At 31.5% G+C, this 72,089-nt stretch overlaps 3 protein-coding genes, 1 long non-coding RNA gene and 1 pseudogene across 6 annotated transcripts; 2 read left to right on the forward strand and 3 right to left on the reverse strand.

Moving 5' to 3' along the window:
* Window positions 1–8,039: 8,039 nt before the first annotated feature.
* LOC115706394 (12-oxophytodienoate reductase 3-like) lies at window positions 8,040–41,644 on the reverse strand (annotated as a pseudogene).
* On the forward strand, window positions 37,719–38,407 carry LOC115706395 (MICOS complex subunit MIC10). Its single transcript, XM_030634036.2, has one exon. It carries the CDS (start codon window positions 37,719–37,721, stop codon window positions 38,007–38,009), a length of 291 nt encoding a protein of 96 aa, XP_030489896.2. The 3' UTR covers window positions 38,010–38,407.
* On the reverse strand, window positions 38,641–40,784 carry LOC115706393 (12-oxophytodienoate reductase 3-like). Its single transcript, XM_061105496.1, has 5 exons — window positions 40,605–40,784; window positions 40,324–40,464; window positions 39,929–40,059; window positions 39,600–39,782; window positions 38,641–39,502 (listed from the first exon to the last, which is right to left on the reverse strand). Exons 1-5 carry the CDS (start codon window positions 40,679–40,681, stop codon window positions 38,856–38,858), a joined length of 1,179 nt encoding a protein of 392 aa, XP_060961479.1. The 5' UTR covers window positions 40,682–40,784; the 3' UTR covers window positions 38,641–38,855.
* LOC115706396 (uncharacterized) lies at window positions 41,032–41,953 on the forward strand. Its single transcript, XR_004009587.2, has 2 exons — window positions 41,032–41,425; window positions 41,545–41,953. It is a non-coding gene; the product is annotated as an uncharacterized LOC115706396 (long non-coding RNA).
* A 4,619-nt stretch (window positions 41,954–46,572) lies between these two features.
* On the reverse strand, window positions 46,573–49,962 carry LOC115706391 (12-oxophytodienoate reductase 3). Of its 3 annotated transcripts, none has more exons than XM_030634031.2 (6): window positions 49,794–49,962; window positions 49,305–49,401; window positions 48,986–49,126; window positions 48,386–48,516; window positions 48,042–48,224; window positions 46,573–47,525 (listed from the first exon to the last, which is right to left on the reverse strand). In XM_030634031.2, exons 1-6 carry the CDS (start codon window positions 49,948–49,950, stop codon window positions 46,876–46,878), a joined length of 1,359 nt encoding a protein of 452 aa, XP_030489891.2. In that variant the 5' UTR covers window positions 49,951–49,962; the 3' UTR covers window positions 46,573–46,875. The 3 variants fall into 3 exon arrangements, with proteins under 3 accessions (XP_030489891.2, XP_030489892.2, XP_060961476.1); XM_030634032.2 differs by having other exon boundaries at window positions 49,305–49,426; window positions 49,794–49,906; XM_061105493.1 differs by having other exon boundaries at window positions 49,305–49,426; window positions 49,531–49,819.
* Window positions 49,963–72,089: the final 22,127 nt, after the last annotated feature.

A 72,089-nucleotide genomic window follows, 5' to 3' on the forward strand; every position in this document is an offset into this window, starting at 1 on the left:
GTTTATAAATAAGAATCCAACGATGCTTCGATTAGCGAAAGACAAAGTAATCTTATTTATGTAATCTTCTTGTTTCATATTGTAAAAATACTAGTCTAAGGTGTCATCAATTGATGAACAGCTAGATGTTGCATATACAATATTTATCTTTCGAGATCTTACACTATTATTTATGTCTAATGGTGAAAATCCACTAGGGATTTATCTCATTAGATAAACAAGCCAAGTTAGACCAACAATGAAGATTCGAAATTAAACTACAACTTAATAACAGAAAATAACATGGTTCAATATAAATTCATACACAATTCAGAAATTATAAGCATATAGCAAGTAGGAATGACAAGTGAAAATACTAAAACTTACAATCCTAAATAATTTCCAAAGTTTTTCAACAAACTGATACAGTGTCCCGTTTAGGCGAGAGTCAAAGCATCATCCATTGAATAGAGTTGTCAGCTCATCTAAAATGATAACCATTCTAGCAACCTTTTATTCGATCAAGATTGGAATTCAGCGTTGTCCCGTTTAGGCGAGAGTCAAGGCAATTCTATCTTATGAGCTTCCACCATTGTTTCACAATTTGCAAGTCAAGTATGGTCGCCACCATTAGGGTGATCCATACCATACAAAACACTTACAAACTACTTATCATGCGAGGTTAAACGGTGCGAAATTGCTAATGAACGTTCCTCCATTAGGGAGGATTACTCACTAAAACAAACGCGGTGTAAAACCCACAATGGAGATCGAATGTCTTAATAATAATCAAGCTCATTATTTAAAGTGAGTTGTATTTTCTTTGATTCTCTTTATTTAATTTATTTATTTTAAATATATATTTATTTAAAATTTCCAATTTAGAATGAAAAATTCTAAATATAAATTTTAATTTAATATTTATAAATTTTACTTAGATGGATATAAAAATAACATGTATTTCTTCCATCTTAGTAATAATTTCCAATAAATATTTAGAAAAATATTCAATTTAAGTTGTTACAAAATTAATATAAATTAATTTACAACTCAAATTTAATTTTCTATAAATATATATTGCATTTCGAAAAATTAAAGTATTTAAGAATACAATTTTCGAAAATGCATGTTAAAATAAAAAATTAATCCTGGAAAAATTATTCTAATTTAATGTTGGCCCAAAATTAATTTACAACAAAAAATATAATTTTCCTATTTAATTAAATATATAAGAAAAATTTCAAATATTTAAGTATGATGATGAAAATCAACTTAAATATTAATTTTTTATTTAATTAAATACACTAGAAAAATACTTCAAGCAAAAATATCATCTATCTAGATTTTTCTTTGACTAATTAATTCAATTTCTAATAATATACTTTAATTCAATTTATTTTAAATTAATCAATAAATGAAAAAATCATTGATTTAAGTTGATCCAAGAATTAATTAAAATAAATAATTAATTTACAACTTAATCTATTTTTCAAGATAAAATTCAAAATTCTAGCATTTAAGAAATGCAATTTCGAAAATTGATTAATAAAATAAAGAAAAAATATATTTTGAAAATTATTTAAATTTAGTTGAAAAAATAAATTTCAACTAAAAATAATTTTCTATTTAATTAAATGTCATGAAAAAGAAATATTTAAGTATGATGATAAAAATCAACTTAGATATTTAATTTTTAAATTAATTAAATTTATTAAATTCAAGAAATAAATAATTAAGTGTAGAGAAGGCTTAATTATTAGTCTTTAGTTTAATACTAGGAAAAATATACTTAAAATAAATTGTACCAAAATTAATTATATAAATAATTAATTTCACAATGTATAATATTTTCCTATTTAATATTAGAAATAATAAGTAGTCTAGAAATAACTATCTAGAAAATATCTTATTTGACTAAGTATCTTTTCCACAAAATTTGAAAAAATATCTAATTTATGTTGTATTAGAAAAAAAATCTAGAACTTAAATATTTTTCAAATTTAAATTTAATTAAATATCAAAAATTAAGTTGTAACCACTTAATTTGAAAATATTCCATTTTAAGTTAATATTCGAAAAGATATTAACTTAAAAAATATCTAAAGAATCTTAATAACCAATGCCTAAAATTCCTCAACTTAATTTTGAAATTTGAAATTCAAAAGATATTCAGATTTAAGTTGGTTAGTTGTAGATAACTAAATATCAACTTAAATAAGAATATTTAATGAAAAATTTAAATTAAGTTCCACAAAGAATCTAGATGGTTATAATTCTATATTTAATTAAATACAAGAAAATACATACAGTTTAGCTTAGAATAAAAAATTCTTTAAACTATAATTTTCTTAAATTAATTTCAAAATAAATGAAATTAATTATGTTGCTAATCAATTTTATTAGGTTAAACTAGTTTAATTAACCTAGTACAGTCATTCAAATGAGGCAAATGGGCCTTCACAATTGGGGTGGTTCATGTGAGGGGGTGCTGGGTTCAGTATGTCGTACCCACTTCTATGGCTCCCAACTCTCACACAAGGCCCAAAAGAGAGGAATTTAACCTTAATAAGAACAACTGTTATTAATTGAATAAGCCCAATAACTAAATGGGCCTAAATAAATTCTATCAAGAACTATGATAATTTATTTTAGCAACAACAACCTATATGTATCTATAATCAAATTAAACACATAGGCTTACACAGGCACACTTTGGATGGGCCATATCATGTTGCTAGGTCATACACAGATGAAAGAAGATTGTAAATATACCTGTTACAAATTATTAACTTGACCAAGGGAGCCATCAGATCATTAGATCTGGCAAAAGGTAACCATGGCTATATGCAATCAAGTAATAATAGGTTTTGAAAACTTACACAAAGCTAAAACACATACTCCTCCAACAAGGTTAGCTGGATAGTTGGATGTAAGATTTATTTAATTTTAAATTAAATAATTAATTTCGAAATAATTAATTAATTAAAAAATAATTTTTCGAAAATTTAAAAAAAATTTGAAAATTCGAAATTTAAAAAAAAATTAAATTTAAAATTAAACCTACAATTTTGAAAAATTAGGTTTCAACCAACCTAAATATCATTTCAAAATTTGCTAACTACTTTTAAATTTTAAATGTTATTTTATAAATAAAAATTAAATAAAAAATTAGAAAAGATAAATAAATATCTTTTTCAAATTTTAAATGTAATTTAAATAAATAAAATAACAAAATTTTAAAAATTAGCAAAATATCTTATATCATTTAAAAATTACATGATTATAAATATCTTATTTTAAATTTAAAATAAGATAAGATATAATCAAATTTTAAAATAAGATAGATATTTTAAGCAAGAAGATAGATACTAATTCTATTCAAATTCAAATTACACTAATATCTTGAATTAAATTTAAAAAATATTAAATTAATTCAAAATGATAATCAGAATTGAATTAGGAATAGTAATAGTATAAATACAAAACTATACCAAAAATCGGAAGTTAATTCCATGAAAAAGCATGAAAAATTGAAGAAAAACAAAAAAAATTGTGAACTGTACGGACAGATTTGCGATCGCAGGAAAATATCAGCACAGCCCTGATTTTTTCAAATCTTCAAAAAATCATAACTAATTCAAATAAAATCCAAATTAAGTTTTGTAAAAGGCTAACTTGCTTAATTTTTTCCATACTATCCAATAAAAATAATTCCAGAGATAAAATCGCAATTATTTTTCACGAAAATTTTACAAACATCAATCAATCATCAAATAACACTCAATACAACATGATACCATCCAAAGAACATACAAACAATCGTTTTAAAGTCCAAATTTCTTGCAAGTAAATCAATTACCATGGCTCTGAGGCCAGTTGTTGGAAATTATTTTACCAGGATCTTAGATCTACTCACAAGTATGTTTATTAACATCCTAGATAAGAACTTTCTAAAACGATGAAATAAACACATATAAAGTTTAGGAAACCTTACATTGGGTGCAGCGGAATAATATGACTCCTTCCGTTCAGATATCTAGCCCTTGATTCCTTTCTGTAGCAGAGCATTATCAATATCTGAACCTGGATCTCTTTCTCTGAATCTTTGATGCTGAATCTTTATTCACGGTCTTCCTCACTATGATTGAGGTATCACTTGCTGTGTGTGGGCACTACTCATACACTAAGGATTTCAAAATTCAAGAGGGAAGAGAAAGAAGAAGTGGCAGCTAAAGATAGGGAGAGAGAAAGGCTCAGGTTTTTCTCTGAAGGAAAAATAGAAAATTTAAGTGTAATTTTCCTGAAGCTTTCACTATCTATTTATAGCATTCCACTAGGGTTAGGTTTGAATTATTTGGCATTAAAATAATGAAAATATCAGTTTAAATTTCCTACAAAAGTGGCTGGCCCTATACTAGTGGATTTGGGCCTCACTTTTTGTAATTTTGCAGTTTTACCTTTTCTGCATCTGATTTTCTCAAAAACGCCAATTTTCTAATTCAACCATTTAAATGCCAATTCTAACTATTTAATAACTACAAATAATTATTAAATAATATTTTTATTTATCATATTTATTAATTGAACCATACAAAGTATCATAATTAACAAATATGCCCCTATAAACTCTTTCTTTACAATTTTGCCCTTACTTAGTGAAAAATTCACAAATAGACATAGTCTAATTTGAGAATTATAATTGATTAATCAAAACCAATTACATGAGTCTTACAAGCAATATTATCTCAACTAGTGGGGGGACCATGGGTCTATATAACCGAGCTTCCAATAAGTAGATCAAGAATTTAGCACTAAAATTCACTAACTTATTAATTCTTCGTTGAATCTACGCATAGAACTTAGAATTGCACTCTCAGTATATAGAATTCTCTATATGTTCCACCATATAGACACATCATTAGTTATCCATTGTTATAATCCTAATGTGATCAATGATCCTCTATATGAATGATCTACACAGTAAAGGGATTAAATTACCGTAACACCCTACTATGTATTTTATCCTTAAAACACTTGACCCCGTATAAATGATATTTCAGCTTATGTGAAATGAGATCTCCACCATTTATTTTCGTTTGGTCAAGCTCGAAGGAGATCATCCTTTGCTTACTATTCGCCAGATAGAAGCTATAGATTCCATGTTCATGATAGCGCTCCCACTCAATTGCACTACCGTGTTCCCAAAAAGTACGTATCACCCTGACCTAAAAGTAGGCTTAACTAACAATTCAAGGAACACGAATAGCCTTTTAAGATTGAGCCTAATCATAACAGGATTAAGATCATTTGATCTAGGATCAACTAGGCGATATTGACTTGAATAGATTCTACGGTAAGTTTAATTAAATCTAAGTCAAAGTTCAATATCGGTCCCTTCTGATGCATACTCCATGCATCCAACCTGAGCTTTACTTTAACCAATGCTCTGGAAAGAACATAGCACTTCTCCAAATGCAAGTAAACTCTGTTGTAGATTATCATATCAGTAAAACCCTGTGTCTGATAAATCTAGGAAACTTTATTCACATAGTCATGTTTACTTTCCAATGTGTTGACGGCACAATAAACAGGATCAAGTATGTGAAAAGGGTTTCAGATGAATCTATACATTATGTACATATAATCATGAAATAAATCATGTGAACCATGCAACATTAAATGTTATTTCTGATCTATATTAATAAGTAAATCTGATTATATTGAAATGAGTTTTATTTAGGGCATAAAACCCAACAAAAAGTCCCCAAAACAACCTCAGAAAAATAAAACCCGGGCATCAATGGACAAGAAGAGTTTGAAAGATAATCCTCCTAGCCATACTTCCACAGTTCCTGCTAAAAGAAAACTAGGTTCTGGTACTTCAAAGAACACTAAATCAAAATACCCTCAATCTGTGTTGGAGAACTCCGACTTTGATTTTGAGTTTGAGCCAAAGTTCCAAAGTCTCCCAAATCTGATAAGGTTTTTTTTCTATTGATCTTGTGTTGTTTTAGGGTTTTTTTCAAGTTGATTATGTTTCCTATTTCTCTTTTTTTTTTTGCATGTTTTTTTTTTGTTAGTCCTATTTTATAGTTTTCTGCTTGTTTGATTCTATGTCTTGTTGTTGTTTTGGTTTTATTTTGTTAACTCTTAGGGAAAGGGTAAATGCCAAGTGAAGATTGTCCAATCAACTGATCTGTTTGGAAACATAATTGGGAAAAGGGTTGTTGAGGTGTGTCATTTCATTATTTTAGTTTTAATATTTTTTTTATGCTTGTTTTTGATGTTCTTTATTTATTTATTTATTTATTTATTTATTTTTTGTGTTGTTTTAGCTTTGTTTTAGTAGTATTTTCTTATGTTTTTTTATAGGATTAGGAATCCAAGTACACCCGATCGGAATACTATCATTCCAGAGTTTTTTATGCTTGTTTTTAAGTTCTTTATTTTATTATTTTTTTTTGTTGTTTTAGTAGTGTTTTCTTATTTTTTTTTTTTATAGGATTGAAAATCCAAGTACACCCGATCGGAATACTACCATTCCAGAGTTATGAACTCTTGTTATTACTCTGTTATTGAAGATATTAAAAAAATTCTTACTGAAACCCAATTAAATATATTTTCAAAAACTGTATTGGAAGTTGTTTTTCATTGCGTAGTAGCTTTAAGCTTTCTTCAGTGTTTCCTTGTCTTTGTATGCCTGACCTTTTTTAACTTCTGGGTGGTGTTTGTCTGTTATTAGCTTCGCGTTGTTGATGTTGATTTCTGGATCTAGTTTTTTATTGTTGTTTTCAAGTTTTTCTACCATTTTTTTAGCAACCAGCTTCGCATAGTCAACTATGTCGAATTTGTCGTTTTCAAATTCTCTTATTTTTGACTCTCCTCCTTCTTCTAACTGGTGTTCCAATGTGTATGATTCTGATGTTGTTGTGTTGTTTTCGAGCATTGTCACATTCTCTTGAAATAATTATGTTCTTTTTCCCATTGTCCATTGCTCTTTATGAGAACTGATATAGATTTCATGTCCTGTCATTTTTCACAATATTTTATTTACGTGGTATTTTTTCATATTAAAACAACAGTAAAATAACACTACAAAATAGTAATTTGTTGTTGATTTAGTAATTTTTTCTCTTTGCCAGATTTTATGGTTTTTTCCTGGTGTTTCTATGATTCTGGTGTTGATTTGTCCGTCCCCAACCACGAAGGAGAGGTGTCGTTTGTGTTTTGTTACTGTTTACAGTATAAAAGTAAATATATTGGGCCTGGGCAGTATAAAAGTAATAAAAATGGGTTTGGACAGTAAAAATGTAAAGTTTGCCGTGTTCTAGTATTTTTGAAAACATTTGGTAAAAATATAATATTTTTGTAAGTTTCTTTTTATTTTTGCCTAAGGTCCAAATTACCATAAGGCTGCCTTGAACTTGTGATATGCATTTTATATGTTTAATCGTAAAATGACATTTAACACTTTATGTTTGTTAACTTAATATATGTGTTTTTTTTTTTTTTTGCGCAATATTTTGTGGACTCCCCGAAAAAGAAAAAATGTTGACTGGATCTATAGTGTACTTTATTAGTCCAACTCATAAATATTATTAAAACATTATTTAATACTAAATATAAATTATACACAATTTTCTTGATCTAGTTGATAAATGAGTATGTTATTCATTTAACAATAAGTATTGCTAGCAGGTATCTGTTGACATCACATAAAGTGTCATAATTTTAATATTTATGAATTCAATTCAATTAATTATTTTCCAAACCAACTCTTGTCGAGATCTAAATGCTGCCAAGTTGATTGTGAGTCTCCACATAATACATTGTTCAAATAAGAAATAGTCTGGTTTTCTATACGAAATATACAGAGCAAATTTGTACATTACATTAAACTATTAAAGTTTGGATCAATATCAATTCAAACAAAACTTGCATTATGTAAGTGGGGATGACAAAGCCACAAATACATAGTTATTGAGAAAAGCAATTAATAAGAATTGTATATCTCATATATGGATAAAATTTCCAAATAAATAGCTAATGTGACTTAAGACTTGAGACTTAAGAGTACTTCCATACTCTCTGGTAGTTCACATACTGACGCCCCAACATTACAAAAGAAAAAAATAAAAGCACCAACATACAAGTATCTCTCCATAAAATATATAGGTAATCACTACTCATGATGATAATAATATTCAAAGACATGATTCACTTTCGTTGCTTAGAAAAGGGTAGTCAGTGTAGCCAACAACAGGATCACTTGTGTAAAAGGTATTTCTATCGTACTTATTCAAAGGTGCATTTAGCTTAAATCTTAATACTAAATCAGGATTTGCTATAAAAAGACGACCAAAAGATACTAAATCAGCCTCATCATCTGCTATGGCTTGCATTCCCAGCTCTCGAGTGTATCCACCACTACACATGAAGGTTCCCTGGTAAGATTTTCTTAATGTCCTGATTAAGTGGGGATCTTCTTCTTCACTGTTGGGTCTATCTAATTCTGTTTTACCAGTTGCAGTGAGTCGTGGCTGAGTCACGTGAAGATAAGAGAGCTTTGAGTCGTGTTCCAGTTGAATCTTGTTAAGTCTCTCCACCACTGCTAATCCAAGGCCTAGAGGGTCTGAATCAAGGGCATCAAGGAGATCGATTGCTGGTGAAATTCTGACACCAACTCTGTTCACACCTATGGCTGAAGCTACTGCTTCAACCACTTGGATTAAGAATTTGCAACGGTTTTCAATCGATCCACCGTACTGGATCTTAAGGTTCACCATGAGCTTCTATTGGAACTTGTTCAATCACAGGGTCATTAGTAGGATTAGAAGCGGAAGCGGAAGCAACAGGTACAGGGACATAGACACACTCTTCCCTGAATACAATTTCCTGACCCTTGATTTGAACCAAATTCATCCTCAAAATAGACAGCTCGGTTTGATTCCATCACCCTGGTGGTGTGAGAGGGACAATAGAACTTAGAACCTCTTGAACCAATAGTGTATCCTACAAAACTCCCACTGATTGTATTCGGATTCAGCTTCTTAGATTTAGGGTTATAAGGCCTTACCTCAGCTTTGCATCCCTAAACGTGAAAAATAACGCAAAATCGATTTCTTGCCTGACCACAACTCGTATGGCGTCTTTGGAACCGACTTGCTAGGCACTTGATTCAAGATATAAGCAGCAGTCCTTAATGACTCACCCCATAAAAACTCTGGTAAGCTAGAATGAATTAACATACAACGTACCATATCAAGAAGTGTGTGATTTCTTCTTTCAGCAATTTCATTCTGCTGGGGTGTACCTGGCATTATATATATCTTGCATCAATGCCACGTTCGTGCAAGTATCTGGCAAACGGCCTGGGGTTCCTTCTAGTTTCATCATAACGCCCATAATACTCTTCACCTCTATCAGAATTGACAACTTTAATCTTCTTTCCCTTTTGAAGCTCAACATTCGTCTTGAAAATCTTAAGGCATTTAAAGATTCAGACTTCTCACGAATGAGCTCAATATGACCATATCGGGAAAAATCATCAATGAAGGTAATGAAGTATTTATAGCCGCCCATAGCAGGTGGGACAAAGGACCCACAAAAGTCAGTATGAATAAGCTCCAATACATCTGTGCACTTATTTGACTTACCCTTTCTAACCTTATCAGTTAACTTTCCCTTTTATACAATCAACACAGGCAGTGAATTCAGAGAAATCGAGATCTTGAAGTACACCATCTTTCACCAATCTCTCCATTCTATCTCTAAAAACATGGCCCAAACGTTTATGCCAAAGCATGGATGATTTCAATTCTAATCTTGCACGTTTGGAACCAACAACAACATTAAGAGAAGAAGAAGAAGGACAAGAGGGAGAAGTAACAGGAACAACACCAAGCAAATCACGCTTATATAAGTTTCCACACAAAATTCCATTTCCAATCAACATAGAGTCACGATACAAAGTCAGTTTTCCAGGTCCAAAATGAAGACTATAACCGAGTCTATCCAAAATAGATATAGAGATCAAATTCCTCCTAATAGAGGGTAAATAAGCAACATCTTGCAACTCCAAAAAATACCCAGTATTCAGCTGCAGATTAACAGTCCCAAAAATTCAACCACCAAGTGTTTGAGGGCACATCAATAATATTGGATTCCAAACAAACCATCACAAGACAATTACCTTTCTTCTCTAAGTGAGCTTTGAGCTTTCGGCAATCGGCTTTCTTATGCTCGAAGCATTGACAAAAGTTGCACTTCCCTTTGAAAAACTCATTCTTATGACCAGTTGAAGAAGAGCTTGCTTGTCCATTTCCCTTAGGATTGGTGGCTTTCTTCTTATGAAACCTTTGGTCACTAGAGTTGTTGGGAGTGAACTTTCTCTTGTGAGAATTGTTTGGATTGGTCACCATGAAGATACTTCTTGCTCTCCCCTTTTTCATGTCCTCTTCTTCTTTGGCAAGAATAGCAGTCATCTCCTCAATGGTCCACTGCTCCTTTTGAGCATTATAGCTTGATCTGATCGAATCAAATTGAGAAGGAATGGTTTCCATCACAAACCACACCATGTAATCCTCACCAAGATCCAATCCCATGCCCTTGAGCTTTTGGTAACAACCCATGAGCTTGTCAATGTGAGCTCTAATGTCACCCGTATCAGTGTAATTAGTCTGATGGAACAAAGTCAGACATTCATTTTTTTCTCACTCTTTGAGAATTTCTTGTACTTCTCCTTGATCGCATTGAGAAAATCTTTTGCAATCTTAGTTTGGGGAATACTACCATAAATAGACTTATCCATGTGATATCTCATAAGCATCAGACAACAACGATTGGAATGCTCCCAATCCTCATAGGACTTTCTATCCTTTTCAGTGGTATCATTATTAGGTTTCGGAGGTGCATAAGTTCTCAAGGCCAAATCCACTCTCATAAGAGTCAAATTCATCACGAGAGATTTTACCCACTACTTGTGGTTAGTTCCGTTCAGCGTCAACATGACAGAGGTTCTTGGATTGCTTAAAGCTAATGAGGAACAAGAGCAATAACCATTAAATGCATGTTATAGCATAATCATGCCATTTGTGTTCTCTTCTCATAAATAAATGATCGCAAAATAACACATGATCATTATGCATGCTAGAGTTCTCACACAACTTAACAAGATGGAACTCATACACAGGTAAGAAAAATCTATTAAATATTATAATCAAATGCATTAATTTACTATCGAAAGGATAGATAAATTGTGATTCATAATATTTAATAATTTTCTTCACCATATTACGCATCTTTAATAAGCAACCATCATCGATAGGATAATTAATTACTCATAAAGATCTCAATGTTATTTGGAGGAAAATACAATACTTAAATAAATTAATATTTAAGTGTTCCTCATCACCAAACAATTTCCCATGCTTAATCTTACGATAGGCAAGAAAATAAGCATTAATTGTTGAAATAAATCACAAAATTTATGCCACAATACTAAAATTATCAACCAAATATGAATTAAATTCATGCAATTAGTATTGTACATGCCAAGAAATAATAGAGAATTAAAAAATATGAGAAATTGTGGAAAATGGCCCAAAATGGGCCACGCACGCGCCCCCACGCGCCCTGAGATTTTTTTTTTTTTTTTACTGATCGTACGACATGTCGTTTTGGAAAAACGACATGTCGTTTGGTGGATGAACGACAAGACACAGGATCAAAACGACCCGTCGTTCGCGCTGAAGGGGGGCTGAATCGTTATACGTACGACATGTCGTTTTAATAAGACGACATGTCGTTTTTCCTGAACGACAGCCAAATAAGTCAGAAAACGACACGTCGTCTTTCTCGGTTGGGGCTGAATCTTAAGGGCGAACGACATGTCGTTTTTCCCGACAGAGGAAAACGACATGTCGTTTACAGTCGTCCCTGTCGCCCAAATTTGCTCAGTCGGGTCCGTGGGTCTGAAATTCGGATCGGCGCGACCCGGTTCGTGATCCGGCCATATCTCCCACATCCGGTCACCAAATTCGACGCCGTTTGAGGCGTTTTGTCCCATTCTTAATCCTCTATCATTTTCTAATATCCATTTACTCAAAAAACACAAAATAATACATCTAAAATGATGAATCCAAAATGGGTTTTCATTGTTAAATCTCATATATATCTCAATAAAAAAAATATAAAAGATTGTTTTCAAGACATATATGAACACATTTAGAGGATAATACTCATATTCACACAACCTTAAACACATTAATCCGAAAAATCACCACAAATTTCAGATTTGAGAAAATGGGTTTATGGAAAAAAAATTGAGCCCTAAAATCAATAACTTTGGCTCTGATACCAATTGTTAAAATAACGATTACTCATAATCATTAAAGCCAAGATCTAGTATTTATTTAGAGCATCAAATACAATAAAACACATACCTCCCATACCATCCATGTGAGCCATTATCCTTCATTGTCTTCCATGAGAATCACCACCAATCCTTGAGCAAAAACTAGAGAGAGCACTTGTGGAGCTAACCCCTTTTGCCTTTACCATACAAACTCTTATCACCCCTTACCACACATAACACACATATATATATACACATGTTATTACCCTTATAACCCTAAGGGGTTATTAACTAATAGGGCTTTTGAGGTCTTTTATGGTATACTATAATTTAATGGGCCAACTATAGTATTAAGGGTGCTCTCATGTGCCTCTAACATATAATTGAGTTGCTAACCATCCCATTATGGTTATGAGTAACATCAGGCACATAGTTAATGATTGTGTATTATGGAATTAAACCTATAATTGTATTAGTCCATTATAATAATTCTAACAGATAAAACGAACCAGCTCGAATGGCATTTATGGCCGCACGACGATAATCCTCCACCACCTCAAGAATTTCATAGGTTTCCAAGGCTCGAGGCTCAGGATACGATTCAAATGACCCCTCTGGTAAGAGAACTTTCCACTTGTTTGAAATGGCTTTGTTGGTTGAAGATATTGGTGACCCCCCATTGGGTTGATAAACTACAATATCATTGTATCACTCATCAAAGTTTTGTTAATTGGTTTTATTTATTTACATGTATATATGGAATAAAATGAATCATGTGTTCCAAAATAAACAAATGAGTCATGTATGATTTTTTTTTTCACCTTGATGAGAAGCACGGCCAGCATGCCAAAGTTGACAGAAAATGATGGCACCTTGATCATGAACTGCATCCACTATCTTCTTCCATGCCTCAACCTGTTCTTCTTTGTAAATCCCAGGGACATGTGGGAAACTAACCCACCAAAAGAAAAAGAAAAAAAAACGAACAAATCACTCTTAGTACTTCCAAAGGAGAAACATCTATAATAGACAAATACTGTATATGTGCGTGTGCATATATTAATACTTGGATTGGATTACGTTTTATATTAACTTTACGTGTTTGGTAGAAAATTAGAATTCTGTATCAATGAAAAACAAAAATAGTCTGGTCCTACCTCAAACTATAGGCGAATATTAAATAGTTATGAACTTTTTAATTGTTACTTCCTAAGAACTAAAAGCCAACTATATTTATAGAATTGCTAGAATCACCATCGAACAACAAAGAATACTATTATTGTTGCAATTTAATGTTAAAAAGGCTAACTTATTGTACTTAAAATGTGTAGTTTCATATGTCACCAAATAGCAACTATATATAAATAGTAAAACGTACCCAGGTGAGGTGTTGGAGATGGAAGTGGCTTCAGTGATGAGTAATCCTCCGTTGGTGGACCTCTGTTTGTAGTAATCGGCCAGGGCTGGTCCAGGGATTTCATCTATAGCTCTGCACCTTGTCATTGGCGCAAGTACCACCCTGCCCAAGTGCCAACCACACCAAAAGTAAAAGTAAAAGCAAAAGCAAAATCAGTCCAAACCCATATCTAAGTCCTCTGAGTTTTCCAAACTAAGAGAAATCTATCGATGTGGATTTGGGTGACTAACCTGTGGGAGAGATTGAAGTTGCCCATCTTGAAAGGGGAAAACAGGTCAATCCCCATTGTTGAAATGCTTTCTCCCATTTGAGCTGGAGCTCAATTTACAACACTCACAAACAATATTGATCTGTATGCATAAGAAAAAAAAATTAATGATTAAATTGATTAAAAAAAAAAAAGAAAGAGTTATATAGTGCTCTGGCGTCCTCCCCACATAGCAATAATTAACATAATATTGTGTAGTTATTAATAAAAATATCAACACTTGACGTTGACGTAGTAATTCACACATGCCATTTATTATAATATTGACAGTTGTTCGCAAAAACCAACTGTAAACAATTTATATTTATAAAATATTACCTTAATGGCTCGTTTGGAATGCCGCATTAGGTCGTATTGTATTGTATTATATTAAATTAGATTATATATCATATTTTTATATATTTAAGTGTCCATAAAAATTAATACCACATATAGTTTTACATAAAAATATTGCATAAAATACAATTCAATATAATACAATACAATACAATACGACCTAATACGGCGTTCCAAACGAGCCCTAAAAGGTATATATATTAAGCTTTATGTTGTGTTGCTTTATTTAAAAATAATACAATAAATAATTAAAAAAATATATTATTAATTATTATTTGAGATTATTAATATGTATATTCAATTAATGTAAATAATATTGTTAATAATTAAAAGTAAATACTGAATACAATATATGATTGTTTAAGAAATCTTGATAATCTAACTGCAATTTATTCTTAAGTTAATAATATATGAATACTATATATCCAATGAAAATAAGGATATTCCAAACAAGTTGTTAATCCATCCAAAGAGTATGCGCAACTAATTTATGAGCAACACAGATTAGGAACACTCATGGAAATCTGGATAATAAACTTGTAAAAACTTCTAACAATGATCATACAATCATTTGAGTAGGGGACTCTGATAGAAAAGCAATCATAGTTGTAAAATCTTGGTAGCGGACTACAATCTATTATCAACATCAGCATCACGCAAATTTTTGAGAACCTCAATATCCTTTCTCTAAAAACTTGAAGGGACAATAGTGTCTTAATTGCACATGCACAAACAAACTATACATTCGTGGGATGAAAAATAAAATACTGAGGAACTAAATATTATTACAAATTTATAATTTATTTCACTATAAATAAACAAAATAAGCATTAATAGATAGAATTTATAAAAAATACTAACAATAATCACATTAAAAAAGTTTTTCCAACAAAAAAAAAAAGTGAAATAACTTATCTTGTTAAATGCAATTAGTAACATTGAAGAAGATTCACAAGCACTAATTCAATCATTAATAACCTAAATTATAATTGTAGGAATCTAATTTAACTACTATCTGAAAATATTTAATGATGAAAAAATATTTTAAAAAGAATATACAGTCTAAAAAAAAATTAAAATGATTGATAGGAAAAATATATTAAAAATTTCTATATAATTGAAAGGAAAAAACTATTTATAATCAACCGTTTTTATAAATAATAATAAAAAAAATATATATTATAGTAATATTATAGAATAATCGATCAAAATTAAAAATAAATAAAATAATAATAATTAATATTTATAACTTCCTTGCTATGGAGTAGTTTATACCTCATAAATGATTTTTTCTAATGGCTAACCAATATAAGAACAATAACAATATATAGTAATATAATAATAATGGAAAAGTAATTATAGGGATAAGACGAATTTTATAGGTCTAATAATGTAAAAGTATGAATTATATATACAGTACATATATAAATACCTTGGAAAATGATTAATTACTGATAAGAGTAACCTGTTAGCGATCCATGTGGAACTTGAAACTGATACCGCAAGATTGGTATATTAATGAAAAATGGTTCTTGTCATAACTTGTTTCTCTGGGCTTTGGATTCAATTGGGAGTTTGAAGAAAGCAAGCGAAGCAAAATGCTTGCTTACTGGCTCAACCAACTTGATCTGTCCAACCCAATACGACGACGTTTCGAGCCGATCAAATTTGCATTTAGTACAAATCTTGGCGGTATGGAAATTAGATTTCGAGGCTGAAATTTTCGAATTCACCGGAGTTCGATGCCCTGAAATTGGAGTCTTTTTCTCTTCTTCAATTTGTTTCAAATTGGGTTTCAGGTTTTCAGTGAAAGGCTGCGATGGTGTGGGTTTGGACCTTTGAGGCTTTTCGCTATGATATCTGTCTATTAGTAAAAGAGAAATGCTAAGAACAAGTTAAATTTTAAACCATTGCAATTTTTTAATTTCATTCTTAAACTCAAAAATTCCATTCTTAAACCTAAAAATCCTATTGTTTTTCTACAATTGAGAACATTCCAATATTCTTAAACTCAAAAATTCCTTTTTTGGAGAGAAATTACATTAAGAAATTCAATGTAACTCTTAGTCATGGAAGATGAAGAGATTGTTCAACTCGTCAAATAAATTTGTTATACTACTCTTTTGGTCAAAACCTAAACCCATTTCATTGAAAGATTTGATCAGTCGATTGCTGACAAATTTTCCACTTCCATCGTTTCGTTGTGTAAGTCTTTCGATTAACAATGTGGTTTTCCAACGCTAATTCTATTTGGTTCCTGGGAAAAGTTATTATATACTAAGGACTGCCTCCCCAAATGTTGCCAAATTTGATGGACATGTTAGAGCAGTAACTGCTATATCTTTTCTCTGAAAATGATTACTTCCTTGCGACTGCAACAAGTGGTGTGAAGCTCTAAGATTTTTGGCCTACCAGGGGATACCGAAGCATAATATATATATTTAAATTATGCTTTAAATGTATATGATATTAAATTTCTCAATTTCACTGTCATTTTTGAATATAAAACTTTTTTTAAAAAAAATCACCCAATACTTTTTTATAAAATAGATATGGGATATGGAGGAGGTTACAATGGTTACATTTTTATTGTGACCATTATAGTTATATTTTTTTTTAGCCATTGGATTACTATTAAATGGTTGTGATTAATTTGAAAATTAAATAAAAATAAATAAAAAATAATATGTAACCTGATATTAACCTGTTAATTTATTTCCTTTCAAATTTTAATTAAGATTAATTATATTTTAAAATTAAATTAAGTATAATTATTAATTAATTTTTTGTAATTTATTATTAAGTAAGGATCTTTTAGCAATTTATTTTTTTTACACTTAAATTATTTTAATTTTTATAACAAAACTCTTAATAATTTAAAATTATATACATATAATTTCATAATTAAAATTTTATAATTAAATAGCTTAATTGTTAAAATAATTAAGCTAAGGGATTTATATATAAATAAAAAAAAATTATTTATAAATTTTAATTGCTAAAAAAAATCTTCTTAAATATTTATTTAATTACTTAAAAAATAGTTAATTATAATTAATTAATTCTAAAAATGAAACTTTTACTCATTGGTAACCTGCTATTACAGGTAAAAAAAATCGTAACCATATGGTTACAATAAAAATGTAACCATTGAATAGTCACCCATTTATATATATATATATACTAGCAAAAAGCTACGTGCGAGACACGTATACTAAATTTTATGCTAGTTTTTTTCTATATTATTTGAAAATGATAAAATTAAAAATTAAAGAAAAAATATTATTAGCTTATTAGGTGAGATTATTATTATGTGTATAGGAAGATATCATAAATTAATTAATCTTATAATCTTAACTTTAATCAAATAGGGTTCTTGATATATGAACAATGAATAATCACGTAAAAATCAAAAATAATTATTTGAATAAAGAATTCAATATACACAGTTATATATATGAATCCCATTAATCAAAAATAATTATTCAATATATGAACAATTATTTGTCACACTATATGTTTCCCAATAAAGAAATCCACCTCCTCGTAGTCAAAAATAAATAATATATGTAATACAGATCTTTGTAATTGAGTACCTAAAAGAAACAAAACTTCAGTTACCATAATCGGAAAAGGTTTAAGTGAACTAAATAATGACTAAGAAGATCTAAATTACAAAATGAAAATAACATGTCTATATGAGTATGATTTTTTTGCTATATGAGCATGATTGATCTAAGAGAAAATAGATAAACCTATAAACATATAAATATACTTATTAATATTAATTTTGACAAAGAAACAATTCAATTATAAACAATTCGAAATATCAGCTTGACAATTTCAACACACTAATTACTCATTAAATAACCATAATGTATACATTATGATAATTTATTTTATTTGATATCAAATGATAGAGATTATTGAGGTTTTCAATCATGGAAAACACACTATGATCAAAAAGTAATGCTCATTAATTGTATATTTCAAAGAAACCCTAATTTCCATGAATGCCCCTAATAAGATATAAACAATAAAGTTGTAAATTAAAAAAAAAAAAAGAAAGTAGCAAAATTTCAGTTAATATAAGAAATAGAACAAATTAAAGATTTATACAATACTGGAATTTGAACTCTTAGAGGCCATTAGCAAAGGGGCGAAACTCGTTAGATTCCCTAGTAGAACACTACCTTAATGGTCTGAACACAAAAATTGTAGAAATCAAAATATGAATAAATTAATATCATCAACAAAAAGAAAATTAAAGGGAAAAGACTTAATAATTACGTGACAAATAATTATTAATTGAATTAAAAAGTTAAGATTATAAGATTAATTCAAATTGTTGTTCATATATTGATTAATCCCATTAATAAAAAAATAATTCAATATTGAATTATTTTTTTATTAATGGGATTAATCAATATATGAACAACAATTTAAATTAATCTTATAATCTTAACTTTAATTAAATAGGGTTTATAAAAGATGCATAAATAATCAAATAGGGTTAGAAATATAGTAATTAAAGAAAATCTACAACCCTATTTTTTTAAAAAATTTAATGGAATTTATTTTATTTTTATTTTATTATATATAAATAAAAAGTACCATGAATTTCTCATAAACCATTTTATTTTTTATATAAATAAAAAGTGACCCATAAATTTCTCATAAACCAAGAATTTAAAATAAATTATATATATGGGTGTATACAAGAGCCCATTTCGAATAGCTGAATGAATACAACTTCACTAATTTGGATTTGCATCAATCTCTTAGCCTTGAAAGTGAGACAGAATCCAGAAGACATGTTCCAAGATCTTAGGACAGCTATGGGTTAACAAAAATAGTTACTTTCTATTTTTTTTTGAAGGAAAATAGTTACTTTCTATTGGTCCCACTTAGAGCTGTAAATTTGTCACTGTCGTTCTACTCATATTTTTCCATACATTTCAAAACATAAGTCGTGTTGTACCGTGTCTTAAAAATATATGAGTCGTATCGTGTCGTGCCACATTTTTAAATAATAAGTCTAGCATAGCTCGTAGGCCTAACAATTTCGTGTCCCACGTGCTCGGATTTGTATCGTATTTTGCTCGTATTAGCCAATTTTTTTTTTTAAACAGGTCAGCCCATATGTTGTTGAATCTAATTTTCTCACTTAAAAAATTGGGATATTTTCAAAAATATGGGAAAAATGAGTCATCTTATGATAAATATGGCAACAAAACTAAATGCCACAAAATATGGCATTAACTAAGGAAGCAAACTACAAATATGGTTTTTTTTTAAAAAAAACCATATAATAAGTTAAAAACAGAAACTAATTTTAAATGAATAAAATTTACTATTTTTAACCATATATAAACAAAATCTGTACACAATTTTCTCTCTCTTGCGATTCTTTCTCTCTCTACTGCGATTCTCTCTTCTCTCTTTACTGCGATACTGAGATTCTCTCTTCACTTCATCATCTTCTCCGATTCAATTCATCACTTCTCCCTGTCCAAATTTATTCTCTGATTCAAACAAAATTGATCTGAAAAACAGCCATGGCCATGGCCAAACACACAGAAGCAACCTGCAACATCGCACCTGATAAGCAATGAAGCTCTCACCTTAAACCAGAAAACGCATTCTTAAACTCAGAGCAGAGCATCGATCAACCTGCACACATAAAATTCAATCAACAAAATCAAGCCAACACCGATCGTCCCTGTCAACAACGATCAAAATAAAGTACAGGTACACTTATATAAATTCCGCTATGAATATTATAGGGATATATATACTGCAAAAGAAAATTACACCGATTATGTACAATTCCAATTTAAACTTAAAAGAAAAAAAAAAACTAGATTGAAGTAAATTTCATACCAAAACTATATGATCTTGCATTGCTTCATAATGAAATGTCCATACTTAATCTAGATTTAGACTATGAAGTTTCACAAACAAAAAAAAAAAAGGAAAATTAAACAATATGAAAAATTCAGTTTTAGACGTCCACGATCAAAAATGAAAAGATTACTGAAAATTATGAATATAAAACCGGTTTCTAAAAACAATATATATTTTAACTAAAAGTTCTTAAAATGATATTATCTGTTAAACATAAACAAAATATAAAGTAATGTTGGAAACCGGTTTCTGAAATATATAGGGAAACAAACACATATAATTTTAAAACAAAAAAAACAAAAACCGGTTTCTAAATACATTATAAATTGTAACAAACAGTTTTCAAAAATGATATTACCTGTTAAAAATAAACAAATATACAGTCATGTTGGAAACCGGTTTCTGAAATATATAGTGAAACAAACACATTATAATTTTAAAACAAAAAAAAAAAACTGTTTCTAAAAACAATATATATTTTAACTAAAAGTTCTTAAAATAATATTATCAGTTAAACATAAACAAAATATAAAGTAATGTTGGAAACTGGTTTCTGAAATATATAGGGAAACAAACACATATAATTTTAAAACAAATAAAAACAAAACAAAAAAATAAGAAAACCAGTTTCTTAATACATTGTAATTTTTAACTAACAATATTTAAAATACTGTGTACAGGTATGGACTCAATAATGTGTGTGATCAAATATGGAGGGCAATGGAAAGAGGATAAAAAGTATGAAGACAACCTGCTTAAAGCAATGAAATACCAGGTACAATAACTAAATCATAGAAAACAACAGTTATTAAAAAACCTGTTTCTTGATCATGATCAAAAACCGGTTTCTAACACATATCTTATATTTCAAAACAAAAAAAAAAACAGGTCATCGCAATCACAACAATCCAGTTCAAGTAAAGGTGCAAGAAAAAGGTGATTTCACAATCAACATATTGGAAAGAACATGCAGCTGCAGAAGGTTCCAACTAGATGAGATACCATGCTCACATGCAATAGCTGTATTTGCAAAAAGAGGATTAAGAGCTTATGACTATGTTGCCGATTATTACAAAACAGCAACAATGAAGGCAACCTATGAAAGAACTGTACATCCTCTACCAAATGAAAGAGAATGGACTATACCTGAGAGCATGGAAAGAATAGTGTGGCCACCAAAATCAAGAAAACCAGCCGGGAGACCTAGAAAGAAAAGAATAAGATCAAAAGGAGAACCAAAAGTTGTCTTGAAATGTACAAGGTGCGGAAAAGTTGGCCACAACCGAAGAACGTGCAATAACCCACAGCTTTACAAACCACCAAAACAGAATAACAAAAGCAACGAGTCAAAGAAGAATGAATGAACAGCTACAATAGAAATAGATATTCATTGACAGTTTTATAAAAACTGGTTTCTCAGCATTGAATAAAGTAGAACATTATATAATTTTAGTGATTGACAGTTTTATAGAAACTGGTTTCTCAACTTTGAATGAAGTTGAACAGAATATAATTTTTTCACAAGGATACACACAACATTTTTACACTTTTGAAATTTTATCTGTTTACATAATCATTGTTTTAAAGATTTTTTCTAAATATCTTAGATTATTTCAAAAAGGTACATTCAAAAATATAAATTTTATAAAAACAAGAAACCAGTTATTGAGAAAGTATAAATAAACATAAGACACAAAACAACAAAACCAGTCATGAAAATTAACATGAAAATCAGTTTCATACAAACTAACAATAACACACCTCAACCTTAACCTTAAAACCACCCACACACCAAAAATCACAGAGCGCACAAATAACACAAATCAATCTGTAAAAACTGGTTTTTGACATGTTTCCAAAATAGGAATGATCAAATAGAATTTAATATAATATTAATGATAGTAGAATCGAATACCCACACGAATTCATAATCAAAGCATAAAGTGTGTATTTGGCTCTAAAGAGAAGAGAAAAGGTAGCTAAGGGAGAAGAAGTAAATAGGATATATTTCTTGACATACCCTGTATGTGATGTTAATTAGTATTGTTGAAATACAAAATTAATAATTATGATCCTCAAGGTCTTATGAGAGAAAAATAAAGTCATAGCTTAGTGTCTGGCAAAGCAACCATATGAAAACAAACTATCTATGACATATAAAGACTGACAGTGATCAAAAGCTACACTGGACTCACACAAGCAGAAACTATTCAGGAACTAAAAGCAAACAATAAAGTAAAAACATGACATAAAAAAATTAGAAGAGGAACTGAAGGCAAACAATAACAGTACATACACATAAACTTATCATTGAATTCAAAGTCAAACAAGTAAAATTAGAAGTGGAAGACTATTGTACCTGATAAGCTTGGATAACCCAATTGAGATAATATCACTGTAAAAACAATTTCAACACTAAAATTAGAAATAAACTCAAAAGAAGAAAAAAGAGTTTATATCAAAGAAAATTTGAACTAAAAAGATATGCCATTTGCAAATGATGAGCTATAGTTCATACAAATTCAAAATAAAGTCAATATTGATCTTACTGCATGAATTTTAATTTGAACACATTACATAAATATTTATACATAAATAAATTCAGATATTATATATATAGCATATACATACATACTCTTGTGAATATGTTAATGGAGAAGAGAAAAAAAAAACATAGAAAAACACAGAAATTAAGATGGCTTTCATCATGAGAAACTCTTGATAATACAATAATTTTTCTAGCACAAACTTACTAATAAGTACTAATTAAACTATAGTAAGAGATTAATTAACTACTATATATATTAATACGAGTATAGTATGAAAACCTCTACAGCTTAAATCTCTCAAACTCTCTAGCAACTACTACTACTGTTCCTAAAAGCAAAAAAGAAGAAGTGGTAAAGATCAGGGGAAGAAAAAAAAGCCATGGGAGATGATCTTTTCTTGAATGTACAACTTGATGAAGTTGAATGTACAAAAAAAAAGAGTTTATAAAAACAGTTGCAGAGTTTATAAAATTGGAAATGAACTCCAATCTCCGGTCACAAATACATTAGCTAGAATCGATTAGAAAGAAGAACCCTCATCTGAACCCCAATTGCCGCCGGTCACAGCACTACCACCGCCGGTAATGTCTGAAACTCCAATCTCTGATTCCACAAACACCTCCTCAAAGCCAACACTACCTGCCGCAAACCTCCAATCCCTTCCCAAAATCTTCGTCCCCAGTTAACTCACACAACCAGAAAATGAGAGAGAGAAAGAGAGATACCTGGTTCAGTGAAGTGAAGAGGAAGGGAACAACTGAAGTGGAGAACGGCTAGGGCTTTACCTAGCTAAGATTTGGAGAGATGTTGATTTTCCAAGCTAAATAAAACACATCATTTTCAGAGATGAGATGTTAATTTTGCTGCTGTACTAAAATAACCTAAAGAAACTACAAAACACACAATATGGGCTTTTGGCAAAATAGTTCCAGCCGTATGGGCTTTAAAATCCCATAAACTGTTGCCAAAGTTGAAAAAAGCCATATAAAGGGGTCCATAATTAAATATGCCATATTTATCATAAAAGGTTTAAAAAAACCATATACCACGTAAATTCTACTAAAAAATTAGGCCAAGATGCAAAATAGCCTTAAATCTAACAATTAAGTTAATAAATGTCCCTTTTTTAAAAAAAAAATTAACAAAATGTCCTTTTAGTTAAAAATTTGATGATAAAATTACAATTATAACATTGAATAATTAAGTGTTTGGTATAGTTATTTTGCACAATAGTATATCATTTTTATGTGCAATAATATATTAAAAAAAAACTGAAAAGTAGTATATATATATTTTTTGAAATAACTGAAAGGTAGTATATTAGTTTAAGACTGTAGTATATTATTTTAATGTGTTATGGTAATGAACGAAAGACGGAAATTAAAAAATATGGAATATTAGTTTAAGTTTGAGGTATAGTTATATTTCATTAGGAAATATTGTCTTTATGTTTATTAGTATATCATGAAGGAAAGAAAAAGAAAAAAAAACATGTAGAATATTTAAATTAAGTTTTTAGTATATATATATATATTTTTCACTATATTGGTGGTATATTAATTTTTCACTATAGTATTTATGTTTATGATTGCAGAATATAGTTTTTATATGCTATTATATATCGTGGAAATAAATCATTTAATAGTATATTAGTTTAAGTTTATGGTATATTTATATTGGTCTAAGGTATATCGTTTGTATATGATATGTATATCGTGAAGGATATAAAGAAAAAAAAACTATTAAATATTAATTTAAGTATGAGGTATAGTTATATTTGATTGAGGTATATTGATTTTATGTTCATTGGTATTTCATGAAAGAAAGAACAAGAAAAAAAAAACGTGTAGAATATTAAATTAAGTTTTTTGTATAATTTTTTTTTTCACTATGCTGGTGGTATATTAATTTTTGACTATGGTATATCTGCTTATGATTGTGATATATAGTTTTTGTATGCTACTGTATATTGTGGAAAACAATTCATTTAATAATATATTAGTTTAAGTTTATGATATATGTATATTGGTTTAAGCAGTGACGGACCCAAAATTTTTACTTTGTGGGGGCTTATTTATTATTAAAAAATATTTATACCTATATTATAATCACTCTTACTAGATTTATTTAATTTTGTGGGGGCTTTTTACTATTTTAGTCTATAATTATTAAATTAAAAAAATTACATTTAATTTTTTAAAAAGCAATATTTTTGTTAGTGGGGGCTATAGCCCCCATATCAACACTACTAGGTCCGTCCCTGAGTTTAAGGTATATTGTTTGTAAATCATACGATATATTAATAAAAAATTAATTATATGGTTAAATAACATATTAGACATCAACAACAGTAGCAAAATCTAAAAGAATAAAATATATAATACCTTTTATATAATGAAAAAATAGTTGACAAAAATTCAGTAGAGAGGTTTTGATTTATTGTTTTTCATAATTTCTAAGGACTAAAATATATACTACTTTTTATATAATGAAGGGTATTTTAGGTATTAAAAAGTAAAAAAGAACATTTGCTTTATTATTTTAAAAAAGGGACATTAACTATCTATAGAGTTAGAAATAGGACCATTTACTTACATTTCTCTAAAAAATTATATGAAAAAGATATGCATGAAAGCCACTTTCTTAAATTTAAAAGCAAAAATTAATATTATATGGTGGCCAAGTATCCAACACAACAATATTGTTATGGGGCAACAAGGTGCCTAGCACTATTATGATTATGAGGTGTCATCTTATAATTGATTAGCGATTCTCTATAAATTTTCATTAAAATAAAATAAGTGAAACATGATATTAAATTATACAAATAACGATATTACACTTCACTGGTGCTGGTAATGCATCGTCTGCCTTTGCTGCAACTCAACCAATTCCTGTTCCTATACTGCTATATGGAATCACACTCACAAGACAAAGCAATCTCAGTTTCCAATATACTTTAATTATACACTTTCAGAGAAACTAACCAATCACAATTTTCTCATTTGGAAACAATAGATCCTTATATATTGCAATCAAAGGAAATCGAGTCCAAAGATTCATTCAAAATGTTGCTCCTCCACCGCAACTTCTCACGAACGGTGATTAAGCTGCTCAGATCTTCAATCCAAAGTTCTTGAATTGGGAGGTTAAAGATTAATTACTTGTATCATGGTCGACTTCTGTCGTCTATGAATGAGAGTTGTAACACTCTAATCTATAGGAACCCCACGTGTGTGATTTTATAAACTAGTTTAATACTAATAGAATAATTAATTATTAAAAACCGTGATAATATTAAAAACTTGACCAAAATAAAACACTAAAAACGGACATTATAACGGCATAAAAAGTGTGTTTCAGGAATCCCTGTTATAAAAAGTTTTGCTAAAGAAATATGTACGACAACCATAAAATCAAAATACACAGTAGATACAACCAGTTTAAAACAACTCCTGGCAACTCGACACGCAGGTCGGTGAGGTCAATATGTACATTGCTGGAGAAGATTGTCACCTCATAGTTGATCTAGCTTTTCTTTGTCTTTACCTGCACCACATAGCACCCGTGAGTCACAAGGGCTTAGCAAGAAAAGTAATAATAACAATCATATAATTTATTATTCGAATATTGTCATTTATACACAATATGAATCAAACTATCACACTTTGTTCATAAGATGAAATCCAAATCACTACTAACATCTGTCATGAATAAACATCAGTATACAGATATTAGGTAATACAAAATCATTAGACCAATAATAGAATTCATATTCATTTAATCATATAAATTATTTATATATGTTACCTCATAAAGTAACCATCTTCATAACATCACATTGCCTAATCAGGCAAGTCAATGCTTTAATCTGATAATCATGTATTGCATTGCCTAATCAAGCAAGCCCGTGTCTTAGCCTGACATCCATATATCGTATAACTGCATCACCTAATTAGGTGAGCCTGTGTCGAAAACTTGCACCCATATATCATATAATTGCATCACCTAATCAGGTGAGCTCGTGCCACAACCTGACACCAATATATCGCATCGTCTAATTAGACGAGCCCGTACCTACGCCCGGTACTTATCATATGTCACTGACGCCCATATCAACACGTCACTAAGAGGAAATCCTACAACGGTTTCATTTAATGCCATAACCTGTCAATTTTCATATCACTAACGCTGTATCTACACGTCGCCAGGAGGAAACCCTACAACGGTTTCATTCTATGCCATAACCTGGCAATTTTCATATCACTGATGTCGTATCTACACGTCATCAGGAGTATCACATCACCTAATCAAGTGAGCATGTTGTATCACCTAATCAGGTGAGCATGTACCTACGCTCGGTACTCATCATATATCACTGACGCCCGTACTTACGCCCAGTACGTCGCCAGGAAAATTGCATCACCTAATTAGGTGAGTCTGTACACTCATCATATATCACTGACGCCCGTACTTACGCCCAGTACGTCGCCAGAAAAATTGCATCACCTAATCAGGTGAGCCCATATATCACATGCATAATATCATCACATTATCGATACTCAACCAATCAATCTTTTCATTATATAACAATATTAACTATATCTCAATATTAATCAATTCATTGCAATAGTAATTGTATTACACACAACGTACTATGCAGTATAATATACTTTTCTTACCTTTAATCTAAGTTCATACATTTTGGCCAACCCAAGTGGAGAACTATCCCCGATAATCTCGGTCCTATGTCACAGCAACAGTAAACCAATAAATATTTATCCCAAAACACTGCTTAATATTCACATAAGACAATCTAAGATTTTCTACCAAACCCCACGGTATAAATACACTAAAATAAAACTTATATTTTGGCTCTAAAACATATACCATAATGTAGAGCTCGTTGCAAGCTTCGAAATGGTATATAGAACGTCCAAAACAGACACTCGGGGTCAAAAGTTATGACAAAAATAAGATTTCTAATCTCCTAGAAATTTCTAAACTATGAAATACGAAAATCTCAATTTTCGCACTCACTGAAACACTACCAAAACTTATCCAATTCACTCCAAACTTCACAGGGCACATATATGCCATAAATATTACCATCCTTACGTAACAGAAATTAAAATCGAGCCTTAAATGAAAAACGTCATTAACGTTCGGACTAAGCTTTAAAATGTTCCAAACTCAAAATCTAACTCAAAATAACCTCAAATTCAACAAGAAAATATCGAAACTAGTCCTATGACTACCCGAGAATAATTCTATAAGGTCAGAACCTTCATAACTATTCTAATTCACAAAACCCCTATACGAAACCTATTGTTTTTAGCTTAAAACGTAATTAAACCATATCTTAAGTTTTCTCTCTTCAAGGATTTGCTATCCTGCTACTACTAGAACTTAGATCGCTAGGTTTCGGTTTGAAAATCGAAAAAAATGGATAGAAGGAGAAAAAATTTTGTTGAAAGAGGAAGAAGAGGGTTTCGTTCGTACTGTTCGTTTATGTTTCCTGATATCTTATATAATATGTATATATAATAAACTAATGATAAGCTTATATAAATAAAAATAATATTATAGTAATAATATATTAATAATAATATTAATAAAAATTTTATTATTAATAGTGTTAACCAAGGTTTTTGGCAACCAATTAATAAATATATATAAGAAAGTTGTAGAAAGTTTAATGCATGGGATTTTACGTGATTGGGACATTAACGAGTCTTAGTCAACGAGTCTTTGTTATTTATGAGAGTATTTATTACAGAGAATGTTCTTGGTGAATATCTCTCATATTTGCTCTCTTTTATTCTGTTAGGTTATAATTAGCCTATGTCTCGGGTCTTTAAAGTTAGCATTATCTCGTCTATTGGTGTCTTTTGGAGCAGTTTTAAGCTTGATTTTCATTATTTCAGGTTCCCGGAGTGTTAAAGTTCAAATTCAGTCAAATGGCAAAAAACTGGGATAAACTGGAAAAAATTGGAAAAATTCGTCTCCAGAAGCTACAGTAGTCGCGACTTCAATTGAGCCAGGTCGCGACCCTTTTTCCTGGTCGCGACCCTGGTCGCGACTTCGAGGTTTGGCAGAACCTTCGATTTTTGAGGTTTGCCTATAGTCGCGACCAGCTTAAGGGCTAGTCGCGACTTGGTACGGACGTCGTGGTTTTGACCTAATTTTGATTTTTCTCTCAATTGGAGGCACACCACTCATCCCTATATAAGGAATACAACACTGAAGGTCAGAATCAAGCAAAAAACAGACCTAATAGTGGAGGCAAGTGGAGAGGAAGCTATCTTGAAGACCCGGAGCGATACCACCTTCTAGTTTCTTTCTTTTACCCTTTTAATTCTTCTTTATGTTTGTTTTTATTTCTGAATTAATCATGGATGTTTTTAGAGTTATTATGAACTAAATTTCCCAATAAGGGAGGATGATGATTGTTGTTTAAGTTTATGCCTAGTTAATAAATAATTGTCATTCCTTCATCTTATGTGTGAATACTATCTTTATTTGTGTTTAATTCCATGTGCAAGTTTGATCACCTTTTACATGTTTAATGATCTCAATTCGAAATCTGAAAAGTGAGAATTGAGAATGCTAAAATTTGGATAGTCTAGGTTTTGATGTGAAACGAAAGTATTTACATAGCCTCAGTGACTAATAGATTATTGCTTAATGCTGATTTTGTGTTGATTTAATTAAGAAGTTAATTAGAGAACACATTATTTAGAACCTAAAAGATCTGAAAAGAGTTAGGTTAATTTATAATCTGTCATTCACATTGAGATAAGGATAGCAATTAGGTATTAACATTGGTAGCTTAACAATAGGATTCACCTCCGTAATCTCTCATCTTGATTAATCTTCGTTTATTTTCTCTTTAATTTTCAGAGTTATTTACTTTCAAATTGCAAACTTATTATTTTACCGAATAGAATCATAAGTATAGTTCAGTGGTACTTAATCCAATTCCCTGTGGTTCGACCTCACTTGTGTGAGATACTACTTGATTGCGTACACTTGCGTAAAAACCATAAAATTTCGTAACAAGTTTTTGGCGCCGTTGCGGGGGAATTGTTTAAAGATATATATTACATAAAATTATACTAACTTCTACTTTGGTTAATTCTTTTGCTTATTTCCAATTTGTTTCTTTTAGATTAAATTTTGTAATATTATTAAAAATTAAATTTTGTTCTAATTTGATTTTTCTTCTTAGTTTTAGTATTAATTTTGTTGTTTAAATTTTTTATCTTTTTAGTACTAATTTAGTTTTATTCTTTTAATTTTACTAATGTTTTACTTATGAGTTTGAACTGCAAGATAAATCCAGATGCTATATCTTGAGGATTTTGTCCAATAACACAATGAACCATTCTATTCTGCTTGGAAGAGATTTAAAGAGCTTGGAGAGAGATGTTATCCCACTTTCTCAAGTGGATGTTTTACATGGCTCTTGTATAATGGACTTAACGATGAAACAAGAAGCTGGGTTGATTGTGGAGTAGAGGCAACTAGAGCACCTTTATTAATGAGAGGCTATGATGTAATAGATCTGTTGAATGATATGGCAGATTTTGATTACGATTGGCATTGGAATCCATCACTTCAGGGTTGGAGTCACCAATACCCACCTTATTGCCCAAATTCATCCCAACAAACTGAAAAAGAGGAGCAACTACTATCACTTCTACAATCACTTCCAGGAGAGATTAATCGCTTAACTGACATGGTGAGATCTTTATGTGATAATTCAATGACTCATGATTCAGAATGTAATAACTCCAATGATGAAAGTTATGAGAGTTGTTGGTACAATGAAGAAGGATCATTATTTGAATACAAGGAAGATAATGAGCCTACAGTTGAAGATCAAGATCCTTGTGAAAAGGAAATCATTGAATATGAAATCATAAGTGAGGGTATGGATAGCCAAGTGAAGAGTGAGCAACAAGAAGAAGGGTTGTTAGATGAAAGTGTTGAAACTGTGACATTGGAGGATGAGGAAGAACATGACATCATTGATTCAACTGCATCAATGATATTGACAAACAAACCACCAATGGATCCATATATTTCATCAACACCATATTATATCCTCTACGAGCTACGAAAGGCTTCTCCCCAAGCTCATCATCGAAAGTCTTGTGTTGTTGGTGTGGCTTTTGGTTCAAACTCATTACATGCCAAGCTTGAGGGCATTTTTAAAAACAACTTTCAAGTTGTCCAGCATGATGCTTATTACGGGCGTCAACCGCTTGTTGATGTGGCGCTCAGGTAAGTTTCCTTTCCTTTTTCTTTAATGTCACATTGGGGACAATGTCATATTTTAGTTTGGGGGGAGAGCGGTAAAAATTTTAAATTCTGCACTTTAATTTCTGCATTTTAATTTTTCTGTTTTAGTTTTTTGTTTTAGTTAAGGAATGGCAATAAGCTTGACGATAGTTGTATACTGCTGATTAGTGTGATGTGATCTGAAACTGTAAAATAACTGTGTGCTTGATTTTGTTAACTCTTTGGATTATTTTGGATGCTTAGAAACATGTGTTTTTCTGCAAATACTCAATTTATGAAAATTGATATAATTGTTTTACTATGGTTTGTAGTAAGATTGACAGGAAAGCTTAGAACTTACATGTTTATTCTTTTGAGACGAAATCCTTGATAGTGTTCAATTGGAATATGACAAAGGCATTTGTTGGATAGTTTGAGCCTTTCAAGCCTACCATAATAATGTGTATCCCTAGTTAACCTTTTGAGCCTAAACCTGTTATGTTTTTCACCCATTGATTTGAAAAATTTTGCAACCACACTATTAACTTTTCTTCACCATGTTATCCATGATATCATAAGCTACATGATTAGTTTGGGGAAGGAGAAACATTTAGTGTGAGGAAATAGTGAGAGGGAGAAAAACTTGTAAGATTGAGAAGAGAAAAAAAAATTGTGTAATTCAATGTCACTGAAAAAAGAATATGAAAAAAAAACACAATGAAAAAGTAAAAATATGTGTTTAAAAAAAATAAAAAAGAATAAAATATATGATTTCAGTGATGTTGGAAAATAGTAGAGATGTCTTCTATCAATCTTGGTAAATTTGGGAATAGTATGGGGTTTTAGAAAAAAAAACAACAAAGTGAAAAGCTTGTGGGTTCTATTTGTGTGCTTATGATATGTTGAGCCAAAAAAAGATTGTCTTTTACCTATCTCTGAATATCTGAGCCATTATACTTAAGCCTTTAAAAGACCTAATGATTCCGAAGAACACTGTCAATATTAGTGGAGAAAGGTAAGCATGCAAGCTTATGAGTTATCGGATTGTGGAATTAATGGAAAGAGTAAAACTTTTATAACAATGTTTCACATTTGAGTAAATTGTTGCAGTTGTACATAGTGTTATTAATGGAGCATCCGAGTTAATTGTTAGAGTTAGTAGGATCAAAATTCTAGTTTATGCAAGTAGAAAACAGAGCATGAGTCAACAGCATAGTAATTGTCTGATAGCGTAGTTAGTTTTTTTTATCTTACTCGGGGGCGAGTAAGAATCTAGTTTGGGGGATTTTGTTAGGTTATAATTAGCCTATGTCTCGGGTCTTTAAAGTTAGCATTATCTCGTCTATTGGTGTCTTTTGGAGCAGTTTTACGCTTGATTTTCATTATTTCAGGTTCCCGGAGTGTTAAAGTTCAAATTCAGTCAAATGGCGAAAAACTGGGATAAACTGGAAAAAATTGGAAAAATTCATCTCCAGAAGCTACAGTAGTCACGACTTCAATTGAGCCAGGTCGCGACCCTTTTTCCTGGTCGCGACCCTGGTCGCGACTTCGAGGTTTGGCAGAACCTTCGATTTTTGAGGTTTGCCTGTAGTCGCGACCAGCTTAAGGGCTAGTCCTTGGTACGGACGTTGTGGTTTTGACCTAATTTTGATTTTTCTCTCAATTGGAGGCACACCACTCATCCCTATATAAGGAATACGACCTTGAAGGTCAGAATCAAGCAAAAAACAGACTTAATAGTGGAGGCAAGTGGAGAGGAAGCTATCTTGAAGACCCGGAGCGATACCACCTTCTAGTTTCTTTCTTTTACCCTTTTAATTCTTCTTTATGTTTGTTTTTATTTCTGAATTAATCATGGATGTTTTTAGAGTTATTATGAACTAAATTTCCCAATAAGGGAGGATGATGATTGTTGTTTAAGTTTATGCCTAGTTAATAAATAGTTGCCATTCCTTCATCTTATGTGTGAATACTATCTTTATTTGTGTTTAATTCCATGTGCAAGCTTGATCACCTTTTACATGTTTAATGATCTCAATTCGAAATCTGAAAAGTGAGAATTGAGAATGCTAAAATTTGGATAGTCTAGGTTTTGATGTGAAACGAAAGTATTTACATAGCCTCAGTGACTAATAGATTATTGCTTAATGCTGATTTTGTGTTGATTTAATTAAGAAGTTAATTAGAGAACACATTATTTAGAACCTAAAAGATCTGAAAAGAGTTAGGTTAATTTATAATCTGTCATTCACATTGAGATAAGGATAGCAATTAGGTATTAACATTGGTAGCTTAACAATAGGATTCACCTCCCTAATCTCTCATCTTGATTAATCTTCGTTTATTTTCTCTTTAATTTTCTGAGTTATTTACTTTCAAATTGCAAACTTATTATTTTACCGAATAGAATCATAAGTATAGTTCAGTGGTACTTAATCCAATTCCCTATGGTTCGACCTCACTTGCGTGAGATACTACTTGATTGCGTACACTTGCGTAAAAACCATAAAATTTCGTAACATATTCCTATGAACCCAGAATTCTCGACCCCTTTCTCAGTATGTTTGTGGGGTATTTATAGTGTTTTCTAAGGGGGACCCCTAGAACTGAATCACTTGTCTTTCTGTGCAGGTTCAATAGGAGCACATATTCCTAGCAGATACAAAATAGGAAATACATGACTTATACCGTCACTAGCCTTATTAATCACAGCGTAATAGCTGCAAAAGAGGGGTTACGCTATTAGTCATATCGTTTATGGTATTTTCAATACATCTTTCCCCATGCGGCATTAAATGCGAGGTGATTGTTCAATAGAGTCCAGTACCTCCCGGAGCTGCCTTAGTATGGCCCTGGCCTCTGGGAGCATAAAGATCCTTCTCATATCTTTTTCGAGAGTCATCTTCTCAAAGACGCTCCTCTGTTGCCTAAAACTTGGTTGATTTGTTTAAGAGTTGGCCATCTCAGCTCCACGTGTCGTCTTTATACGACTCCACGTATTTTGGGCAAAATCAGGGGCAACAAATAGCTATCTTATTATTTCTTAGTCACTAAGAAATTTCTACTTCTAGGGTATTTGGCTAACTTTGAGTATCCCAAAATACCCCAGTATTTCTAAAATCAACTTATCATAATAATCCCATCAATATTTCTGACTAAAACTATTGTGACATTTTTGGCCTCCAATCGGGTCTCCAAGGTCGACGAACCTGAAAATATTTGTATTTCACAAATAACACATTTTATATTCAAGTATTTTAAATAAATCTCCGTAATTAACAAATTATGCTTATTTATCCACTTATCGGGTCTTCAGGCTTGCCAAACCTGAAGATATTTTTATTCTACATATAGCTCATATTACATTCACACATGCTATATAAATCTCCGTAATTTATAATTATGCTTATTTACTCACTTATAGCAAAATTTAAATTTTATGCTGAAATAGATTAGTAGGATCATAATCCCACCTATTACCTGATTAACCTGTAATATAAATATAAACCCTAATTATTTACCATTAGGCTTATCGGGATATTACAAGAGTCTTCTTACTCGCATGGTTGGATGCAATACTACTAGACAGATCTAGAATGCCTTAGAAAAGCATTTCACTCTTCAAGTCTCTTCCAAGATTTTTGAGTTTTGAACTGAACTTTAGAATCTCAAGAAAGGCTCTCTGTCTTTAAATGACTATCTGCTCAAGGTTAAACACCATGTTGATCTCTTGTCTTTTGTTGGTGAAGTTTTTTTATATCGAGATCATATTGCTACATTCTTCAAAGGATTGTCGAGTGAATGTGGTACTTTCATTATATTATCCAATACTCAAATAAAAGCGTACTTTGTAGCAGAAGTTGAAGCTCTTTTCTTGCTTTAGAGTTACCAATCGAGAAGACTGATAAAGAGATTAATCCTAGTATCAATCTTGTTGTAGCTGAATCAGAAGCAGATTCTAAAACTCTATTGCGACTCAAAAAAAATTCTTGCTCACTTCAACAGAAATTTAAAAAAATTAGGAGCACAAAAAGGTTCTATTCCAATTACCCAAAATTTTATCCTTCTAATCCTTTAGTTTCCATGCTAATTGAGGCTTGTATCTTGACAATTTACCACGAGGTGGATCTTCAACTTACAATTCTAGAAGAGGTATTACCAATGGAGCTAGAGGTGGAAAATGTCCTCTCACTCAGAATAGACCCCAATGTCAACTTTGCCACAAGATTGTCCATACTTTAATCGATTGTTTCTATTGATTTGATAAGAGCTTCACAGGTATTTTTTCAGCTTCAAATCCTCCTTCAATGCAGGCTAATCTGGCTCAAAACACTCAAGGAGATGATGGGGATTGGTATCCTGATTTTGGTGCTACAAATCATTGTACACCTGACCTGCAAATCTCATAACCAGTGATGACTACAATGGTTCAAATCACATCTATGTTGGTAATGGATCAGGTCTGTCAATCCAACACATTGGCCAAACTCTCATTGCATGATCTAATAGCTCTAATAAACCTTTGATCCTTAATAATTTTCTTCATGTCCCATAAATTACTAAGAATTTGTTAAATATCTTAAATTGTACTCTTAATAATAATAATAATGTATTTGTTGAGTTTCGTGCTAATCTTTGTTATGTTAAGGACCAGGTAACCAAGACCATTCTTCTAACTGGGACACACTACAATGGCATGTATACTTTTAATCCATGTCAGTTAAAGGTGTTGCCATTCTCTCAATCCTTATTCAGTCAAGCTATCAACTCCTCAGATCTAGAAACAACTTTCACTGTCACCAATAACTCAAGTAATTCAGAGTCAAGTTCCATGTCTACTCATTATAATAAATCTCTTATTTTAGATTTTGAATTATGGCACAATAGGCTTGGCCATCCATCTGAAAAGGTGGTTCAAGTTGCTTTGAGTACATGTAATATTTCTTGTAATAAAATTTATAGTTTGTCAAGAATGTTGCTTAAGCAAAATTCATAAATTTCTATTTCCAAAGTTTTTTACTACTATTTAATCTGAACATTTATAGTTTATTGTCTATGATTTATGGGGTCCCTCTCATATTCAATCCTGTGATGGCTATAAATATTACATGAGTTTTGCTAATGCCTTTAGCAAGTTTACATGGATTTATCTACTTAAGAAAAAATTAGAGGCTCTTAAGACTTTCCAAACATTCAAAGAAGAAACTAAACTTCAATTAGAAAGAAAATTAAGGTGTTAGAGACTGACTGGGGTGGAGAGTATAGAACTTTTTCTGAACCTCTTAAACAAGTAGGGATAGTTCATAGGCATCTTTATCCTACAACCTATTAACTAAATGGGTTATGTAATGCTCTAACAATTAGGCACGCTATGATTTTACAATAAACATAACCTAATCCCGCTAAATCAAGATTACTAGAAATAAGAGCAGAGTTTAAACTTTAAATTATTTAAGGAATGAAAATATCACTTGTAACTATTTAAATTTTACAAACCATTCTAAAATATTGCACATGTTCCGAGATCCCGTAAAACAATTTACAAAATATTACAAGTCATTTTAACATGTCGACCTAAGCAACAAACCGAGAATACAGATACATCAGCTGGTAGACCCAACACACGTGGTATAGTGTGGCCCGAACATGTATAATCCATCGCCAAGCCCTCGAACTCATGGCTGATCACAAACTGATTTACCCTTTCGTGCACAGTAGAGCACACGTGAGCCAAGCCCAGCAAGATAGTATAAATAACAATATGCCATATATTCACAATTCAAATAATATTGATGCCACCGCATCTAGTGTCTATTTAGCATAGACCTATGTGTTGCTCTCACACGTCTATTTATAATTCAAATACTATTGATGCCACCGCATCTACTGTCTATTTAACATAGACATGTGTGTTGCTCTCACACGTCTATTACAATAAGGCCTTAGATTAATTTATCTCGGTTTTGATTATCAAGTCTAACCTAATTATGCCTTATCCGCATAATTCTTTATCTCAACATATATAGCATGACATTGCATTCAAAATCATTCAAACACTAGAGTAATAACCCTAGACCATATAACCGCTCACTTTAGGGTAATAATCATAATCTCAGTTTCTCACTTAATCATAGCATAATATCAGACATGAGCACCACAACGCTTAACTCTATGTGCTAACGACTGTCTTACCTAATATCATAAGTATGTGGAGATTCTAAACCTTCGGGTGTTCCTGAGCAAGTGCCGATAATCTTAGTCACAATTCTCGAAATTTCACATATGGGGTTAATTCCAAAATTCACTTTCACATAATCACATAATTTGCATTCCAATTGCAGATAAGCACATAGAGCTCGAAACGAGTTTTCCAATAATATAAAGAACGTCCCAAACGAAGTCCCAAATCAAAAATCATGACGAAAACAAAAACTCAAAAATTCTAGAAAAAATAGGACCTCACCGCGGCGAGCAACTACAGGTTACAGGTCTTGTACCAATTAGAAAGTACAATTATTCATACCAATAATAATAATTATTTATTTTTGAAAATCAGGAATAATAATCTTTATATAAATAAATAATTAAAAAAAATAATCACAAGTTACAGGTCTTTTGGTAATGGCGGAGAAGAAAGAGATTATTCCACCTCAATACGACGTTAACGCGAAATGGGATGCCTGTTTGGATGTGACTGTTGAGCGTTTTGGGTACTCTTCTTTGGGTGGAGCCTTCGCGGGTCTTCTTCTCTTCAGGAGACCTTTATCTCGTTGGGCATGTGTAGCTTTTGGTGCTGGAATCGGCATAGGATCTGCATACACACAATGTTCCCAATTATTCGGTGCATCTCCCGCAAAGCAGCCTTCTCCCAAGTTTTCTGAGTCTCCAGATTCTCATCAAGGTCATGACTAAACAGAGGAGTGCATATGCTATTCAAGATCTTGGGTAAATATATATAAACTTCATAATTTCATGATTCTTTTGAATTGTAATGATATTATTTTGTATGAACTGATGAATTCCAATGAACTGGGGAATTTTAATTATTTTTTTAGTCTGAAATTTGGGGATTGTTTTTGTTTATTATTTGGGGATGATGATAGATATTTCTAGGTTAGTTTTAGAGTATACAGAATGTGATGGTTGGTAGATATTTTTTTAATTCTACAATTCCAGATTGTTAAAATGGTAAATGAGAATGGTGAGGGAAGTGTTCATAGATATGGGTTTGGTTTGTTTGTATTCTTTGAGTATGTTATTCATGTAACAATAAGTATTGCTAATGGGTATTCGTGAACACCTCATAAAGATAATATGGCTCCAATTCAATATCAGTTTTATGAATCCCATCCAATTAATCATTTTCCAAAAGAAAGTCTGGTTTTTTTAAGAATATACAGAGCAAATTTTGTCCATTAAACTATTAAAACATATTGATCAAAATAAATTAAAAAAAAAACTTGCATTATTTAAGTGGGAATGATAAATCCATACATACATAAACATTGAGAAAAGCAATTAATAAAGATTGTATATCTCATGCTTTATAAACAAAAATATAGATAAAATTTCCAAATAAATAGCTAGTTCATATTAGACAATGTGACTTAAGACCTGCATACTCCTTGTTAGTTCATACACAGACACTCCCAACATTACCAAAGAAAATAAAAATCAACATCAACATTCAAGTTTCTTTCCATAACATAAATGATTGATCACTACTCATGATGATAATTCATAGATATCACCTAATATTTAAAGACACGATTCACTTTTGGTGCTAAGAAAAGGGTAGTCAGTGTAGCCAACAACAGGATCACTTGTGTAAAAGGTACTTCTATCGTACTTATTCAAAGGTGCATTCAGCTTAAATCTCAATACTAAATCAGGATTTGCGATAAAAAGACGACCAAAAGATACTAAATCAGCCTCATCATCTGCTATGGCTTGCATTCCCAGCTCTCGAGTGTAGCCACCACTACACATGAAGGTTCCCTGGTAAGATTTTCTTAATGCTCTGATTAAGTGGGCATCTTCATCTTCACTGCCGGGTCTACCTGATTCTGTTTTACCAGTTGCAGTGAATCGTGGCTGAGTCACGTGGAGATAAGAGAGCTTTGATCCCTGTTCCAGTTGAAGCTTGTTAAGTCTCTCCACCACTGCTAATCCAAGGCCTAGAGGGTCTGAGTCAAGGGCATCAAGGTGATCGATTGCTGGTGAAATTCTGACACCAACTCTGCTGACACCAATGGCTGATGCCACTGCCTCAACCACTTGGATTAAGAATTTGCAACGGTTTTCAATCGATCCACCGTACTCGTCGGTTCTGTCATTGATCCCATTTTTTAAGAATTGGTCAAGGAGGTAGCCATGTGCACTATGAATTTCAATTCCATCAAAACCTGTACAAACAGGTGTCATTGTAAAAAAAATCAATTTGAAGCAACCTTGTTACAGACAAGAGAATCAATAATACAAGATAGAGGAGATAAAACGAACCAGCTTGAATGGCATTTATGGCTGCACGACGATAATCCTCCACCACCTCAAGAATTTCATAGGTTTCCAAGGCACGAGACTCAGGATACGACTCAAATGACCCTTCTGGTAAGAGAACTCTCCACTTTTTTGAAATGGCTTTGTTGGTTGAAGATATTGGTGACCCCCCATTGGGTTGATAAACTACAGTATCATTGTATCATTCATCAAGTTTTGTTAATTGATTAAATTAATTAACATGTATGTATGTATGTATGTATGGAATAAAATGAATCATGTGTTCGAAAATAAACATATGAGTCCTGTATGATTATTATTTTTTATTTTACCTTGATGAGAAGCACGACCAACATGCCAAAGTTGACAGAAAATGATGCCACCTTGATCATGAACTGCATCCACTATCTTCTTCCATGCCTCAACCTGTTCTTCTTTGTAAATCCCAGGGACATGTGGGAAACTAAACAAAAAAAAAAAGACACAAATCACTCTTAATACTTCCAAAACAGAAACATATATAATAGACAAATACTGTATATGTGTATTTGCGTCACTTGGATTAAATTTTATAATTACTTCATATGTTTGATAAAGGGCCAACTAAAGAACAATGGAAATAGAATTGGTAGAAGCACCATCGAACATTCTACTATACTCATAAAGTGTAACTTCATGCTTTCTTGGTCACCTTAAGATACTAAATAGCAACAATAGTAAAACATACCCAGCGGAAGTGTTGGAGATGGAAGTCCCTTCAGTGATGAGAAATCCGCCTTGGGAGGACCTCTGTTTGTAGTACTCAGCCAGGGCCGGTCCAGGAATTTCATCTATAGCTCTGCACCTTGTCATGGGCGCAAGCACCACCCTGCCCAAGTGCCAACCACACCAAAAGTAGAAGCAAAAACTAAATCAGTTCAAACCCATATCTAAGTTCTCTGAGTTTTCCAAACTAACTAAATCTATCGACTTTAAAGGAATAAAATAATGTAGATTTGGGTGACTAACCTGTGAGAGAGATTGAAGTTGGCCATCTTGAAAGGGGAAAACAGGTTGATCCCCATTGGTGAAATGCTTTCTGCCATTTGAGCTGGAGCTTAATTTACAACACTCGGAAACAATATTGATCTGTATGCATAAGAAAAAATAATTAATGATTAAATTGATAAAAAGAGAAAGAGTTATATAGTGCTCAACATATCATATGATGTAGTTCAGATTTTTTCAACATGCCAGTTATTAATTATTATTATTATTATATTGACAGTGGCTCGCAAAAACAGCAAACAATTATATTTATATAACATATATTGAAAATACATATATGTAAATGCATGAGCCCATTTCAAATAAATGAATGAATACATTGCACATGTTCAAATAAATGTATACTATTTTAGAAGATACAGATTAAAAGAAACAGAAAATAGAAAGTCTCAGTAGCCTAAAATGGACCACTAGAATAACGACTTTCTAACCAAGTGAACAATTTTACTTTGTTCTCTTCAATTAGGCTATGGTGGTACAAAATACAAATGCCTAAACCTAAAGCCATATAGCTAGCTTAGAATCAGGAGACTAAGTTAAATAAAAGTATTTAGTTTCAGAATTTTCTGTTTTTGCAGAGAAATAAAATATGACTGTATTATGCAAAGGGAGGGTAATATGCTGTTGTTGAATCTAATTTGCTCACTTAAGAAACTATGAGAAAGAGACAAAAGCCACTTTTTAGAAATTTAAAAGCAAAAGTCAATGTTATATGATGGGCAAGGGGCAACTATTCAAAACCCCAATGCAAAACACACAAACACAGAAAACAGTATAAAAGTGTAAGATTGATGTACTTTTTTTTCTTAATCTTTGTATCATATTCATATGCACATCTTTATATTAATTAAAAGCAAATAACTCTTACTTCAATGAGAGGAGTTGATTGAATGCCAAACAGGAATGGGTTGGAGGGATCAGATCAGGCTGAGAGAGAAGAATGTGAAAGGCAGAGTGGAGGAATTGAAGGGTTTGGAAGAGAGAGGGTGATGACTGATGTGTTATAAGAGTTAAGTCTTTCATCAATATGTACATATATATATATATGTAATATGGAAAGGTTTTTGAATTCTCTGTTTAAAATTCTATGGGGGACGCTTTGTTAGCAAAAAAAAACTATGGAAGATGCTTTTAGACTACCGACCAACCACTTTATTTTTTTTTTATTGTATTTTTCATGTTTTCGTGGACGGAGAAAAGTAATTATGAATCGTTTCCTTTATCAAAAAAAGTGGTCTATGAATAGTCCATAATAATCACGTTATTATTATGAAAAAAAATGTAATTATCATTTGTATTTTTTACTGTTAGACTACTAATATTGATGTCAGCCCATATGCATGTCGAGTTTCGACTAACTGGTATTGGAAATCTAATTGAACTTTGCTACACATTTCGACTTAATTAATTTTGTAATTTTTTCAAATTTAGAAAAATTTAATAATCAATAATGCAATCGGGCTGTTTAGAATTTATCAATCTTAATTAGTTAGGCTTTGGTTGGTTTGTTTTACGGAGATGTATTCATGGGAGCATGGGAAGCCACGTTAAGGCCAGGATCAACCACTAATTTTTGTTTTATACAGTACATTAAAAAAAAATTAAATCCTATTTTAAATCCTGTGTTTTGTAAAAGTTACCAATTTTACTTTTTATTTTGTTAAATGATAAAATAGACTTTATATTTTTTATATATTGTATTCTCAAAAAAAATAGAAAAATATTTTTATGTTGTTTTTATTTTGTATTTATGTTATTTTTTTTTTATTGCTTTTATATTATTTTAGACTAATTAGGATTTTTGCCGCCTAAACTTTGACATGTACCAAATCATGTCCCCTGAACTTTTAAGGCCATTGAAAATGCCCTCTGAACTATTGAGATTGTTGGATTTAAGGACTTTTGTCTAATTTTATTCAATTTTACTATTTCAATGATTGTTTATGTACTAAATCATGTTCCCCAGACTTTGATATCTACCAAATTATGCCCTTCGAACTTTGACATGCATTAATTATGCCCCCTGAACTTTCATCCATGTTAGACTTTTTTACTAAAATTAGAAAAAAGTCCTTAAATCCAACAATCTCAATAGTTCATGGGGCATTTCAATGACCTTAAAAGTTCAGGGGGCATGATTTGGTACATGTCAAAGTTCAGGGGGCATAATTTGATACATGTCAAAGTTCAGGGAGCAAAAATCATAATTAACCATTATTTTAATAGAACTTTGTAAAATTATAATTAAAAAAATTAAAAAAAATTATAAAAATATAAAATATATATTGACAGTAAAAATGTTAAACTTTAGCCAAAAATAATTTTGTGTAGAAGTCTCATTTAAGTGGCGTTTGGTTGAAGGTAATGAAAAAGAAATAAATTTTATTCCACAAGAGTTTGGTTGTATTTTAAAATATTAGAATGTCATTCTAATAGAATGCTCTTTTCACCATTTTGATGGAATGACTATTCCATTTTAAATGCAAAGAAAGATCATTCCGATGTAACATGAGAAAAAAGTTAATGATTTTTTTATTAATATTTTTTATACATTTTAAATTTAATTCCTTTCTATTTATATTTATATTTTCATTCTTATTCATATATTTTCATTTCTCCTAATCAAACGCCACCGTAGTTTAATCTAAATTACACTTAAATTTCAATTACATAGTACTACAATTTCTAGAGTAAAATAGTTATAAAATAGTTAATTGTGATTTCTACATCAAAATATATCACGTGGTCTCCTTCTTTTTCTTGATTTGGCATCTATTTTTTTGGATTTTTGCAAGTTGTATTGTAGAAGAAAGTATAATTTTTAAAGCGAAAAACTAATAGATTAAAACAAGAATTAAAATTAAACTTCATGATCATTATATAATATATTACTTGATATAGAAGCAAGGTTCATCATATCAATAACTTTTTTGGTGAAAGCTAACCTAACCACATTATAAGCGGCAAAATTACATAATCTCGAAACAAAAAAAAAAATTACAACTAACCAAACAATATGAGAATTGTTTACAATGATGAATATAGTTACAAATATCCTAATTGGAACAGGTTTCCTTTATTGTCTTGATAATTGTCTTAGAGTCGTTCTCAATCATCACAAAATGAAGATTCAACAAGACAACTATCTCCATGGCTAACAAACACGTCGTTGCTTCTCTAATGAACGGGTCAAAGAAGTCAAGAATGTTTGTAGCCACCCACAAAATAGACTCTCAGTGATCCCTCACCAAAGTCACTATGCACTTGGAATCGCAACCAACTTTAACGTCGCAGTTCATTTTGACCCAATCTTTTGGAGGAGGAGACGAAACAGGAGACTCAACAGCCTTAACTGACGTAAACAAACAAGACAAGTAATCAGATTCCCGACATTTCCAAACAACATCTCTCATGGCTCCTGTGGAGGAGGTAGCCCTCCTCCACAAGGGTCAAAAAAACATCAGGCACACCTAACAGCAGATCCCTCATTCTCAATCAACACCTCATCTTTTAGCGGGATAGCTAAATCCATTAGCGAGGCTTTGGCCTTTGCTGGGAAAGAATAGTAGAAAGAAAGAATAAATATCATGACCTTATAAAATAAGCGTGTATGGACAATTTTATTTGTATATATAAATAACAGTAATTACATAGGCGTTTAACTCTAATTATTAATCATATAGATAGTGTAATGTTGATTACATTGTAAAGATATTACAATGTTTTTAAAGTGAAACCAAACAATATTACGATTATAGCAAACCAAAACATGACCTAAATGTAGGAATTTTAGCTATTTCCCAAACCGCCCTACACCAACATTAAATAATCAGTTTTATCCAAGGTCAATTTCGACCTTTAAATTTCCCTGACTTTCTCAAGTCAGCAGAGTCAAAACGACTCCGTTTTGTCCAAGACAAAACCAAAGGATCAAGAATCTTCTCAATCACAATCCTTAGACTTTAGGTTTACTTCGAAACCCTAGGAGAGAGTTTCTCTCTCAGAGAAACTCGATGCCAAACCCTAAACACCATGAAATCCCATAACACAAGCAATCAAAAGATCAGATTTAAATTGATCTGATCTATCCCCAAACATACACACAAAACACAGTAAAGAGAAGGTTAGAAAACACTAGAGATTTTTCCCGAAGTTCACCAAAAATTTGGCTATGTCTCCGTTGAGTTGTTCCTCAGATCTGAGAGCTCGATACTACTACAAAATAATGTTCAGAGTTACAAGGCTGAGATTCCAAGTCACAGGTATGATTTTCGACTGGTAATCTCTTAGTTTATTACATAAATTGTGTATAATCCCTCTTTTCTCTCTCAAACTAACTCTCTTTTGTTCCTTGTACATGTATGAGCTCCTTCTCCTCCTTCTTCAAGCTTAACAACCCTGGATCTTGAAGATAATCACTCAACCACCTTTATTTGGGTTTGCTGCAGGTATATTTATAGCTCTAGGGTTCTAATCTGTTTATGTAGTTAGTTAGTTACAGAAATTAGTTAGGTATGGATTATGACCTAATCCATTCTAACTAATTTCTATTAGGAATTTAGAGGTCGAATGCCAAAATAGGGATTTTGCATGTATTTAATCTTTCTCCTTGTAAGTAAGTAAATATCAGTGTAAGTGGAGGTTTAATCAACACTAAAGAAATGAAATATTCATCAAAAACAAAACATGATTAAGTGAGTGGTCAACAAACAAATTGGCATATTGAAAAAATATTTGTCATTGAAAGCTTATGCTTGGTGGGAGAAGGAAATTTGGAATTGTCTGGGTTCATAATTTAAAAATTGTTTTTAATTTTTAAAAATAAAAACAGATTTTAAAAATTAATAAAGGTTGTTTAGCCAAATTTTTTAAAAATTAAGTTTTGAAAAACTAAATAACAAAAACATCGCAATGTTGTTTTCTATTTTCAAAAACAATACTTTTTGTCTAGCATATTATATTTTATATTTTTTCTCACATACTCGAACCTTGGACCCGAACCTCGAAGCCGGACCCTGACCTGGACTCCGACCCCAGTCCCAGATCCTGGCCTAAACCTCGGACCTGGACCCGTACCTCAAACCCCAGACCTGAACCTAAATCCTGAAGACAGACCCAGACCAAGATCCGGACCCAGATCCCAAACCCGAACCTGGACCTCGAACCCCGGACCCAAACTCGGACCCAGATCCTGGACCCTTGACCCGAACACGGATCCTGAATCCTAGATCCCGACTCGGACCCAGACACGTACCCAAACCTGGACCCTTGACCCGGCCCAAGACTCAAACCTAGCCCCAAGTTCGGGGTTTGGGTCTGGGTCTAGGATCTGGGTCCGAGTTTTGGTCCATATTCCAAGTCCGAGTTTGGGTTTGGGTTCAGGGTCAGCATCTGGGTCCGTGGTCGGGTCTAGGTTCGGGGGGTCTGGGTCCAAGTCTAGTCCAGTCCAGTCCAAACAGCCTCTTAATGTTTCCATGGTGGCTGAAGTTGTATATGCCCATTTTTTTTTTCTTTTTTGATTTAAGACACGTACTGTATTTGTTTTTTTTTCTTTTTGTTTTTATTTAAGAAAATAGGTTAACTCCCTAACAAATAAATAGCATGTGCATCTCTTTTTATTCTTGCCCGTTGACATCACGTTCGTCAGTTAAATGTTTGTTCAATAAAATAGACAAAAGTTAGTGTAAAAGGTAGAATTGCTAGTAGTTATTATAAAAAAATATGAATTTGATTGATATTTTTTTGAAATTCGTGGACAAATTTGCATATTCACATATAATTGAAAGAGTCACCATGCTACAAATTCTAACTTCCCGTTTCAAAAAAAAATTCTAACTTCACTATTTACATTATATTTTTCAAATGTTATGTGCTTGAATTTTTAATTGAAATAAGAACAAAATATATTCAACATATACTGTAAATAATCTTTTTTTTTTAACTATCACCCAATATTTACTATTCTGTCTTTTCAATAGACTATAATAATTATACAACTTAGACTTTGTAACTACACAATAACTTCCAAACGTACCCCCCTTAATTTTCTTATTATAATGTTGCTTAATTGGGCATTTGCCCGGGAAAAATGCGGCAGGAGAGGAGACAATGTCTTATATGAACAACTACAACTAGTCAATGACTATATATGCATATTTGGTAAATGAGAACCAAGACTTCATCTCCATACAATACAATAAATAGTTAATGATATATTCCATATGATATTAACTCAAAGACGTGATCTCCCACTTGCGTTGCTAAGAAAAGGGTAGTCAGTGTACCCAACAACAGGATCCTGTGTGTAAAAGGTCTTCCTATTGTACTTAGTCAAAGGTGCATTCAGCTTAAATCTTAATACTAAATCAGGGTTTGAGATAAAAAGACGACCATAAGACACCAAATCTGCATCACCATCCGCTAAGGCTTGCATTCCCAGCTCCCGAGTGAAGCCACCACTACACATGAATGTTCCCTCGTAGTTTTTTCTTAATGTCCTGATTAAGTGGGCTTCTTCTTCATCACTACCGGGTCTGCCTGATTCTGTCTCACCATAGGCTGTGTATCGAGGCTGAGTCACATGGAGATAAGTGAGTTGCGATCTCTGCTTCAGTTGGAGTTTGTTAAGCCTCTCCACCACTGCTAAACCAAGGCCAAGTGGGTCGGAATCCATGGCGTCAAGGTGATCGATTGCTGGTGAAATTCTAACACCAACTCTAGAGGCACCAATGGCTGAGGCTACTGCTTCAACCACTTGCATTATGAATTTGCAACGGTTATCAATCGAGCCACCGTACTCGTCGGTTCGATCATTGATTCCATCTTTTAAGAATTGGTCAAGGAGGTATCCATGTGCACCATGGATTTCAATTCCATCAAAACCTGTAAAATGAACATGTATGGCCATTATAGAACAACGCGTCAAGACAAATGACGGTGCTTTTGGGAGACCACATAAACTATAGTGCTATTATAGTTGTACTACTATAATAAAAAAGATATCCATTTTAAAAAATATCGTTAGTCTAGAGAATCTTCATCGATGTAGATTTTAAAAAATCATAGTAACATGCTAAAAGTTAAATAAATAAGATTAACACTGACAAGTCCAAAGGCTATATACGCGTTAAAAGAGGGGGCATATTCGTTAGACTAGACTGGTCTTCCTGCTAAAGGGGATAGAATCGCACGAGTGAAAATCATTAGTCAGCGCACGGGTATGACAGTGTGACAAATTCACCAGTGACCTTTTTTGATCTATTATAACATTTTTCCGCTGTAAGTTCAAACTAATTTAAAACAATAAAAAAAAAAAAAGAGGGAGACACTCATAAATAGCAGCTGAGTTCATGACATTCAGTGTTAACAAAACAAAAATAGCAACATTATAAAACTAACCAGCTCGAATGGCATTTATGGCAGCACGGCGATAATCCTCCACCACGTCGCGTATTTCATAGGTCTCCAAGGCCCGAGGCTTAGGATACGTCCCATATGACCCGTCTGGCAATAGAATTCTCCACCGGTTCGAAATGGGCTTGTTGGTTGAAGATATTGGGGACCCCCCACTAGGTTGATAAACTGCAATATATCACAAACTAATTTTTTTTTACTTGAATAAATAATAAACCAATTTTGTTGATCTAACTAATTAGCATATGTATAGAATAAAACGAATATTGCGGTTTGACCAAAAACATAATAAAAAATGAAAGATTGATTTAGTGATTTTATGAGTTTACCTTGATGAGAGGCACGACCAACGTGCCAAAGTTGACAGAAAATGATGCTGCCTTTAGCATGGACTGCGTCCACTATCTTCTTCCATGCCTCCACTTGTTCTTCTTTGTAAATCCCAGGGACATGTGGGAAACTAAAAAAAAAAAAAAACATAAGTGTGAGTGACTTAAATTTATATTGGCTGTATATTTTCGTACAAATTGAAGTTTAGTTATCAACCAAAGCAAATAAATAAATGTAGTTCTACCCTCGAGATATTAGCGACAGTTTTTAGTTATAAGCTTATGTCTAATTATGGGTCCAAGTTCTTATTTCCTAAAGAACAAATACTCAAACTCTCTTCGTACCTTATGGCAACTTTATCATCATTGAAGACTCATTGTGGTACTGATACTGTACATTAAAACATAGGGTAAATAATCTAAGCCACGAGCAGCCATTAAGATTTAAGATAAGAAGTCAATCTCATAGCAATACTCGTGGAAAAGAGGCTAAATCTACTTAAGTCTTAAACTCAATTTGAACAGCGTGGTTCCCAATCTAACGCTGAACAATTAAAAAGGAAAAAACTCCTTACAGTGGAGACAAATTAAGAAACCTACCCGGCCGCTGTGTTGGAGACCAGAGTCCCTTCAGTGATGAGGAATCCACCTTGGGTGGATCTTTGCGTGTAGTACTCAGCCAAAGCCGGTCCAGGGATTCCATTCAAAGCTCTGCATCTAGTCATGGGCGCAAGCACCACCCTACCAACAATAACAGAATCTCATAATTACTCCAAATTCTCACAAGGCCAAATTCCTCAAAATACAGATCTCTAAACCCAGAAAACATAATTAAACACTCCCTTCTCCTCCCCAAATCGATCGGGCTAAAGAAGCTAAACAAAAAAACACTGAAACCAAGCTTGATCGGGTGAATTACCTGTGAGAGAGATTGAAGTTGGCCATCTTGTAAGGGGAAAACAGAGTGATCCTTTCTGGTGAAGTGATTTCCGCCATTGAAGCTGGTGCGGTGGTGCCTATGCACAATTAAAATGAATAATGCTGAGAGAAAAAAGATGTATTAGTATAAATAGTGGAAGTGTTTGATCTAATTGGTCGGTAAGAAAGGCACAATTATCATGTGCTTTCGGAGTCGCAAGTCGGACCTACTGGAAGTGCGTGTCGATGTCAACGGGACCACGTCCCAGACCAGTCAATTACAGTAAAATCATTTTTTTTAATATCCATAGACTCATAGCCAAAACTACAATGGCAGTTTCTCAGATTAAACATTGACTAAACTAAATGCACAGTATTCAGTCCAAAAAAGGAAGTTGATAAACATTCTAAAATCAAAGAGAAAATATCAATGGCAGGAGCGAAGATGGGTGTATAAAATCATATGTAAAATTTAAAAATGTTAAGAAACCTGCTTGAGTGAAGGAGAGTGAATATGGTGAGACCGAGATCCCTTGCGGTGCTCTTGAGAGAGAGATGGGTAATAATAGTAATGGGTAGGAATGAATGGACCACCAACCATTTTTGTGTTTTAATAAGTGATTAAGCTTATAATGAATCAGAGCCATAATGTTAAGGTGATTTTTTTTTTTTTTTTGTTAAATGAGTCCATTTTATTGAAAGACAAAAAACTACAGCAGATTCATTGCCACAGAGGGGGCAATGTCCCTTAACACACCTTGAGAACTAGACTTAGACCCTCTAGCCCAACCTGCTAAGGCATCAGCCACACTATTCTCAGCCCGAGGACAAAAGCAAAACACAACCTTGTCAAAGCACTTACACAAACAAAAAAAAAATCACCTTGAGTGAAGCAGATTCATTTTCATGTTAAGGTGATTATTGTGTGCCTTTTCCTATTCTATTCTATCTATTGGTTATAAAACCCCAGTGATGTTTTTTTTTTTTAATTTTCATTTTGGAACTAAACGAAACTATGAGAATCAAGATACAGTACCTGTTAACGCACAAAAATAAAAAAAAATAAAAAATAAAATAAAAAAGGGCTTTTTTTATAAATATGGAATTTTTTAAATGTATTTTGAAAAATATGGACATTTAATGGAAAAATTTAAAATCTGGAAAAAAAATTAAAAAACTTAAAAAATGGAAAAAATAAAACACCTATAAAAGAATATTTCCATTTATAAAATCCACACCCAGAATATCTAAACTCCATCTATTCTCTATCGTGGCTTGCATTCTTCTATGCAATTTCCTTTATTCTCCTCCAATTTCTTTCCTTCTCCTTTGGTGTGATTATGATTCTTCATCTTAGTGTTCATGTTCCTACTGTCGATGAAGAAAATTAATAAAATCTGAAGTCAAAATAGACAAAGGTAAGAAACTATTGAATTTGATTACATTTTTGACGTAGTTAACCTATTATTTAGGAAAAATGATAAGAAATTTTAATTTTAGGTTTTAATTTTGGTTCTCATAGTAATGTGTTGTGTTGTGATTGTAATTTTTAACAAAAAACCTCTCATATCTTGAAAAAGTTCACCTTGTAGTTCAATCTTAGGGTTTTATATTGCTTCTAAATGTAACCTGGTACATTACATTTGAATATGGCCTGATACTTTACATTTAAATATGTTTGTATTTGATGTGTTGTGGTTGCAATTTATAATAAAAAGAAATATCATGTCTTGAAAAAAGTCACCTACTAGTTCAATCTTAGGGTTTTATATTACTTTTGAATGTAACCTGGTATTTTACATTTGAATATGGTTGTGTTTGTTTTGTTGTGGCTGCAATTTATAACAAAAAAATACCATGTCTTGAAAAAAGTCACTTGCTAGCTCAATCTTAGGGTTTTTTATCGCTTCTGAAAGTAACGTGGTACCTTACATTTGAATATGGCTGAGTTTGTTTTGTTGTGACTGCAATTTATAATAAAAAAAATGTCATGTCTTGAAAAAAGTCACCTGTTAGTTTAATCTTAGGGTTTTTTATCACTTCTGAAAGTAGCTTGGTACCTTACTTTTGAATGGTTGTGTTTGTTTTGTTGTGACTGCAATTTATAATAAAAAAAATACCATGTCTTAAAAAAAAAGTCACCTGATAGTTCAATCTTAGGGGTTTTTATCGCTTCTGAAAGTAACCTGGTACCTTACATTTGAATATGGTTGAGTTTGTTTTGTTGTGGCTGCAATTTATAACAAAAAAATATTATGTATTGAAAAAAGTCACATGCTAGTTCAATCTTAGGGTTTTATATTGCTTCTAAAAGTAACATGGTACCTTAGTTTTGAATATGGTTGAGTTTGTTGTGTTGTGACTGCAATTTTTAACAAAACATACTATGTCTTGCAAAAAGTTGTTAGCCCAAGATATGTTTCCAAGAGGGGGGGGGGGGGGTGAATTGGAAATTTAAACTAATTTCGGAAAATTAAAACTTTTAACACAAAATTATGCAATTAGTCAATTAATCAAGTAAAAGCAAGTAGTATGGCAAGCAATATATTAAGAAAAATAATTAAACTTGTAAAGTAAAGAGTTTAAGGATTAGAAAATGCAAACTCTCGATTTTTACAAGGTTCGGTAGAACTATGCCACCTACGTCCTTGGTCTTCAAAGCTATGGACCTAGCTTTGAGTTCCAATATCGAGCCAAGTTAACGGGCTTGACTAACCCTTACAATCGGGAAATTTTCACCAAGGTATTTCCAAACCTCTTACAATAGTTTCGCACCCCGAGGACTATTAACCTCTTTCTCGGATTGTTGAAGTGCCAATCTCACTATTACCGGGTTGTTTACAAAACCGGTGCCAACCTCACCTCAATCACAATATGGAAATGTGTTTGATATACAAGCTAAAATCACTCTAGAAATATGATGATACAATGGAAACCTAGAGTGAAAAGCAAGCACACTTAAGATGAATAAAATCAAATTTTGGCTCAAAGTGTGTGAAAAGTGTTGGTTTGGATTTCAAACTTAGAAGCTCCTTAATCTCACTTAGATAGGTTAGATATATGTAATAAATGCTCAACCAACTTATTTTTTGAAAGAAAAATCGAGTTTATATAGTGTTTGATAAAAAACTAGCCGTTTATAGCCGTTAGCACGTTTCCCGAGGTGAGGTCAGCCATGAACCGGAAGTCCGGATGGGAACCGGAATTCCGGAGTGATTACAACGGAATTCGGTTGCCATCCGAATTCCGGATGGTGACAGAGGCAAAAGTGCCATTTTTCGGGACTTAAACGCGCATAACTTCTTACTCGATTATCCGATTTCAGAAATTCCAACTTTGTTCTCTTAGTTAAACAAAATGTAATTTAGAAATTCAATCAAAAAAATTTTTGAACTATCGTGTGAGAAAACTTGTTGCACAAGTTAGTGAATGGGCCAAAATTCAAATTTATAAAAACTTAGTGTGCTATGCAAATCACTTTAACAAGACTAAAGTAGATTTATACCATTTAATTTTGAGTAGTCTTGATGTAGATGAGCCTCCTAGCTTGATTTGCATGTTTTTGATCCCAAGTTGACTTTTCCCGAGAGTTGACCTTGACTTTGACTTTGACTTTGACTTTCAGGTTGACTTTTTGACTTTGGGCTTTTGAAGACCTCTTTTGAATAGGGTCTTGAGTTGTTGATCCCTTGATGAATCTTTTGCTCTTGATATGCTTGTTGAATCCATTTAGTGTTGCTTTCAAAAGTTTGGTAAAAATACCAAAATATTTATTTTCTCTTTTAAATTTGCTACAAAATCAATAAATCATTAGTAACAAATAATAATTAAATATTTGTTAATCATCAAAACAAGGAGATCGAAAAGTTTGAGTTAACAATCTCCCCCTTTTTGATGATATCAAATATTTGATTATTTTGAAAGAGAAAGAAAAATTTAAGCAAAGTAAGTTGGATTAGCTCCCCCTTAATGTGTGCAAGAAAAAAAAATTTACCTTTTAATTTTACCTTGCATGAATTTGTAAACTCCCCCTCAATTTTTACTTATGATAAATAGATTAGATACCAAAAAAAAAAAATTTGAGGAGATGCCAAAAAATTAATTAATAGTTGTTCTCCCCCTTTTGATTCATCAAAAAGGGTGACAAGGAATTCACAAAATATAAAAGAAAAGAGAAAAAAAATAATAAAGAATAAAAACAAAGCAACAATCCAATGCATTAAAAAAAAATAACATCCAAAATAACATTCAACACAACAACGAAAAAAAAATAATAAAACAAAGAAAAAGACCAACTAACACAAAGTCAAGAGGCATGAAGCCTTTGCACACAACCAAAAAAAAATAAAAAGAAACTAAATATGCCAAAAAAAAAAATTATGCAAGAACTAGTTTGGTGGGGGGCCAAAGCGATCCATGTATGCCCTCCATTGTGCCATCTCCTCTTGCACATTTGCAAACCCATGAACCATGTCACTCCTCATGGTGTTGATGTCATTGTTGAGGTTGGTGAGTTGTGAGTTGAGATCATTCCTCAAGGTTTGAAATTGGTTGTCAACCGAAGTGTGAAGACGAGTAAAAGCTTCCTCAAGGTTGAATTGGGGAAAGTTAGGCATGGGAGGAGCTTGAGGAGGCATCTCTTCTTCTTCTTCTTCTTCTTCTTCACTTTCACTTGCGGGCAAATTAATTTCTTCATCATCACTCTCCAAATCAATTTGCATTCTTTGCCCTCTTTTGGGTGTGAACACCCATTCATTGTTAAGGAATTTGTAACCCATAGCCTTGAAAGTTTTGGATCCTAGAATGTCACTAGAGGTAGGATCATTTTTCTTTTCATGTAGGGTAGGAATTCCTAAGAGAGGAAAAAGGTAGCTAAGAAGATAACCAAAGGGAAGTGCCTTAATCATATTAGGCTTGTCCACATCAATTATGAATTTTAAAATAAGATAGCCTAGGTTGATGGGTGTAGTTTTGGCTATGATGAGATGCATGAGTAATTGATCAATGGAATTGATCTCATCTTGGTGGCCACTTCTAGGAGCAAGATTTGCAACAATAAATTTGTGGAGAATTTTAGCCTCTAAAGTGAGTTGGTGTCTTTTTGGTCTCATAATAAAAGGGCCATCACCACAAATATTCCTAGAACACTCATCAAAGTTAAAAATGGCATGATTTTTGAGAGAAAAGTTTGGGTTCAAGTAATATGCCACTATTTGGTGCTCCTAACATGTCATTGAGAGATGCTACATTGAGTTCAAAAGCTACTCCTCTAAGGGTTCCTCTAACACCTAAAGGTTCTAAGGTAGGTTTAATGCAAGCATAAAAACCTTGGACTAGTCTAGGATACAATGGAGTATTAATTTGAATAAAAGATGTCCATCCCAGGGTATCAAAATGATGACTAAAATCAACATAATCAAGGCTAGGGAGATCACAAATTTTACCTTTGAGAATCTTCCTAGAAGAGAAATAATTGACAAACTTGTTGTGATCCTCATCATTGAAGAAGAGAGTGGGCTCTTGCCTTGCTTTTGCCCTTATTTCCCTTTGTTGAATTGCACTAGCCATTCTCTTGGGAGCTCTTGAGGATGAGGAAGCCATTAAAGAACACACTTCTCTTTTTTTTTTTTAATTATTGGAAGATGAGAGTGAAGATTTGAAAGAGAGAATTTTAGAGAAAAAGAGAGGAGTGGCTGCTGTATTAGGGTTGAAAAAACTGAATGGGGAAGGAAAAATTCGGTGGTAGGGTTTTAAAAGGGAAAAATCGCATTAAAAAGACAAAAAAGCCCCTTTTTGCTGGTCCTGCGCCATCCGGAATTCCGGATGGTACAACCGGAATTCCGGTTGGTGCAGCAGACCAGAAAATTCCCCCCAAAAACGTCCTAAAAATTCCAATTTTGACCCAAATGACCCCAAACCAATTCTAATACCTTTAATATGATAAAACAAAATTTCTCAAACAAGAAAAACTGAAAAATAATGAAAAATGACGATTTACGGTAAGTTTTTCGAAAATTGCCAAGAAAACTAGAACCGTACCAAAAATGAGTTTTATGCAACGAAATTGAAAAATTCTTTTTCCAGCAGTTTTATAAAATAAAATGTGAGGTGTACAAACTTACGGAATTGAAAAATGTTGAAAAATGAGAGAGTTTGGCGAAAAACACTCTTTTAGGCCTAAAAATCTAAAAATTCAACAAGTGAGGTACCAAAAATTTGTTTCATGCATATTTCAATCAAGATAAACCTATAGGCATACTAAATACATTCAATTTCACATATTCAAGCATATAGACACATAAGAAAATCAAATATGCAAAAATTCACATGTTCACTTGTTTAAAGACAAGTCCAAAGTTCACCAAAAATCCACATTATGACCTATAATCTTGAGTTTTCAACAAGTATGGTTCATATAGGTCAAGTATCAATAAACTTTCTCATATATGCATATAAATCTCATTAATATCATATTTGGAACAATTATGCATAAATAAGTAAGTAAAGAGATATGAAATTTTTCATAGCTAACCAACCTTATATTTCATTTAAGTTGGTCATGCCTAGCTCTCTTCTAATGAAACTAAATCTCTCATCACTAAGAGGCTTGGTGAATATATCCGCTAATTGGAATTCGGTGCTTACAAAGTCTAGCATAATATCACCTCTTTGGATATGATCTCTAAGGAAGTGGTGCCTTATGTCAATATGCTTGGCTCTAGAATGCAATATTGGATTCTTAGAGAGGTTAATGGCACTAGTGTTATCACACTTTATGGGTGTACATTCAAAATCAATATCAAAATCCTTAAGAGTTTGTTTCATCCAAAGTATTTGTGCACAACAACTACCCGCGGCTATATATTCGGCTTCGGTTGTGGATAGAGCTACCGAGTTTTGTTTCTTGCTAAACCATGACACTAAGGAATTTCCTAGAAAGTGACAAGTTCCACTAGTACTTTTTCTATCCGTCTTACAACCGGCAAAGTCGGCATCCGAGTAGCTAACTATTTCAAAGTTTGAGTTCTTGGGGTACCAAAGTCCTAGATTCATTGTGCCTATCAAGTATCTAAATATTCTTTTAACGGCACTCAAGTGGGATTCTTTAGGACAAGATTGGTACCTAGCACAAAGACCAACACTAAACAAAATATCCGGTCTACTAGCGGTTAAATATAATAAAGAGCCAATCATACCTCGATACTTGGTGATGTCCACATTCTTACCGCTTTCATCTTTGTCCATTTTTTTGGATGTGCTCATGGGTGTATTCATGGACTTTGCATTTGCCAAGTCAAACTTTTGAAGAAGATCCTTGATGTACTTAGTTTGACCTATGAATATGCCATCCTTTTGTTGCTTGATTTGAAGTCCAAGAAAAAAGTTGAGTTCTCCCATCATGCTCATCTCAAACTCACTATGCATACACTTAGAAAATTCTTCACAAAGAGCATCATTAGTAGCACCAAAGATAATATCATCAACATAAATTTGTACTATAATAATGTCTTTGGATTTTCTTTTTATAAAAAGTGTATTATCCGCTTTACCCATTGAAAAACCATTTGAAATAAGAAAAGTGCTTAATCTTTCATACCAAGCTCTAGGAGCTTGCTTTAAACCATATAAAGCCTTTTTCAATTTGTAAACATGGTTAGGGTATTTATGATTTTGAAAACCGGGTGGTTGAGAGACATAAACCTCTTCCATAATGTACCCATTTAAGAATGCGCTTTTTACATCCATTTGGTACAAGATAAAATTCTTGTGGCATGCAAAAGCTAACAACATTCTAATGGACTCAAGTCTTGCTACCGGGGCAAAGGTTTCCTCATAATCAATTCCTTCTTCTTGATTGTAACCTTGGGCCACTAATCTAGCCTTGTTACGCACAATGACCCCATGCTCATCTACCTTATTTCTATAGACCCATTTTGTTTCAATCACCGATTGATGTGACGGTCTTGGAACTAACTCCCAAACATTATTTCTTATAAATTGATTTATTTCTTCTTGCATAGCTAGAAGCCAAAATTCATCAACTTCGGCCTCTTTAAAATTCTTTGGTTCAATTTGAGAAATAAAAGCAATGAAATTACACAAGTTTCTAAGGGAGTTTCTAGTAGTGACACCTTGAGAAGGATCACCTAGAATTTGGTCTATAGGATGAGCACTTTTGAATTTCCACTCATGTGGAAGGTTAGAGTTCATACCTTGGCTTTCATTTACCTTTTCCACGGGTGGTTCCTCTTTGGGAGTTTGTGAAGGAGCATTGGAAGTCTCTCCAATTTCGAGATTTTGAACCTCATCTCCCAAACCTACAACATCATCATCTAAACTTTTGCTTGTAGGCGGGTTAGTCTCATCAAAAGCAACATGAATAGATTCTTCAACAACATTAGTTCTTTTGTTATAAATTCTATAAGCTTTACTATGTGTTGAATACCCTATAAAAATTCCAACATCGGATTTTAGCATCAAATTTTCCAAGGTTGTCCTTGGTGTTTAAAATGTAACATTTGCATCCAAAAACTTTAAAATAGCCAATGTTGGGTTTTCTCCCTTTCCAAAGCTCATAAGGGGTTTTATTCATGTTGGGCCTAATGAAAACACGATTCAAAATATAACAAGACGTATTGACGGCCTCGGCCCAAAAATATTTTGGTAATGAAATTTCATTTAGCATTGACCTAGCCATTTCTTGAATTGTTCTATTCTTCCTTTCGACAACTCCATTTTGTTGTGGAGTTCTTGGTGCCGAAAAGTTATGGTTAAAACCATGTTCATCACAAAACAATTCTAAGGCATCATTGTCAAACTCACCACCATGGTCACTCCTAACGGAGGTAATAGAATATCCTTTTTCATTTTGCACATTTTTACAAAATTTGACAAAGTTTTCCAAAACATCACTTTTAAGAGTCAAGAAAATAACCCAAGTAAATCTTGAAAAATCATCAACAATTACAAATGCATAGTATTTACCACCAAGACTAGCAATTCTAGAAGGATGTAACGCCCCGATTATTTTGCCTTATTTTACAAAAATACTATTTTCATGCATAATTTGAAAAGATAAAAAAAAATAATTTAAATACAACAGTGGATTTTAAAAAAAAATCAAAATGCAACAGAGAAGGATCCTTCATTTGTAAAACAAGATACAGTAAGTAAATAATTTTAAATAATGCATTTCCACTGTGTTAGATTTATCAACTGCTTAAAATAAAACTAAGGCACCACCGGCGTTCTAGATCGTTTGTCCGCCCGTAGCCGCTCACAGTATACGTACCAGAACTGACCCTGCTCACTATACATACTTCCCTGTCTAAAACCTGTAGGGGGAAAGTAAGGGGTGTGAGCTAAAAGCTCAGTAAGGAAATGTTTATCAAACAATACCATATAATATCACACATACCATTAATGTATTTATTAAGTTTTAGCATTATCATACATGCTCTTTTATAACTATAACCAAATAACTGTACATATGGAAACCTTTATCATACAAGTCTATATTATTTGTTCACACCGTACACATAGACAGAGATCATAACTCCAATATCATACTCATAACATAATCATATCAATACTATAAATAATAATGTCATTATCACAACATTGGCATATCATAGCCATTACTTACATAACTCGGGCCTAGCCTGACCCTACAATATCCTAGGCCTAATCTGCCCATATAATAACATGGGCCTATGCAGCCCTACCATTGTTATAGGATAGGGTATCTCTATATTCAACAGTAACATCACTGTATCATACCCACCATAACAATCTCATGTTGGAATTTATTTTACCAGGATCTTAGATCTACTCACAAGTATGTTTATTAACATCCTAAATATGAACTTTCTAAAACGATGAAATAAACACATATAAAGTTTAGGAAACCTTACATTGGGTGCAGCGGAATAATATGACTCCTTCCGTTCAGATATCTAGCCCTTGATTCCTTTACGTAGCGAGCATTATCAATATCCCGAACCTGGATCTCTTTCTACGAATCTTTGATCTGAATCTCCTTTCTTGATGATCTTTCTTCACGATCTTCCTCACTATGATTGAGGTATCACTTGATGTGTGTGGGCACTACTCTAATCACTAAGAGGTTCGAAATATTGAGGAAGAAAAGAGAGAGAGTGGCGGCTAGAGAAGAGAGTGGAGGCTCGGAGTTTTTCGATTCGAGAAAGTGTAATTTTCCTGAAGCCTTCCACTTTATCATTTATAGCATTCCTACAGGGCTTGATTTGAATTATATGGCATTAAAATAATGAAAAAATCATTTAAAAAAGATGACATAAGTGGCGGCCCTAGGCTAGGTGGTGGGCCTTATTTTTGCAATTTTGCAATTTTACCACTTTTTGTATCTGATTTTCTCAAAAATGCCAATTTCCTAATTCAATCATTTAAATGCCAATTCTAACTATTTAATAACTATAAATAATTATTAAATAATATTGTCATTTATCATATTTATTAATTGAACCATACAAAGTATCATAATTAACAAATATGCTTTATAAACTCTTTCTTTACAATTTCGCCACTTACTTAGTGAAAATTTCACAAATAGACATAGTCTAATTTGTGAATTATAATTGATTAATCAAAATCGATTACATGAGTCTTACAAACGACATTATCTCGACTAGTGGGGGGACCATGGGTTACTATATAGCAGAGCTTCCAATAAGTAGATCAAGAATTTAGCACTAAAATTCACTAACTTATTAATTCTTCGTTGAATCCACGCATAGAACTTAGAATTGCACTCTCGGTATATAGAATGCTACATATGTTCCACCATATAGACACATCATTAGTTATCCATTGTTATAATCCTAATGTGATCAATGATCCTCTATATGAATGATCTACCTTTGTAAAGGGATTAAATTACGGGTTACACCTACAATGTATTTATTCCTTAAAACACTTGACCGAGTATAAATGATATTTCGGCTAATGTGAAATGAGTACTCCACCATTTATGTTCGTTTGGTCAAGCTCGAAGGAGATCATCCTTTGCTTACTATTCGCCGAGATAGAAGCTATAGATTCCATGTTTATGCTAGCGCTCCCACTCAATTGCACTACGGTGTTCCCAAAATGTACGTATCACCACGACCTAAAAGTAGGCTTAACTAACAAATCAAAGAACACGAATAGCCTTTCAAGATTGAGCCTAATCATATCGGGATTAAGATCATTTGATCTAGGATCAACTAGGCGATATTGACTTGAATAGATATTACGGTAAGTTTAATAAATCTAAGTCAAAGTTCAATATCGGTCCCTTCGATGCATACTCCATGCATCAACCTGAAACTTTACTTTAACCAATGATACTCGGAAAGAACATAGTATTTCTCCAAATACAAGTAAACTCTTGTTGTAGATTATCATATCGGTAAAACCACATGTCGATAAATCTAGGAAACTTTATTCACATAGTCATGTTTACTTTCCAATGTGTTGACGACACAATAAACGGGATCAAGTATGTGAAAAGGGTTTGAGATGAATTTATACATTATGTACATATAATCATGAAATAAATCATGTGAACCATGCAACATTAAATGTTATTTACGATCTATATTAATAAGTAAATCGATTATATTGAAATGAGTTTTATTTAGGGCATAAAACCCAACAAACTCCCACTTGCACTAATATAAAACAAAAAGTGCGTTTCAAATAATCTCGACACCTTGATATACAAATCAAGTGTAGTAGTAGTAAACTCCTCGTAATAGGATACGAAAGGTTGAATTAACCACAACCTTTTTCTCCACTTATTACTCTTCCTTTAATCACAAAATCATTGATAATGTGAAATTCCTCTCTATATGTTTACTCTCTTGGGATCTTGGATTCTATACCTTTGGCAACTACTTTTGGTTAATCGGGAAATTAACACTTTAGTAGTTTAAGGCAATTTGGAATGGTGCCAAAGATGTATAGAACTTTCCTTAGGCGAATAAGTAACTTTCCTGTGACTTTAACATTCGGTCTCTCTGCAGGTAGACTTAGAGAATTCGGATAGGTTTTTACACTTCTCCAAAATCACTATTCCACCCCCGGAGTAACCACCATCTTATCGAAAAGATTTACTAGCACATTGGCAAATTTCGAAATCGATATGGTGTAGTCTAAGAGTTTTAAACACACCACTTATAGACTAACATATAGTTCCTCTTCTTTATCTTAAGATTTACTTGATTGTCTTCCAATGTTCTTCTCTGGATTAATCGATACCTACTCATTACTCCCACTCAACGAGCGGAGTGTACGGTCTAAGGCATACAAAAGCATATCTAAGACCTCTCACTTGTTGATGTAAGAAATTCTTTCATGGCTTTATCTTTTACGGAATAGTTAAGACTTTTCCTTAGATAAATAAAATCTATACCTAAGAAGTTGTGAAGCTTCTATAGATTGCCATTAGAAAGAAAATGCTTGACACATCTTACTAAAGTAAGTTGCTTGCATTAGAGTAAGTAATTACCGGGTATACCACAAGCCATAGGTTTAGATAAACTCGAAACCTATAATACTAGGAACGAGGAAGTTTTGTTATCTCCATAGACTAGACTTATTAACGAAAATTTCCTTTTATGTCCTTGTAATAGAAAACTTTAGGTCATTCCATGTGAATGGATTAAACCATAGTTCTATTGGCTTTCTTCTTAGTTTCTTATCTTGACAATCCATTACTTGTTTAAACTCACAATGGATTTTAATCAATAGTGTCTCCCGAGTCATAAGAAGGTGAGTTCTAGAAACTTCTCCCCTTTACGACAAGGTACGCAGCGAATTATGTCGAAGAAAACTAAATGGTATTAACCTCTTTGGTTGTGACAAGACAACGAGGCGAGTGGGATCATCATATGTCATATAAGATGATAGAACACTTTTGGAATCAAGAATTAAATATCTCCTTTATTTGCTTTACTTGTTTTCCGGACTTAGTCATTTTCTTAGAAAAGTAGTATTTGTTTGAGCAAACACTTTCTTATCTATTGACAATGGGATGGTCCACCCACTAATCACTTAGAATAGCTAAGAAACCATGGTTAACAGTTCTAGCTTTTCTTAAGATTTTGATTAGGTCATCCATGAATCTAGTAATGATTTACATTAAGTATACAACCATTACATCATTCTGAAATTGTATTACCATAGAAGGATTTAGGCAACGACTAGTAACTAATCATCAACATGCAACTCGAAATTTCTGGGGAGGTAAGTTTGGATATAATTCAAAAATCAATTTAATGATCTTTGAGCCCATATCTACTAACTATTTACTCCACCCTATCGATTCGCAAGATCTTTAACCACTTACCTTAATGGTTTTAACCATTCTAGAAATTTATGAAATTTTTCAAACATTTCAAATTTCTTTGCATAAGGTATAATCTAGAGTTATCGTTTTAAGAATACAACGAAAAACTCATATCCACCCCTGAATGTACATTCATCTGCGAATGAGATGAACTACTTTCAGTGGATACGAGCATATTAACTCTTTGCGAGAGATTGATCTTGTCAAATCCACTATGAGACGAGATACAAATGCCATAGATTAAGAAAATGTGGTAGTGTCTATGATGACATAGGTTTAGTTACATCAAAGAGTTCTTAGAATACTTCAAGTGGATCCTGGTCACAGAATACCTAACTCACATTCCATACAGTTTTAATCCATTAATAAAAGATGGATATTAAACACTTGAGAAAGTGTAAGCTGTATTTGTATTAAGGAATTAGAAATTTAAGAAAATTTCTATTTGGAATCTAAAATTAAAGTCGAAAGACTTAAATTTATACCAAATATAATGAGTAATTCTATCTTGGACCGGCCTTTACTAATACAAACTCTAAGTCAGTTTGCCCATACAAGTAGGAGATCTTAAGATTGAGGATTTATATCAATTGGGAATAGAATTTCGGGATTATAATCATATGCGTCATATAAAATGACATGAAATGATTTATAGACCATTCATCCAATGATATGTTTTGAAAGCTAATTCGAAATGAATAAGCTAAGAGGAATTAGGATAATTTCGTTTAAAATAAGAATCCAACGATGCTTCGATTAGCGAAAGTCAAAGTAATCTTATTTATATAATCTTAACTTGTTTCATATCGTAAAAATACTAGTCTAAGGTGTCATCGATTGATGAACGGTAGATGTCGCATGTACAATATTTATCTTTCGAAATCTAACTTTATTATGTATATGCAATGGTGAAAATCCACTAGGGATTTATCTCATTAGATAAACAAGCCAAGTTAGACCAACAATGAAGATTCGAAATTAAACTACAACTTAATAACGAGAAAATAACATGGTTAATATAAATTCATACACAATTCAGAAATTATAAGCATATAGCAAGTAGGAATGACAAGTGAAAATACTAAAACTTACAATCCTAAATAATTTCCAAGGTTTTCAACAAGGCGATATCGGTGTCATAGTTTAGGCGAGAGTCAAAGCTACCATTCATTGAATAGAGTTGTCGGCTCGTCTAAAATGTTAAACATTCTAGCAACCTTTTATTCGATCAAGATTGGAATTCGGCGTTGTCCGTTTAGGCGAGAGTCAAGGCAATTCTATCTTATGAGCTTCCACCATTGTTTCATAATTTGCAAGTCGAAGTATGGTCGCCACCATTAGGGTGATCCATACCATACAAAACACTTACAAACTACTTATCATGCGAGGTTAAACGGTGCGAAATTGCTAATGAACGTTCCTCCATTAGGGAGGATTACTCACTAAAACAAACGCGGTGTAAAACCCACAATGGAGATCGAATGTCTCTTGATAATAAAGCTCATTATTTAAAAAGAGTTGTATTTTCTTTTATTCTCTTTATTTATTCTATTTATTTTAAATATATATTTATTTATTTAAAATTTCCAATTTAGAATGAAAAATTCTAAATATAAATTTTAATTTAATATTTATAAATTTTACTTAGATGGATATGAAAATAACATGAATTATTTCCATCTTAGTAATAATTTCCAATAAATATTTAGAAAAAATATTTAAGTTGTTTCAAAATTAATTTAAATTAATTTACAACTCAAATTTAATTTTCTATAAATATATATTGCATTTCGAAAAATTAAAGTATATAAGAATACAATTTTCGAAAAATGCATATTAAAATAAAAAATAAATCTGGAAAAATTATTCTAATTTAATGTTATTTAAAATTAATTAATAAAATTAATTTACAACAAAAAATATAATTTTCCTATTTAATTAAATATATAAGAAAAATTACAAATATTTAAGTATGATGATGAAAATCAACTTAAATATTAATTTTCTATTTAATTAAATACACTAGAAAAATACTTCAAGCAAAAATATCACCTATCTAGATTTTCCTTTGACTAATTAATTCTATTTCTAATAATATACTTTAATTCAATTTATTTTAAATTAATCAATAAATGAAAAAATCATTGATTTAAGTTGGTCCAAAATTAATTAAAATAATTAATTTACAACTTAATCTATTTTTCAAGATAAAATTCGAAATTCTAGCATTTAAGAAATACAATTTCGAAAATTGATTAATAAAATAAAGAAAAAATATATTTTGAAAATTATTTAAATTTAGTTGAAAAAAATTAAATTTCAACTAAAAATAATTTTCTATTTAATTAAATGTCATGAAAAAGAAATATTTAAGTATGATGATAAAAATCAACTTAGATATTTAATTTTCAAATTAATTAAATGTATTAAATTCAAGAAATAAATAATTAAGTGTAGAGAAGGCTTAATTATTAATCTACAGTTTAATACTAGGAAAAAATATATTTAAAATAAATTGTACCAAATTAATTAATAAATAATTAATTTCACAATTTATAATATTTTCCTATTTAATATTAGAAATAATAAGTAGTCTATAAATAACTATCTAGAAAATATCTTATTTGACTAAGTATCTTTTCCACAAAATTTGAAAAAATATCTAATTTAAGTTGTAATAGAAAAATCTAGAACTTAAATATTTTCAAATTTAAATTTAATTAAATATCAAAAATTAAGTTGTAACCACTTAATTTGAAAAATATTCCATTTTAAGTTAATATTTGAAAAGATATTAACTTAAAAAATATCTAAAGAATCTTAATAGCAAATCTTGCAAAATTCCTCAACTTAATTTTGAAATTTGAAATTCAAAAGATATTCAGATTTAAGTTGGTTAGTTGTAGATAACTAAATATCAACTTAAATAAGAATATTTAATGAAAAATTTAAATTAAGTTCCAGAAAGAATCTAGATGGTTATAATTCTATATTTAATTAAATACAAGAAAATACATATAGTTTAGCTTAGAATAAAAAAATTCTTTAAACTATAATTTTCTTAAATTAATTTCAAAAATAAATGAAATTAATTATGTTGCTAATCAATTTTATTAGGTTAAACTAGTTTAATTAACCTAGTACGATCATTCAAATCGAGCAAATGGGCCTTCACAATTGGGGTGGTTTGTGTGAGGGGAAGTCTTTGAGTTCGGTATGTCGTACCCACTTCATGGCTCCCGAAACTTCTCACCTGAGAGCCCGAAGAGAGGAATTTAACCTTAATAAGAACAATACATTATTAATTGAATAAGCCCGAAACTAAATGGGCCTAAATAAAATCTATCGATGACTATGACATTTTTATTTAGCAACGTGCCTATATCATCATAATAAAATTAAACACATAGGCTCACACGGGCACACTTTGGATGGGTCTATCATGTTGCTAGGTCATACACGGATGAAAGAAGATTGTAAATATACATGTTACAAATTATTATCTTGACCCAAGGGAGCCATCGGATCATTAGATCGCGAAAAGTAACCATGGCTATTTGCGATCAAGTAATAATAGGTTTTAAAAAACTTACAAACAAGCTAAAACACATACTCACTTGCAACGGGGTTAATTTGGATAGTTGGATGTAGGATTTATTTAATTTTAAATAAATATTTAATTTAGAAATTAATTAATTAAATAAATAAAAAAAATAAAAAAAATTTCGAAAAATTTTTAAAAAATTTAAAAAAATTCGAAATTTAAAAAAAAATTAAAATTAAACCTACAATTTTTGAAAAATTAGGTTTCAACCAGCTAAATATCATTTCAAAAATTTGCTAACTACTTTTAAATTTTAAATGTTATTTTATAAATAAAAATTAAATAAAAATTAGAAAAGATAAATAAATATCTTTTTCAAATTTTTAAATATAATTTAAATAAATAAAATAACAAAATTTAAAAAAAAATTAACAAAATATCTTATATACATTTAAAATTACATGATTATAAATATCTTATTTTAAATTTAAATATGGTCGAAAATATCTAAAAAGATTTAATTAAAAAATCTTAAAAGATAAGATATTTTTAAAATATCTTAAAAGATATTATAACTATCTTTAAAAGATAAGATATTTTTAAATATCTTAAAAGATATTATAAATATCTTAAAAGATATTATAAATATCTTAAAATATACGACGCTTAAATTTAAAAAAAAATATAATCAAATTTAAAAATAAGATAGATTTTTAAACGAAGATAGATACTAATTATTCAAATTCAAATTACACTTTAATATCTTGAATTAAATTTAAAAAATATTAAATTAATTCAAAAGATAATTAAATTGAATTAGGAATAGTAATAGTATATATACGAAAACCATACAAAAAAATTGGAAGTTAATTCGGCGAAAAAGTATGAAAAATTGAAGAAAATTGAAAAAATTCGAAACTGTACGGACAGTTGCGATCGCGAAGGAAAGCTATCCAGCACATCACGATTTTGTCAAATCTTGAAAAATCATAACTAATTCAAATAAAATCAAATTGAGTTCTGTAAAAAGGCTAACTTGCTTAATTTTTTCCATACTATCCAATAAAAATAATGCCAGAACCGAAATAACAATTATTTTTCACGAAAATTTCACAATCATCAATCAATCATCGAAATAACACTCAATACAACATGATACCATCCAAAGAACATACAAACAATCGTTTTAAAGTCAAATTTCTTGCAAGTAAATCAATTACCATGGCTGCGAGGCCGGTTGGAATTTATTTTACCGGGATCTTAGATCTCTCACGAAGTATGTTTATTAACATCTAAATATGAACTTTCTAAAACGATGAAATAAACACATATAAAGTTTAGGAAACCTTACATTGGGTGCAGCGGAATAATATGACTCCTTCGTTCAGATATCTACTTGATTCCTTTACGTAGCGAGCATTATCAATATCGAACACTGGATCTCTTTACGAATCTTTGATCTTGAATCTCCTTTCTTGATGATCTTTCTTCACGATCTTCCTCACTATGATTGAGGTATCACTTGATGTGTGTGGGCACTACTCTAATCACTAAGAGAGAGGTTCGAAATATTGAGGAAGAAAAGAGAGAGAGTGGCGGCTAGAGAAGAGAGTGGAGGCTCGGGTTTTCGATTCGAAAGTGTAATTTTCACACGAAGCCTTCACTTATCTATTTATAGCATTCCTCTAGGGCTTGATTTGAATTATATGGCATTAAAATAATGAAAAAAATCATTTAAAAAAGATGACATAAGTGGTAGGCCTAGGCTAGGTGAATTTGGGCCTTATTTTTGCAATTTTGCAATTTTACCACTTTTTGTATCGATTTTCTCAAAAATGCCAATTTCCTAATTCAATCATTTTAAATGCCAATTCTAACTATTTAATAACTATAAATAATTATTAAATAATATTGTCATTTATCATATTTATTAATTGAACCATACAAAGTATCATAATTAACAAATATGCCCCTATAAACTCTTTCTTTACAATTTCGCACTTACTTAGTGAAAATTTCACAAATAGACATAGTCTAATTTGTGAATTATAATTGATTAATCAAAATCAATTACATGAGTCTTACAAGCAACATTATCTCAACTAGTGGGGGGACCATGGGTCTATATAACCGAGCTTCCAATAAGTAGATCAAGAATTTAGCACTAAAATTCACTAACTTATTAATTCTTCGTTGAATCCACGCATAGAACTTAGAATTGCACTCTCAGTATATAGAATGCTCTATATGTTCCACCATATAGACACATCATTAGTTATCCATTGTTATAATCCTAATGTGATCAATGATCCTCTATATGAATGATCTACAATGTAAAGGGATTAAATTACGTTACACCTACAATGTATTTATTCCTTAAAACACTTGACCCCGTATAAATGATATTTCAGCTAATGTGAAATGAGTACTCCACCATTTATGTTCGTTTGGTCAAGCTCGAAGGAGATCATCCTTTGCTTACTATTCGCCAGATAGAAGCTATAGATTCCATGTTTATGCTAGCGCTCCCACTCAATTGCACTACCGTGTTCCCAAAATGTACGTATCACCCTGACCTAAAAGTAGGCTTAACTAACAAATCAAAGAACACGAATAGCCTTTCAAGATTGAGCCTAATCATATCAGGATTAAGATCATTTGATCTAGGATCAACTAGGCGATATTGACTTGAATAGATATTACGGTAAGTTTAATAAATCTAAGTCAAAGTTCAATATCGGTCCCTTCGATGCATACTCCATGCATCCAACTTTGAAACTTTACTTTAACCAATGCTCTGGAAAGAACATAGTATTTCTCCAAATACAAGTAAACTCTTGTTGTAGATTATCATATCAGTAAAACCCTATGTCTGATAAATCTAGGAAACTTTATTCACATAGTCATGTTTACTTTCCAATGTGTTGACGACACAATAAACAGGATCAAGTATGTGAAAAGGGTTTCAGATGAATTTATACATTATGTACATATAATCATGAAATAAATCATGTGAACCATGCAACATTAAATGTTATTTCTGATCTATATTAATAAGTAAATCTGATTATATTGAAATGAGTTTTATTTAGGGCATAAAACCCAACATCTCATACACGACTCAGTAAAATTTAGGGTAGGGTATCTCTACATTCAACGGCCTTATCCCGTATCATACCCCACCATGGTCCCTCACTTTACCTGAGACGTTAGCATACAACATATAACATACAACATAAACCATACACCATACAACATACAATACACAACATACAACATACAACATATACAAGTCATACAACCATAATCTATGTATCAATTCACAAACTCATATTGTGTCCATACCACACATTCTCAGTACCATATACATATTCATAAAAACAAATCATAAGTCATATTTCAATACATAAAGAATCTAAATTTATGCAGATAAACGCATACAAAACTATCTAATTTCCTTACCTCAAATCCCGCTGCTTAAGAGTTGTTATCTCGTCACTACTACCTATAATAAGACATGGGTCAAGGCCCTAATATTAAAATTCGTACTCTTACAGTACAGCAGAAAGATTACTATTTTTGACCAACAACTACACTAATTCAGTAAAAGTTGTCTTCATAAAAATTATAGAAAATTTCATTATCTTTCCAATGATATAAAGATCATTAAAAATGGATTAAAACTGAGAGAGTTATGATTGTTTTACTGAAACTATTTCTGAGAAGGAATATGGAATAACGAATTATACGACTTAGCAAAAATACAAACTTTTTGCATTGAAAGGTTCAGAACTAGAAGATAACATCTTCATGAAAGTTTTAGGAAATTAAATTCCCTTTCCAATGATACCAAAATCTCTGAAATTGGAATTATATTCAAAGAGATATTACAATTTTACCAAAACAGTTTTGGAAGAACAAGATTCAAGAAACGAATTACATGATACAGAAGGAAACTAACTTTTCGACATAGTATAACTCCGAATTCACGAAATGTTTCTTCATGAAACTTATGGAAAATTGAATAAGCTTTGAAACCATATATAGATCATTAAAAATGGACAAGAATTGAGAGAGTTATGGTATTTTAAGTGAAAGTACTTTTTCTGGGAATATGAAAAAAAACGATTTACAATAATATCAGAAAGATGATAATTTTCCACATAGAATATCACCGAAATGGTGAATAGTTTCTTCATAAAAATTTTAGATCATCGAATAAGCTTTCTAACGATATAAAAATCGCTGAAAACGGATCAATATTGAGAGAGATATGACTATTTTACTAAGACAATAATTTTCAGAAAAAAAAAAATAATAAAAAACGAGATTTCATAGTTTAACCTAAAAGTTCACAAAGTTTAACCTAAAAGTTCACAACAATAAGTGGAAGAACTCTCTTACCTCTTGATGACTCTTTTTAATCAGTGCTAGATCTTGAAATCTCAAATTATTAGAATGGTGATGATGATCTCAATGTTATGTTGATGAAAATCATGAGTTGTTTGGCGAAGAGAATGAAACAAGAAGGAAAATTATAAATCTTTGATAGATAGCGAGATGGATAACTTGTAGGGTATAGGATTTTATGAGTGTCTTCTCTAAGAATTGTATAAAGAAAGAGATTGAGATTGAGTTTTATTTTTCTCAGGGTTAGAGGCTCTGCATATTACGTATCAAGAATGTGATAGATTTAGGTTTTATAATCTAATTAAACCCATAAAAGAAAATAATAAAATAACCCATGTAATCTAATACTAATTTAACTCTAAATAGAATAATTAAATAAAAATCTTATTTGTTAGATATAAGTTTTAAATTTGAATTTTAAAACTTAGAGTTTCTATACTAAACTTAACAGGTCGTCACTTTGTACCTTAATTTTGACCCCAATAAAGTTAAAATTACGATAAATCTATTTCTACATAATTGATAGATCTCTGAATTATCTTTCCAACTCCACTGAAATCACCTCAATCCGAGCTCTAGAACTCCAGATATGATCATTTTAGTAAAACAGTTTTTAATCCTGCGAATTTATCCAAACCTACGAATTTTTACCATTAATTAATTAAACTCACTAAATATATTATAAAACCCTAATGGACCTTCATATTGGGCTTTAATTAAACGATTACTTACTCTGTAAAAATACCATAATATTTTACTTTCGTAGTTAATACAACTTTAACTCTCTCTAGAAAATTGGTACAACTACTCTAAGCAATAATATCAACTCACTAACAACACAAAGAAACAAGATAATTATCCTCGCTCAATTAATATCCAAAGAAAAAAAAAATTAAATACTATTTTAATCTGGATATTACATTCTACCCTCCTTAAAAGAAATTTCGTCCTCGAAATTTAACTTACCAACACTCGGGGTGTTGAGTCGTCATGTCTTTCACCACTTACTGCATTACCTCATTATCTACCATATATATGGACCCAATAAACATGCATTTAACCTATGTCTTATCGGTCAATCCATAACACATAAAATATACACAACTTAATTAAGTATTATTATTTCTCTATACATTACTTTAAATACCAAAATATACTCCATCATAATAACTTACATATACATACTTTGAATACATAAGTTTTGCAATCACATGCTCGTAATATATGATAAGTTTTTCTTTCTCTTATGACCATCCTTACATGCCATTAAGAGCGAAATTATTTATTCTTTAATGAGCATCCTTACATACCATTAAGAGTGAAATTATTTATTCTTCTATGAGCATCCTTACATGCCATTTAGAGTCACAGTAATTATTCTCTAAATGAACATCCTTACATGTCACTTGAGAACACATTAAACAATACAAAATAACAAACACAAAGAGTAGGGTAAAAGATCT

This window comes from Cannabis sativa, chromosome 1 (genome assembly GCF_029168945.1).
Source record: "Cannabis sativa cultivar Pink pepper isolate KNU-18-1 chromosome 1, ASM2916894v1, whole genome shotgun sequence".
Lineage (NCBI taxonomy): Eukaryota > Viridiplantae > Streptophyta > Magnoliopsida > Rosales > Cannabaceae > Cannabis > Cannabis sativa.

What these genes read in the sequence shown, in the direction of transcription:
- LOC115706395 (XM_030634036.2), top strand. Translation starts at nt 37,719, where the DNA reads ATGGCGGAGAAGAAAGAGATTATTCCACCTCAATACGACGTTAACGCG.
- LOC115706393 (XM_061105496.1), bottom strand. Translation starts at nt 40,681, where the DNA reads ATGGCAGAAAGCATTTCACCAATGGGGATCAACCTGTTTTCCCCTTTC. An exon ending in ATCTCCAACACTTCCGCTGG is followed by an intron (nt 40,060 to 40,323) that starts GTATGTTTTACT and finishes TTTTTTGTTTAG; the next exon opens with TTTCCCACATGTCCCTGGGA. An exon ending in TGGTCGTGCTTCTCATCAAG is followed by an intron (nt 39,783 to 39,928) that starts GTAAAATAAAAA and finishes ATGATACTGTAG; the next exon opens with TTTATCAACCCAATGGGGGG.
- LOC115706391 (XM_030634031.2), bottom strand. Translation starts at nt 49,950, where the DNA reads ATGGCTCTGATTCATTATAAGCTTAATCACTTATTAAAACACAAAAAT. An exon ending in AACTTCAATCTCTCTCACAG is followed by an intron (nt 49,127 to 49,304) that starts GTAATTCACCCG and finishes TATTGTTGGTAG; the next exon opens with GGTGGTGCTTGCGCCCATGA. An exon ending in TGGTCGTGCCTCTCATCAAG is followed by an intron (nt 48,225 to 48,385) that starts GTAAACTCATAA and finishes GATATATTGCAG; the next exon opens with TTTATCAACCTAGTGGGGGG.